The following is a 60,948-nucleotide window of genomic DNA, read 5'->3' as shown; positions in this document are numbered from 1 at the left end:
ACACAATGGTAGTTTTATAGAAACGTAGCAGGTCTTCTCAGCAATATACTTTTTCATAGATTAGCTACAGGTGTTGTCGTAGAACCGATGTTATTTTCATAGTAGACGCGAGGGTCTTCTCAGAATATTTTTCATAAAAGAGAAGTGAGAATTATCTATGTAAAGCAAGTAGTGGTGCCGTAGACCACAACAAAACAAAAAAGTCACCTTGTTAACAATCTAATAATTCCTGAGAAGAAGACCAAAATAATTTCTCTCGAATAACTTGCGATCTTTATCTAAATAACTGAGCTAACACAAAGCCTAGTGGCATTAACCAATCGTAATTGAGTTAATTATTCAATTAGGCACATCACCCTATGACCCTTGACAGGTTAGAAATTTCGGAATACAAAAGTGTTGGAAAATAATTTCTCAATAATAATTTTCCAATTAGCGTTATGATGTTACCATCACTAATACCCCGCCCCTCTTCCCCCTAAGAAACTTCATATAAAAACCTAAGAATCACCGGCAATCGCTGTCAAAGTTTATTCTTCCCACAAACAACGATGAAGTATCATTTCGGGCTCGCAATTATACTTTGCTTTTTAAGTCTCAGCAACAGTTACACCTCTCAGCGACAGTTACACCCGGAGGATATTATACGCCGACAGGTGGAACTGTTAATAAAAATGACTAAAACCGTTAGCTTTTACAATCATTTTGATAATATTATATTTTACGGTACCCCAGAGGAGGTCCATGATATGCCGCCAAATACCACTAATCTGTTGAGCGATGTTGGAGACGATATTCACAAGGCCGTGGGAGATATTATTACCGAATACATGTTCACCAACGCCATATTCAAGCCACTCATGTTGTTCACCATTGCACCGTGGGATTATGTGAACAACACCGAAGACATACCGAATCTGGGTAAAATTCTAACCAATCGAAATCTGGCCGTGGTCATAATAAATGACATTTTCAACAAGGAGTTAAAGGAATTTGTTTCCACTTCCCTTGGCGCCAGTCGAGATACCAAATTGATATTTCTGCTAGTTGGCCACGAAATGACGGGTGTGGCATCGTTTATACGCCAGGAGAAATTGATGAGATTTTTCCGTTGGTGTTGGTCTAAGAATATGCTCAACGTTATCCTAATGTACCAGGAGAGGCACGTGGATACGGATATCAGACAATTGAAAATGGAAATTTATACCTATACACCGTTTCCAAGGCCAGTGAAATTAATACGCCTAACAGATGTCCATCCATATAAATACTATTGGGATCGTACCTTAGATGTAATGGGTTATGAGTTTAGGTCACCTGTGTTCCATGATAAGCCCAGTGTTTTTAAGGTAAGACCGCACCACAACTTTTAGAATTAAGGAACCAATATGAATGAAATTACTTCACTTCCAGGCCAAACGTTGGGATAGTGATGTGGAAGAAGTCACCGGCATTGCTGGCCATTTGTACATAGAATTTGTTAAGCACATCAATGGTAAATTTGTTGAATTAGAAAGTTCTGGCAGCCATCCCATGATGGTGGACTATGAAAACGAGTTACTATTGGAGCAAACTATTGATATTGGAATTCATCCTTTTTCACAAATGTTACCCCACAATTACCATGGCAGCTATCCCATAACAAATACCAATAGCTGTGTTTTAGTTCCGGTTATTCCGGAAATCTTTGTTGGCCACTATATACCTCGTATTTTAAATCTAAACATGTGGTTGCAAATCATAGTATTGTTTCTAAGTTTTCAATTGGTCTATTTTTTAATTGACATGCTCGATGATGGTAAATGTCATCCATGGAAATATATATCCCTAACCTTAAGGGGTATGTTATCCATGCCAATGGGCAACATCACCAATGAAAAACTATTTGGAATATTGGCCAGAAAGCGAGCCCTGCTCATTCATATGTTTGTCATAGTTTCGGGTATGCTTTACTGTCTAACATTTGTTGCCGCTTTAACCTCGGCCCTGAGTGCCACCATTTTTGGCAACGATTTGGAAACTTTGGAAGATTTACGCCGGTCCAATGTACCAATAATGATGTTAGATTATATGTTTATTATCTACAATTATTTGGGCATAATACCCACCACCTTCCTAAGCAACATTGTAATAGCCGATGTGGATACAGTATCTCGTCACCTGAATTCCCTAAATACATCCTACGCCTATGTTGTCTACAATGCTGAATGGAATGTTTTGCAATCGTTACAGGAAAATTTGTGGAAGCCACGTTTCAGAGTGGCCACAAAACTTTGTATTGACAATGTCTATCTCACACTACCGATGCAATTCAATTCACCTTTCTATCATCCTTTGAAGGATTTTATATTGAGAATACGTGAGACGGGTCTGGAAGCGAAATGGACAAAGGATATTTTAAGGGACATACGAGAAACTACCAGTAGTGATAATGATTTATTAAAGGATAACCAAAAACATCCAGTGGCGTTAACATTTGATCATTTTTCTGTAATATGGGGTGTTTGGATATTTGGAATTACCCTTGCAACAATAACATTTGTTGGTGAAATTTTCCTTGAGAAATTTAAAGATTATATTAAAAATAAAAACAAATTGAGGCGAATTATTAAAAAATTAATTAAATAATGAAAATGATAATGTTGAAAGAAGCATAAAATGTAATAAAAATTACCTATTTCAATAGAAACAATTATTTTAATCAATAAAACTTGTAATAAACATTTTTATATGTGTAACGCCTAAAAGTATGTTAATATATTTTGACCAAGTAATGCCTTTGTGCGTGAAATTGAAAGATTTTATTAAAAATTAAAGAAAAGTTGTGAAATATAATAAACAACATAATTATATGATGTAGAAAATAATATTAAAACAAACATAAACATAAAATAGATAAAACTACATACTTATTTTAGTAGAACCATTGCTGTTAATTCTTATAATAAACTCGATTATATTTGTAAAAGGCGCTTTCTAAAAGAAAGGATTTTTCTATAGACCCTTTGTGAAAGAAAGGGTGCTTCTATAGACCCTTTGTGAAAGAAAGGGTGCTTCTATAGACCCTTTGTGAAAGAAAGGGTGCTTCTATAGACCCTTTGTGAAAGAAAGTGTGCTTCTATAGACCCTTTGTGAAAGAAAGGGTGCTTCTATAGACCCTTTGTGAAAGAAAGGGTGCTTCTATAGACCCTTTGTGAAAGAAAGGGTGCTTCTATAGACCCTTTGTGAAAGAAAGGGTGCTTCTATAGACCCTTTGTGAAAGAAAGTGTGCTTCTATAGACCCTTTGTGAAAGAAGGGGTGCTTCTATAGACCCTTTGTGAAAGAAAGGGTGCTTCTATAGACCCTTTGTGAAAGAAAGGGTGCTTCTATAGACCCTTTGTGAAAGAAAGGGTGCTTCTATAGACCCTTTGTGAAAGAAAGGGTGCTTCTATAGACCCTTTGTGAAAGAAAGGGTGCTTCTATAGACCCTTTGTGAAAGAAAGGGTGCTTCTATAGACCCTTTGTGAAAGAAAGGGTGCTTCTATAGACCCTTTGTGAAAGAAAGGGTGCTTCTATAGACCCTTTGTGAAAGAAAGGGTGCTTCTATAGACCCTTTGTGAAAGAAAGGGTGCTTCTATAGACCCTTTGTGAAAGAAAGGGTGCTTCTATAGACCCTTTGTAAAAGAAAGGGTGCTTCTATAGACCCTTTGTAAAAGAAAGGGTGCTTCTATAGACCCTTTGTAAAAGAAAGGGTGCTTCTATAGACCCTTTGTAAAAGAAAGGGTGCTTCTATAGACCCTTTGTAAAAGAAAGGTTGCTTCTATAGACCCTTTGTAAAAGAAAGGGTGCTTCTATAGACCCTTTGTAAAAGAAAGGGTGCTTCTATAGACCCTTTGTAAAAGAAAGGGTGCTTCTATAGACCCTTTGTAAAAGAAAGGGTGCTTCTATAGACCCTTTGTAAAAGAAAGGGTTCTTCTATAGACCCTTTGTAAAAGAAAGGGTGCTTCTATAGACCCTTTGTAAAAGAAAGGGTGCTTCTATAGACCCTTTGTAAAAGAAAGGGTGCTTCTATAGACCCTTTGTAAAAGAAAGGGTGCTTCTATAGACCCTTTGTAAAAGAAAGGGTGCTTCTATAGACCTTTTGTAAAAGAATGGGTGCTTCTACAGACCCTTTCTATAGACCCTTTGTAAAAGAAAGGGTGCTTCTATAGACCCTTTGTAAAAGAAAGGGTGCTTCTATAGACCTTTTGTAAAAGAATGGGTGCTTCTACAGACCCTTTGTGAAAGAAAGGGTGCTTCTATAGACCCTTTGTGAAAGAAAAGGTGCTTCTATAGACCCTTTGTGAAAGAAAGGGTGCTTCTATAGACCCTTTGTGAAAGAAAGGGTGCTTCTATAGACCCTTTGTGAAAGAAAGGGTGCTTCTATAGACCCTTTGTGAAAGAAAGGGTGCTTCTATAGACCCTTTGTGAAAGAAAGGGTGCTTCTATAGACCCTTTGTGAAAGAAAGGGGGCTTCTATAGACCCTTTGTGAAAGAAATGGTGCTTCTATAGACCCTTTGTGAAAGAAAGGGTGCTTCTATAGACCCTTTGTGAAAGAAAGGGTGCTTCTATAGACCCTTTGTGAAAGAAAGGGGGCTTCTATAGACCCTTTGTGAAAGAAAGGGTGCTTCTATAGACCCTTTGTGAAAGAAAGGGTGCTTCTATAGACCCTTTGTGAAAGAAAGGGTGCTTCTATAGACCCTTTGTGAAAGAAAGGTTGCTTCTATAGACCCTTTGTGAAAGAAAGTGTGCTTCTATAGGCCCTTTGTGAAAGAAAGGTTGCTTCTATAGACCCTTTGTGAAAGACAGGTTGCTTCTATAGACCCTTTGTGAAAGAAAGAGTGCTTCTATAGACCCTTTGTGAAAGAAAGGGTGCTTCTATAGACCCTTTGTAAAAGAAAGGGTGCTTCTGTAGACCCTTTGTAAAAGAAAGGGTGCTTCTATAGACCCTTTGTAAAAGAAAGGGTGCTTCTATAGACCCTTTGTAAAAGAAAGGGTGCTTATATAGACCCTTTGTAAAAGAAAGGGTGCTTCTATAGACCCTTTGTAAAAGAAAGGGTGCTTCTATAGACCCTTTGTAAAAGAAAGGGTGCTTCTATACATCCTTTGTAAAAGAAAGGGTGCTTCTATAAACCCTTTGTGAAAGAAAGGGTGCTTCTATAGATCCTTTGTGAATGAAAGGGCGCTTCTATAGACCCTTTGTGAAAAAAAGGGTGCTTCTATAGACCCTTTGTGAAAGAAAGGGTGCTTCTATAGACCCTTTGTGAAAGAAAGGGTGCTTCTATAGACCATTTGTGAAAGAAAGGGTGCTTCTATAGACCATTTGTGAAAGAAAGGGTGCTTCTATAGACCCTTTGTGAAAGAAAGGGTGCTTCTATAGACCATTTGTGAAAGAAAGGGTGCTTCTATAGACCATTTGTGAAAGAAAGGGTGCTTCTATAGACTCTTTGTGAAAGAAAGGGTGCTTCTATAGACCCTTTGTGAAAGAAAGGGTGCTTCTATAGACCCTTTGTGAAAGAAAGGGTGCTTCTATAGACCCTTTGTGAAAGAAAGGGTGCTTCTATAGACCCTTTGTGAAAGAAAGGGTGCTTCTATAGACCATTTGTGAAAGAAAGGGTGCTTCTATAGACCATTTGTGAAAGAAAGGGTGCTTCTATAGACCCTTTGTGAAAGAAAGGGTGCTTCTATAGACCCTTTGTGAAAGAAAGGGTGCTTCTATAGACCCTTTGTGAAAGAAAGGGTGCTTCTATAGACCCTTTGTGAAAGAAAGGGTGCTTCTATAGACCCTTTGTGAAAGAAAGGGTGCTTCTATAGACCCTTTGTGAAAGAAAGGGTGCTTCTATAGACCCTTTGTGAAAGAAAGGGTGCTTCTTTAGGCCCTTTGTGAAAGAAAGGGTGCTTTTTTAGGGTGCTCCTATACAACCTTTCTGAAAGAAAGTTTGCTTCTATACAACCTTTCCGAAAAAAGGGTACTTCTATACAACCTTTCTGAAAGAAAGGGTGGTTCTATACTACATTTCTGAAAAAAAAGGGTGGTTCTATGCAACCTTTCTGAAAGAAAGGATGCTTCTATACAACCATTCTGAAAGAATGGGTGCTTCTATACAACCTTTCTGAAAGAAAGGGTGGTTCTATACAACCTTTCTGAAAGAAAGGGTGCTTCTATACAACCTTTCTGAAAGAAAGGGTGCTTCTATACAACCTTTCTGAAAGAAAGGGTGCTTCTTTACAACCTTTCTGAAAGAAAGGGTGCTTCTATACAACCTTTCTGAAAGAAAGGGTGCTTCTATACAACCTTTCTGAAAGAAAGGGTGCTTCTATATAACCTTTCTGAAAGAAAGGGTGCTTCTATACAACCTTTCTGAAAGAAAGGGTGCTTCTATACAACCTTTCTGAAAGAAAGGGTGCTTCTATACAACCTTTCTGAAAGAAAGGGTGCTTCTATACAACCTTTCTGAAAGAAAGGGTGCTTCTATACAACCTTTCTGAAAGAAAGGGTGCTTCTATACAACCTTTCTGAAAGAAAGGGTGCTTCTATACAACCTTTCTGAAAGAAAGGGTGCTTCTATACAACCTTTCTGAAAGAAAGGGTGCTTCTATACAACCTTTCTGAAAGAAAGGGTGCTTCTATACAACCTTTCTGAAAGAAAGGGTGCTTCTATACAACCTTTCTGAAAGAAAGGGTGCTTCTATACAACCTTTCTGAAAGAAAGGGTGCTTCTATACAACCTTTCTGAAAGAAAGGGTGCTTCTATACAACCTTTCTGAAAGAAAGGGTGCTTCTATACAACCTTTCTGAAAGAAAGGGTGCTTCTATACAACCTTTCTGAAAGAAAGGGTGCTTCTATACAACCTTTCTGAAAGAAAGGGTGCTTCTATACAACCTTCTGAAAGAAAGGGTGCTTCTATACAACCTTTCTGAAAGAAAGGGTGCTTCTATACAACCTTTCTGAAAGAAAGGGTGCTTCTATACAACCTTTCTGAAAGAAAGGGTGCTTCTATACAACCTTTCTGAAAGAAAGGGTGCTTCTATACAACCTTTCTGAAAGAAAGGGTGCTTCTATACAACCTTTCTGAAAGAAAGGGTGCTTCTATACAACCTTTCTGAAAGAAAGGGTGCTTCTATACAACCTTTCTGAAAGAAAGGGTGCTTCTATACAACCTTTCTGAAAGAAAGGGTGCTTCTATACAACCTTTCTGAAAGAAAGGGTGCTTCTATACAACCTTTCTGAAAGAAAGGGTGCTTCTATACAACCTTTCTGAAAGAAAGGGTGCTTCTATACAACCTTTCTGAAAGAAAGGGTGCTTCTATACAACCTTTCTGAAAGAAAGGGTGCTTCTATACAACCTTTCTGAAAGAAAGGGTGCTTCTATACAACCTTTCTGAAAGAAAGGGTGCTTCTATACAACCTTTCTGAAAGAAAGGGTGCTTCTATACAACCTTTCTGAAAGAAAGGGTGCTTCTATACAACCTTTCTGAAAGAAAGGGTGCTTCTATACAACCTTTCTGAAAGAAAGGGTGCTTCTATACAACCTTTCTGAAAGAATGGGTTCTTCTATACAACATTTCTGAAAGAATGGGTGCTTCTATACAACCTTTCTGAAAGAATGGGTGCTTCTATACAACCTTTCTGAAAGAATGGGTGCTTCCATACAACCTTTCTGAAAGAATGGGTGCTTCCATACAACCTTTCTGAAAGAATGGGTGCTTCTATACAACCTTTCTGAAAGAATGGGTGCTTCTATACAACCTTTCTGAAAGAATGGGTGCTTCTATACAACCTTTCTGAAAGAATGGGTGCTTCTATACAACCTTTCTGAAAGAATGGGTGCTTCTATACAACCTTTCTGAAAGAATGGGTGCTTCTATACAACCTTTCTGAAAGAATGGGTGCTTCTATACAACCTTTCTGAAAGAATGGGTGCTTCTATACAACCTTTCTGAAAGAATGGGTGCTTCTATACAACCTTTCTGAAAGAATGGGTGCTTCTATACAACCTTTCTGAAAGAATGGGTGCTTCTATACAACCTTTCTGAAAGAATGTGTGCTTCTATACAACCTTTCTGAAAGAATGTGTGCTTCTATACAACCTTTCTGAAAGAATGGGTGCTTCTATACAACCTTTCTGAAAGAATGGGTGCTTCTATACAACCTTTCTGAAAGAATGGGTGCTTCTATCCAGGCCAGCGTGACTGAGATGAAATGTTGTATTATTGATGTCAACCCAACTGGGTGGTCGATAAACGTGTTATCGATCAGTGTTTTTCGAACTTGTGAACTCTATATTTAATACAAAACACACAATTCGCAAAAATAAAAGTATTTTAAAATGATAAGTTCAGTGGAATTATTTTTGATGATGAAGAAAATGAACAGGACATTGCATTTATTAGAAGAAATTTGTGGGACAAATAAAATCCATTGGAGTTGCCATCTGCACGGTAAGCTGATGCTCATGTTGGAAACATCTGTAAAATCAGTAAATTATTATAGGTTTAAGGCGTATTTTCGATAGCCAGAGGATGCCGTTGTCTACATTGTAGAAACCTTAAAGGATAATTTTTTCCGCAGAGAAGTTTTCAAGAGTCCCATGGCAATCATTACAATTGCATGGCTCAATATACATTGTCGAACGTATCGAAGAAAGTTGACCACTTGATAGAGGACAAAATGTGCCAAAATTGAATCGTTTCGAAGTTGACAGAGGAGGAAAAAAAGACAAAATAAAAAACATTTTTCCTTTAATTGTTGTCTTATTAGAACGAAGCTCCTTTGAGGTGAGGTTTGAACCTGGGACCTCTACAACAAACAGACAGTATTGCCGACATCTTAGCGTTCTAAGCCACTACCAATCTATCAAACTTCCGAACTGGAAGGCATTACAATTCATAAAGAAAAGCCCTCTTCCCATTGTATGTGAGTGTGTGTGGAAGAAGGATTCTAGGAAGACCAGAGACACTAGGATAGTAAAAAGGCTTCAAAAATACTTCAAAACTGCAAATTTGCAATACGTTTAGTGTATATACAAGTTTTCAAACTCAGCCTTTGTCTAGCACAACATCTAATATGCCTGATGAGCTGAATTAAACCACCGGCAAAACGATTGTAGCATATTGGTTGGATGTGTGTGGACTTCGCTAGATATCGCTATCCAATACAAACTCCTTAGGTAATGATAGCTCAATTAATTCAATTAAATAAAAATCTGTTTTATTCAAAAACGAAATTCCCTGGTGTAGTCGGCTGTATAGGTTGAGCACTTGTGCACATTGGATTTGCTTTTTATCAATTAATTTGAAATATTTGTCATTATTTTCACCATATTTTTTATTCTTCTTTATTTGCCAATTCGGGTTTCGAATTATAGGCGACCAAAACAATATTACAAAAAAAAATCATTATTTGCTTAGGATATTATAATTTCACATATTTTTCAGGATCTCTGCAAAGGCATCTCTGTCTCTAGCATCACTTAAAAGTCTTCCAGAATCCCGAATTCCCCTCCATACTTGGATATTGTCTAGCCATATAGTTTCTTTTCTGCCTCTTTCAGCTCTGCCAGCAATAGTTGTCCGTAGTATATTTTGTAGCAATTTGTATTTGGGGTTTCTCATAATGTGTCCTAGATATGCTGTCTTCCGTCTCTTTATCAAATCGATCAACTCCCTCTCGCAGTGCATTTTTCTCAGGATTTCGGCATTAGGTATGAAATCAGTCCATGATATTTTCAGTACGCGCCTATATATCCAGATTTCGAACGCCTCTAATCTTTTTATATCTGCTGATTTTAATGTCCATGTTTCTACAGCATATAGCAAAACTGACCAAACATATGATTTTATAAATCGTCGCTTTGTTGTAAGATTTATATCATGACTTGACAACATTTTTTGTATTTATAAAATGCGGCTCTTGCCATTTCTATGCGGCTTCTAATTTCTCTTGAGCAATCCCATTTCTCGTTTATATTGAATCCAAGATATTTAAAGCTCTTTACTCTTGCGATAAATGTGTCCTGTACTTGCAGCGTGATGTTGTTGTAATTATTGTTCTTGCTGATAATCATGTATTTAGTTTTTTTGCATATTAATTTTTAGTCCATAATATTGACTGTATGTGGATAGTTGATGCATTAAAAATTGCAGTCCAAGCATACTATCAGACAGTATTGTTGTGTCATCCGCATATCTTATATTATTAAGGAATATTCCGTTTAAATATATTCCTTTTTGAACAAATTGTTATTGTTGTTTTTCTTCGACCTTTTGATGTTTAATAAAAGAAAGAGTTTTTTCGAGCTTTTGAACGTTATTAAAAGCCTCTTGAAATATTTTTTCAGTAGTGCGATTCTGTAACTTTTTTTTAATAACGAACCGACATCGGTAGTTAACGAAAATATTCGGTTGAGTTAACGAATGTGCTATTCTGTAACTTTATTTTAACGATTGTAGAAATCGTTAACTCATACCGACGAAAATCGATAGGAAGGAAATGTCAAATATTATATTTTAATATTAATTAAAATATATTTTGAAGCTGAAAACATTATTTCGTCGCGAGTACAAAACATAAAGCGTTTAAGAAGGAAACAATTCAGATTTTTGAAGGAATTTGGCTCAAAAGTGTGTCTTTTGGATGAATACGGATGCCAGTAAAGAAGGATTTCTTAAGATGTTTTTATTGTGTGTGTGATTTAAATGTAATAAAAGTGATAAAGCCATCATTAATCTTTTTTAAAAGCGCAGTTGTATTTTTTAATTAAAAGTTGGGATCATATTTTGGGTTGTGGCGCTCTGTATGGAAATTCACATGTGATATTTGACATGACTTAAGCCCCTTCAGTGATCGCGGATCCTCGTTACCGTCATTTGAGTTTATATATTCACATATTCAATTCACGCCCACATTAAATGAAATTTCTTATAGCGGAAATTTCTTATAGTAATACTATTCACGTGTTGGCCTCAATGCTAAATTAAAGCCAACGAAAGCCTCCTAGAAAGATAGTGTTACGGACATTGGTATAGGTCTTACATAGCAGTACCACACTTGAGTTCTTTTGAAGCATTAGATAACGTTTTTCCTCTTTAGTAAGTAAAACAAAGGTTAGCGTAGTCTTCATATGTAGGATAGCATGGGGCAGCTTCGCCACTGTTGCGCCTTCACCAGCGCCGATTTAATTGATTATCATACATAGTTAACCCTTATGTAAACGCTTTAAGAAGATTTTTCTCAATAAGGCAGAATTTACCTTGTGTACACTCCTCATTAACATAACATATGCTCATATAAAAACGCCGTTTTTAAAAGAAATCAACAAAATATTGCAATAATGTACTGTCGTTAAGACTTAACAACAACTTTTTTGGTTGTTAACTTAACAATAATTTTCGGTAATTAACGACAAAATTTACCGACAAAAATTGTTAAAATTGGTATACAGAATAGCACTTACCGAAAATTATCGTTAACTACCGACATTCGTCGTTAATTCTGTCGTTAAGGAGTTACAGAATCGCACTACAGAGTAGATGTTAAAGAGTAATGGAGAAAGAATACAACCTTGCCTGACACCTTTAGATATAATGATGCTTTCCATCAGTTCTCCGCTTATTTCTATTTGTGCTGATTGGTGCCAGTATAAGCTCTTTATACATTGGATCTCTTTTTGGTCTATATCAATGGATGTAAGAATTTGTATCAGTTTATCATGCGTCACTGTATCAAAGGCTTTCTCGTAATCAACAAAGCATAAGAAAACATCCTTTTTTGCGTTGCGGCATTTTTGAATCAGTGTCTGTATAGAGAAAAGTGCTTCCCGTGTTCCCATGCATTGTTTGAAGAATTGGGTTATACCCATAGTGCTTTCGCATTTTTTATAAATTCGGGAATGAATTATTCTGAGAAATATTTTTAACGCGTGACTCATTAGACTTAATAGTCTGTAATCATTGCAATATTTTGGATGACTTTTCTTGTGGATAGTTATGAATGTTGATTTCAGCCAGTCTTGAGGAAATTGGCCCGTATCGTAAATTTTGTTGAACAGTACTGTTAGAATGTCCATGTTGTTGTCGTCTATCAACTTCAGAATTTCCGAAGGAATTTCGTCTGGACCGCAAGCTTTCCTGTCTTTTAAAGACGTTATTGCAGACTCTACCTCTTGCTTGGTAATTGAGGTTCCTGTGAGTGGTGGGGAAATAGATTCGTAAGTGGATCGGCTGTCGTCCGTGAATAACTGTTTTATGTATTTAATCCATATCAGCTTCTTCTCTTCAGTACTAAACACAACTTCATTATTGCTGTTATATAAGATTTTGGAATTTGTTTTCCGGTATACTCCCGATACTTCTTTTAGTTTTTTATGGAGATTGAAGTCGTCATGCAGATTTTGTAGTCTTTCTATCTCCTTGCATTGGCTTATAAGATGATTGTTTTTTGCTGCACGTACTGCTATTCGTATTTCTTTGTTCAATTCCCAATACCTTTCATAATTTTTGTTTTTATATTTACGACGTTCATTTATTAGTTGTAGTATTTCATCTGACATCCATTCTTTCTGTTTTTGTGGTCGATTGCAGCTTCCTAGACCATTGTCCGCTATAGATATTAAAGTTACCTTAATGGAGTTCCACATTTTTTCAACATCCTCTGCGTTGATCCTACTTAACTCCGAATTGACACGCTCTTTTATATTTGTCATACAGCCCTATTCTGAACATTCCCATGGGAACTGTTTCCCATGGGGGCGAAATTTCCCATTCCCACGTTTTCCATATTCTCAACGACGTGGGAACAGCAAATGATGGGAGCTGGAATTTCGAAATTCGAAATCAGTTACACCAAATTATTATAGCATACTTTTGGGGGGATGTAATTTTGTTTTGTAATACAAAATGCCTATTTGCATTGAATTCGCGGTTTTTGAATTAGATTAGCAAAGCACAACTCACTTAATTCAACAACCGTGCATTGATTTATGGATTTTTTAAGTGAATGGAGTCAACGATGTGTGGTGTTGTTCTAATAAGCACATTTTCTTCAGAATTTGCGAATTGGTGTAAGCATTTTTTAATTAGTAGGCAAACATAAGTTTTGTGTATAAAGTAATAGGAACTTTTTAAGTTTGCAACTAATTTAAAAATTGTATGTTGATTCGGAATAATTTTAGTTAGGGTTTTAACGCGTATATCGCTAGTTTTACTTATTCCTAATGATCGCTAGAACCCGTATTTTGCATATTTTAAAAAAAAAATCAAAAAGAAAAATTCGGATATTTTTCTCGATTATTACATATTTTAGAAAACGTATCTCAAAAAAATAAATAAATAAAATACGTTTTTGATTGAATCTAAAACTAAAACACATGCCCTTGCAAAATTTCAAGCTTCTACGTTCAAAAATAACGATCCTATTCAAGAAAAGGCATTTCGGAAAATGGAATAGCATTGCAATAATTTAGCATATACAGTATCGGCCAAAACTAAAGCACCCCCTCAGTAAATTTTTTTGAAATGATAATTTTTTTATGAAAACTAAATTATAAATTTATTTTTTATTTTTCTTTTTATTTATTTATATCTTTATAATTGAAAAATACAAAAATAAGGAGATCAGAATTTAATAAACAAAAGTTAAAATTCAAAAAACATTTTAGGTCGCAAATATAAGCGGACAAAACTAAAGCACCCCCCCATTTGACGTACAGCAAAAACTATTGAAATCAATATTTCGTTGCTTATCCTCTATTCTGGATGACACAATCACATCTTTTAGGCATAAAGGATACTAAATTATTAATTATTGCAGGCGAAATAATCGGTTTTCGGAAAATTTAGCTTAAATCCTCAAAATACTGAAAATCGGAAGTTATCGTTATATGGGGGCTATACCCAAACGTGGACCCAGGTCCACGATTTTTGGTGGATATGTTTTGTGACCACTAAGAACCCTAAGTACCAAATTACAGCTAATTTAGTAGGAAAATGTGGCTTAAATATCCGAAATACCGAAGATCGGAAGGTACCGCTATAAGGGGGCTATACCAAAACATTAGCCGATATTGTTCATATTCATCCAAAAATGATGCTACAGCATCCACTAGTCAAATACAATACGCTAACGTTTAAAAATTAGCAAAAGAACGAATTGCAAAAGAACGGTAGACACCGGCTTATTCAGTCGACGACCAGCAAAAAACCTTCCACCTCCATGTTTTACAGCGTCTTTGCAATATTTAGGATTTAACGATTGCCCATTTGGTCCAAGCCTTTTACCATCTGAATACTATAAATTAAACATAGATTTATCGGAAAACAGTTCAAATGGGTCTTGGCGAATGCCAGTCTGGCTCCTTCATTTTTAGACGATATGAAAGGTTTTTTTTTTTGCTGGTCGTCGACTGAATAAGCCGGCGTCTGTCGTTCTTCTGCAATTCGTTCTTTTGCTAATTTTTAAACGTTAGCGTATTGTATTTGACTAGTGGATGCTGTAGCATAATTTTTGGATGAATATGAACAATATCGGCTAATGTTTTGGTATAGCCCCCTTATAGCGGTACCTTCCGATCTTCGGTATTTCGGATATTTAAGCCACATTTTCCTACTAAATTAGCTGTAATTTGGTACTTAGGGTTCTTAGTGGTCACAAAACATATCCACCAAAAATCGTGGACCTGGGTCCACGTTTGGGTATAGCCCCCATATAACGGTAACTTCCGATTTTCAGTATTTTGAGGATTTAAGCTAAATTTTCCGAAAACCGATTTTTTCGCCTGCAATAATTAATAATTTAGTATCCTTTATGCCTAAAAGATGTGATTGTGTCATCCGGAATAGAGGATAAGCAACGAAATATTGATTTCAATAGTTTTTGCTGTACGTCAAATGGGGGGGTGCTTTAGTTTTGTCCGCTTATATTTGCGACCTAAAATGTTTTTTGAATTTTAACTTTTGTTTATTAAATTCTGATCTCCTTATTTTTGTATTTTTCAATTATAAAGACATAAATATATAAAAAGAAAAATAAAAAATAAATTTATAATTTAGTTTTCATAAAAAAATTATCATTTCAAAAAAATTTACTGAGGGGGTGCTTTAGTTTTGGCCGATACTGTATGTATGTACGTTTGTGTGATAGTTGTCGTGTCGTTGAGGAGACTAATACGTTTTCATTAGAACGTTAGTCGTCTGATTTAAAAAACCGGAAGATTATATTACGAAAATGAATACAAGTTGTAAAGATTGTATGTATTATGGTTATTTTCCAATATATTTTAATAATTATTGCCAAAAATTCTTTTGAAATTGATTTGTTTTTACTTGCTGTGCTGCGTTAACAGAATCAACCATGGCACTTTTTCTCGTATTTCAATACATATGGTCTGTTCCAGAACTGCAAAAATCTACTAATTTTAACTACATTTTTTTTGTTTTGTTCGATAACATAAAGGAAAAATTTTTATCGGTGTAAAACATGTTAGATTCTTGTAGGTTTTTTATGTAAGAATATGCAAAATCCGAAGTCTACTAATGGCATATTTTACAGTACATTTTGTATGCTTTTATTAAGCAAACACATGGCGATTATAAATATTTGCAATAATTTTGTCGTGTAGATGTCTAAAAATATGAAATTTCATAAAAATATGAAATTTCTTGAAAATTTTTTTCAAACTCCCACACTGTTTGCTGGGGAGATTTTTCCCACAAAAAGACACAAAATTCTCCCACAATTCAAGATAGAGAATGTATACTTTTTTTCCCATGGGAACAAATTCCAAATTCGAACTTCATTCAGAATGAGGGGAGATGGGAAATGGGAAAAAAAACTCCCACAAAATTTTATTCAGAATACGAAAATGTGGGAATGGGAAAAAATTCCCAACTCCCATGCGTTCAGAATAGGGCTGATAGTATTTTCATCTTTTAGTTTTTCAATATTTAGTTTCCTTCTTGGTGTTTTATTTTTTGTTGTTTTAAGTTTGGTACATAGACTCGTCATCAGGAGGTTGTGGTCTGATGGTACATCTGCCCCTGGATATGTTTTTGTAATGGCTGTGCTGTACCTCTTGTTTATAAGAATATAATCTATTTGATTTCTGACTATATTTCCCTCTCTGTCCTGGGGGGATTTCCAGGTATAAAGCCTTCTTTTAGGTAGGCAAAACATCGTGTTTGTTACCAGCATTTTATATTCTTGGCAGAAATTAATTAGCCGATCGCCTCTATCGTTCCTTTCACCCAGTCCATATTGTCCAGTAACACCATGTACTACATCATTACCCACTTTGGCATTGAAATCGCCCTGTATTATCGTGATTTCATGGTGTTTTGTCATTTTCATTAAGTCTTCAATTTCTGTATAGAAGGCTTCGATATCTTCATTACTCATTCATTTTTTATAAACATAATTAAGTTATGATGCAAAGAATCAACAACTGTTAAGAAAATGTTTATTTTTCCCTTCCATTTTACTTCTTGTTTCTTCAAAAATATTCACTGCAACTGAAAGTAGGTGGTTGCTGAAAAATAGCCGCTTCGTCAACTGAGAGTCGCAACTTCAATTGAAAGTTGCCATAAAGTAATTTTGGCAACTGACAACGCCACTCAACGATAATTGCTATCGATAATCGACCCCTTAACTCCAATCGAAAAATACAGTTAATTTAATTCAACAAATATTGCCTTATAAAGAAAGGAAATTAAAGTATAAAGACTTCATATTCATGTGGCCTAAAAGTATGCAACGAATTATTTATTATCTCAAAACAAATAATATTGTTTGTTCTCTATAAGAAGTATTCTGAATTTAAAAAATAATAGTAAATTTTGTTTTATAGAAAAACAAACCGCAGCAGCACAACTATATTTGATAGATATTTATTTATTTTTATATCAATTATGCTATGTACAGATACAGATTGACATAGATTTTTTTTAATTTTCTTTTTTTGTATATAAATTATATGTTAGAAGATAAACAACATTTGCATTTTTTTAATAATTCTTTTTTGTTATAAATTTGATTTAATGAAACTCGCTCTATGCTGTTCATCATGACATACATACATAATAATAAATTGAATTTTAACCTAATTTTAGCTAAACAAAGTAAAACGTACAAAACAAACTAACGGGTGGAATGCATACAAATCCACCGTATTTCACTTCTTGTCCCCTCGAAAGGAATACAATAAATTTAGGACAGTAACTGTCAGACATTGCCTTGAATGGGGCGGTGAGGGGAAAGGAGAGCTAACAAAACACTTCTTACCAATGGATACCTTCTTTACCTTCCTTCTTTCATTCTGTCTTTCTTTCTTTACACTCTTCTTTATTTTTCTCTATGTATCACTTATACTTAACTATGATGATAATTTCTGGATATCCATGAAGTTTTGTGGATTTTAGGGTCGTCCAAAAACAAACGTATTTGGCTCTAGATCACATCCCGTGTTATATTGCATTTCTAAACGCCTTAAATTCTGTTGATGCTGTTCCACACTTACCAACGGCACAGCTGTTGGCATTTGAGACTGTTGCAATGTTAGATTGTATGGATTTTGGACATATTCCTGATAGATATCACCACCAGTCTGTTGCTGGCTTGTCGTGGCCGTTTGTTGAACATAGACCGGGGTGAAACTTTGAACAATGGCAGGTGTGGGTTGTTTTTGCAATGATGGATATTCATTACCAGCCAATAGATGACTGATTGGTACCTTGGGAGCAGTGGTGTTTGGTTCATCGGAAACCGCTTTATATTCCGCTTCTATTTCTGCAATGGTACTTACTTCATCGCCACTAAACACTGAGGTATTTAGTTGACTGGTGTTGATGGCCTGTTGTGCTTGGCTGGCATTTAAGGTTTCATTGTTGGCAATTTTTTGCTGTACCTCTTGATGGAGTTTATATTGTTTGTAGTATTGATTGTATTGCTCTTGTAGCATATGTCTTAGGCGAGTTTGGTGTGGTTCCTCTACAGGGCTACTGATGTCGGGTTGGGATGTGGCACCTTGGGTTTGATTAACATCTGGTATGGTATCATACAATTCTATGGAAAATGAATTACTATCAATTGCCACAGGATTGGTGTTTATGAGGGTTGATGTCATGGCTGGCCTAGAAGTTGTTGCTGCATTGGGAAACATGTTAGGAACAGTGGTGTTAAATTGAGGCACCGTTTGGGGCACATTTGCAGTGGAATTGTTATCTCCTATAACTGGTGCGGCTGGTGCTGTTGGAAGGGGGGCATTGGTGTTGACACCATTGACGTTGGTGTTAGCACCACTCTGTTCCGTTTGAGTAGTGGGTGGTACACTTGATGTCAAAGTTTCGGAACCAGAGGAATTCATGGACAACAAATGAACACCTTGCTGATTGTTGGCCTGGCTTAAAATTGGGGATGTAAAAGTAAATGGTTGCAATTGATCATTGTTTGTTGTTGCTGCTGCCACTTGTGTTTGAGCAACAGGCTGTGGTTGTTGTTGTTGCTGAGGCACAATTATGGGGACATTGTTAACAGGCAACTGCCAATGAATTGAAATAGTTAAAAGGCACAATGTTTTTAAAAAATATTCCCATTCCTTACCTGTCCATAGAAAATCGGCTGCTGCTGTAGAGAATCTGCCACAGGTGGTTGCAGAATTATACTATGACGCGGCGATTCCACGGGTGATATTAAAGAAACTGGTGAGGGTACAAAGGGTGTTGCTGCTGGAACTGATGACTGGTTAGCAGCCACTGTTGCTGGTGCAGCTGTTGTCGTTTGTGGCAAAATTGCCACAGCTGGTGGTGAGGTTGAGGTCATTGGTGGAGCCACAACTGCAGCTGGCTGACTGGGTTGTTTCATAACATGTGCTCGGTTACCTTAAAATTGTGCAAGGTATTCACTTATTGCACTGTGGTTTTAAGAAACTTATTTTATGATGATTGCATGAAATGGTTTTAAATGACTTTGGACTTTAGAACTCGAATAAAAACGAAATACAATTCAAACTACATAAAAAGGTTTAACGTTCCAAAAAGAACCTATTGTTATAGATTCGCTGAACTGACAATTTATAATCCAAATACATCAATAGCATAGACATAGTTTAGGAGGCTGATAGAGACTACACAATTTTTACATGTAATTCGAAGAATTTCAGTTATAATTCGAAACATTTCACTTATAATTTGAGAATTCCCATTGAATTTCGAATTATTTCATTTATAATTCGATTTTTTCCATTTGTAATTCGATTTTTTACCATTTGAAATTCGAAATATTAAATTTTTAATTCGAATTATTCCGTTTGTAATTCGAAACATTTCATTTGTAATTCGAAAAACCAAATATGAAACCAATGAAACCAAAAATTTTGTATTTTATTTTTGTTTCGAATTTTTAATGGAATAATTTAAATCACAAATCTTAGTCCATATTTACATTAGGCAATTTTCTATGCGACAATTGTCAGTTTGTTGGTGAGAGAGGGTGCTGAGAGGCATAGGGTTACCATATGCTTCACCTCTCTCTCCATCAAGCTGACAATTGCCGCAAGGAAAATTGCCTAATGTAAATATGGACTAATATTTTGAATTTCAAATGTAATGTTTCGAATTTCAAATGAAAATTTGAAATTACAAATAGAAAATATGGAATTATAAATTAAGTAATTCGAATTTCAATTGGAATTCTCAAATAACAAATTAAATAATTCGAAAATTTTTTGTGATTCTCAAATTGCAAGTGAAATGTTTCGAATTTGAAATAAAATATTCATATTACAACTGAAATTCTTCGAATTGCATGTGAAAATGGGTGTAGACAGTACATGTTGCCATTTTAGTAACCGATGAGTCATAAAAGCAATTGCAATGTAATGGATAATCTAACACCCTTCCAGGACTTAAGATGCTATTGTGGGAATATTCAAACCATCACTAAATTTTAGTTATCCTTTGAATCTATTTTCTACAGAATTATTTGGATAATTCCCCACTGTCAAAATTTTTGAACTAGTGCATCAAGCATGACTTGATTTTGTATTGAAATATGGCATTCACCTTAAGGAACTCTCCCTTTTGACTCATCACTGCGATGATGGTAACTGCTACTAGTTATAATCCGGACAAGAACATTTATTCTTAATGCAAAGACTTGGAATAGTTTTTAGTTGTTCAATTTTCAAGTCCACAGAAAGCTTCCTTGCAAGTTAACAAACCAACTTTTCAAAGTTCATTCCTCGTCATCTTCAACAAACACACTTTCCCCTTATGGATTCACTAACTTCCAACGTGTAACGATGAAATTCATGACGCATAATGGATGAATGGAAAAAAATGACAAATTTACCTACCTTCATCACGGAATAATTCATCCTTAAGATTTGGTAGAAATTCTCCAATACGTTTCCATGTCAATTCCCACAAATCCATACGTATTGTACCATCATTGTTGTGGAAGACCCGAACTGAATGCATTACCAATAGCATATTCTTGAGTATCTCTTGCATTTGTTCGGATAACATGTCGGAACCAACTTTCATAAATTTCTCAATGTAATCCAATATTTGCATCCAAAGATCATTAAAGGCACTGCCCAGCTCAATCAATGGCGTCAGATGATGTAAAAATACCTTTGACATGATGGTGGCTGTACGTATCCTAGACTCCTCCAAGAGTACTTGATCCAATTGGGCCACTGCCGCACTATCAGGCAATAATTCATTAAGTAATGGAAATAGTACCTGTTGGAAGCAAGAAGCCCATTCAGTGCCGGATAATGTTTGCAAATCATGCACTAATAAAGCTCTTTGTTGCAGGCATGATATGGCATAGGTTCGAACTTCACGTCGTCGATCCATGGCAAGGCGTGCAATACCTTGTAGCAGGGGACACCAACCTTGGGCCCACAAAGCTGAACACTGGGGTACAGCACAACCTTCCTCTGCCCACCAACGGAAAATTTGGGCAGTTCTGGTATAGAGAGTATACATAAGATCAAGTAATTGTATGGATAGGGTTTCATAACGTTGAGCCAAATCAGCTTCATCGCCATCTTCACCACCAGCACCACCATTATCATCATCATGTTTATTGCGATCATTGGAACGTTCGTGACGTTTATTGTTGCCCTTCTTCTTTTGATTGGTGGCAGCCGCGGCCAAGGCAGCTTCCATTTTACGTCGCTGGCGTATGCCACCATCACGACAGGCTTCCACAAATGTGCGTATGCAACGAACACAACTTTCAAAATTGTATGGGGTAATGTGGGCCACGTTGCGCACAATAAATGCCAATGAATCCCAGCATTTGAACAAAGCGAAAGGCATGTGATCCAAAAGCTTGCAGTTATAAACCAAATTGGAAAGTGTTGGAGCACCAATCGATTCTGGTGGTGATTGTGGCCTAGAGACAAAGAAAATCAAGAATTATAAAACTTATTACAAAACATATAAAAATTTATTTCTCACCTTGAAGCCGCCAAATCTGTGTCCTTATTAACCAATATCCAATTTTCGCCGGTGGGACTTGAGGGGAATGGGCTGCTGGCATTGGAATTCTGTGTCACTGGTATCTGTTGCTTGGCGCTTACTGTCTGCTTACTACTCAATTCCGAATCTGAGGTGTAACCACGGTCAGGCAAGCCTGAATCCTCTTCACTGCTTACGGCCCCATCTGATTTGGCAGCCAAACCATTTGGCACAGGCAATGAAGCATCATCATACTCTGGTGGTTCTGCCCCCGCACCCACACATTCCAAAATGGTAAAAACTATTTGCCAATCTTGTTCCGAATGAATATTTTGGGCCGAGGTTTTCAACAACTCATACATTCCTATGGAAATTTGTTTGGAAATCCGTAGAATAACGGCTGGCTTTAACATTAACAACATTTTCAAAGATTTCAAAACAATTGGGCACAGCTCTTCATTGCGCATTAAATATATGGCCAACTTGAGCATGGCCACAATGCAACGATTCAGAAGATAATCATAGCCACATGATGCACTTCCCATTAACAGCAGGTACATTTGATCACGAACAGCAGGCCACAAGGGTATCATGCGATCCCGATTGTAGATGACAATTTTCACCAAAAACTCCATCCAAAAGACAACAACATCCTCGGCATAGGGCATGCCAATTGATTTGTGGGCACTGGGTGCCTTGAGAGAGGCTAAAACTTGTTTCAGCAATTCTTGCAGAGATTCCAACTGCACAAATTTTGACTCTTGTATCATTTGATCCAGCTGACATTCTTTGATACATTTTTTACCAATCTTGATAAATTCCTGTTCCTCATAGGAAGGTTCCCGTTGTCCCTCGGACGATAGATATGAATAGAGACTGGAAAATATGCCAGATTCTTGCTTCTGACTTGGTTTTTCCAATATCAGTTGGGCCTTGCCTGACGGTTCACAGAAGTCTTCAACTTCCATTAGAGATTTCGGCAACAGTTTCAAACGGAAAAGTTGTAAATACAAATCGAGAATATGGCGCCAACCGTCCCTCAAACAATCACCATAGTCATGGACCAAAGCGAACACTGTACGCATGGCTGCCTGTCCCTTGGGATTTAAACCAAAATTGACTGCCTGGACAATTTCATTGGGTGCTGGATGTGTGGTTTCCAATTGGGCCGAACTGATTATACTAGTAAATTTACACAACGTCAAAATCAAGGCATCAAAATCTTCATGCAGGCCATAGAAGGCAGAAATGGCAGCACATTTTGTAAAGCCTGTAAGGGTTCGTTGATAACCATTCTCATTGCTCTTGTCAAACATGAAGCTCAAGGAGCTTAGCGAAGGTCCCCAGATTACATTGAAAATATCCATATCATAGGTGGCGTCGTGGACATACGTGAAGACACCATCTGAAGTCGCACCACGCCTCAGCAATACCTTCCACAAATAGTTTTCACGTACCAAACCGGTTTGTTCAGCAGGCATGATAATTTCATCATTCCTGGAAAGAAAATAAGATAATTACAACGCCACAACAAAAACAATAGTGTTCCATCTTACTTAATGGCATTATAAATGGTTGCCAGCAAATCTTGATCGTAATCTATACCACCATTTAGGCCCCTCAAGTTCTTAAGGAAGTCCTCTTGGGTCATGGGTATATTCAATCTCTTGGCATTGGCATTGTGCTGATCCATGTTTAACATAATAATGGAATAGGCCAAGCTAAAGGCTGCATCCGTATTGGCAAAAGGCTCACCGTTTTGTTTCTACAAAGAAAAGTTTGATAACATTAAAAATCCTTTGTCTATTCTTCCATCACAGTTACTTTCCACTTACATGCCAATGATCGGAGAAATGTTCCAAGACCAAAAATATCAAGGGAGCCTCTCCAGGCAAACGGAATGTCTCCAAATACAAACGTAAGGCTTGATCAACACGTAGTCCCCTAAAATCAAAGGACTCCACAAAATTCATTAAAATTTTAGAATCCACATTTTTCTTTTTCGAAATATATTCGCCAATCATTTTCTTATCCAGACCGGGATTTTCCCGCAAGAACGAAGCAATCTCCCGGGGATCTAATTCCGGATTCAATATGCCATTATCTTGTAGAAATTGTATACCCTTATCGGGTCGTTGATTAAAAAGTTCTGTGCCTTGGCTCAATACCCGCTTTTTGTGTTTTACTTCTTTCAAATATTCCCCGGTTATGGCTTTCTTAGCAGCAGTATCGCCAGACAAGGATCGCAAACGTGATGAGGTGTTAATAAATTTGGATATATTTTCCACATTGTAATTCTCCTCGGATGTCTTGGGATCATCTATGACAATACCCTCTAAACCGGAGTTTTGACGTGAATGGCGTAGTGACGAAGAGGATGTTTGCGAGGCACCGCCGCCACCTGCTGTATTATCTGCCTGTTGTCCACCACCATTTTTGGCAGCCACACAATTACTTTCAATATTATCCACCACCGATATCAATGTATCCATTGCCAGTATGTGAGTATTATAAATGGCATTTGTGGCCGACAAGGTATACTTGGACAACAGATTTGTTAGACTCTCAAACAAGTCGCTGCAATACAAATCACAGTCATAGTTGATATAAAGCTCTGTTACAAAGTTTGGAATGCGCCATAGCTGTAGCAAATTGTCCAAAGCCAATTCACGCATTTCATATGGGGTCTTTGGATTGTCACTGGCAATAATTTCCGACAACTTTTTGAGGTAGCTTTCTAATTGGAATTTTAAATGGCCTCTCATTGATTCAAACATGAGGAAACAGACTTGTAAATCAGCAGCAAATATTGTCAAACGTTCCGAGTTCATGAGCTGTAAAGAAAAATGTCAAATTAGTAATGGAAATTGTTACAGACAAGCTTATAAACCCACCGCAAATAAGTTGCGACATAAATCATCCTTGACCAATTGCAGTAATGAGTCATATTTCAGCATATTGTCGGCTCCCACTTCAAAGGCAACGGTCAGCAGACTCAAACCCATATGCATCATGGTATCGGTGTTTTGTTTGTCCAAGGGATTGCAAAGCAATATCAAGAAACGAAACAGTTCTTGAATGCAGGGCAAACCGTATGGTACCAATGGTGCCATACCTTCGGACACATCAACGGAATTTTGTTGGGTAAAACGTACACCCACGGAATTTATGTATTCACTGCTACCGCCCTGAGAAAGCGGAGATTGGGGTCTGTTGTCTGGATTTTCATCTTGAGTGGTGTTTGTGGGTGGTGAAGCTGGTTCCACCGATATCGAAGGAGCATTTGTCTCTGCGTTCGTTGTTGGAGTTGTTTCCTGGGCCTCGCCATCCACAACACTAGTCGTGTTTATGGCCGATGTTGGGGTTTGGGTTATTTTACCCTGCAAATCAACAATATTACCAGCTGGTGTGGCCGGAGTTGTAGCCAGTGGTGGTGCTTTCAATTGATGTAAGTGGCCCGGTGTTGCTGAATTTTGTTGCTGCACCTCATCACCTGGAGCTGATTGTGTGGAAATTTTCCTTTGTTCTTCCACACCGACTTTAGATAAATCGGATCCTTTATAACTTTGGCTGCGTACTAAATTTTCTTGACTAGCCGCCATCTTAGAGGAGCGTTTTCGTTGTTTCTTGTCCTTTTCCATTGCAGCGGCCATCATTTGGAATTTTTTCAACATCCCCGATTCAGTACGATCATCTGCAAACTGTGGCAAACGCATAAACAACAAAAGCACCATATCTTTTAATGCCTGTTCGGCAGAGCGGCGCAGTAATTCATTGAGGCGAGGTTCGAAGCATATTTTAAAACAACTCAACATTACTTCACACACCGACTCATTGGTGAGCATGGAGCCCTCGGGGCTGCGCATTAAGGTATGTAAAACTTCTACAACACGAAACAAGGTAACACCATCTGAAGATTGGTCAGTACCCATGAAACGGGCGTGAGTAACAGCATCGGCAATATTTTCGATGGTCACAGCCAAATTTGGACAGGTGGGATCTGCAAGAATGTTCATTGGTATTTAAGTTTTTTGAAGAAAAGTTATTTTTCAATGCTTACCTATCAAACCATAAGATAAAAATTTGTTTATGGCTGACAATGCCAAACTGGTCACAGCCCCCGTGGTCTCTTCGGTACGTATAACCTCCAAGAACGGTGCAAGGAACACATTTGGATCTATTAATCTCAAATCTTCAATGCGATTGAGAACTTGTTTCAGATCCATAAACAATTTCATCAAACCATCTTTTTCCTCATCCTAAAAGAAAAACAAAACAGCATCATTATTAACAATCACACTCACTCATATACAAAAACAAACAATAATCATCATATACTATTTACAAATAAATATACACACGCATAACATTTGCCGAATCCATCCATCTCTAGCCAGCCAACTACATACATACACGTCCATATGTGGATATATGTATATCTTCTTTATTTTAATTACTTACCACGTATGCTGAGGCATTCCAACGGGAGCCCCTGCGCATTGCAGTCATTAGTGTGGACATTTCGCCGCGGACCACGAATATGCCGTTTCCTGGCAGTGACATTGTGAATTAGTTTTCTATTCTTCTAAAAGAAATAAAATAATCCAACTTTTCCACCACGCACACAAAAGAAAAACACGAAAAACTTTTTCCTCAAATCGATTGAGGGTGTAGTTGACAAAACTTAGTTGGCTGATGTGTCTCTTCTTTTCTTTTTGTTAAGTTCTTTTTTGTCGCAAATTTTGTATTAATAATACTATATACAGGCAGGCAAGAATCTCTCCTCTTGTTTTATTCACATTTTAATTGTTGGAATTTAACAAAATTTAACATAACTTAACACGCAACCACGACAAAAAATCTAATTTTCAGCTTAACTTGATGACGTTTCCAAACTGTCAGAACTGACAATTGCTTGGTTGTTAAATGATATGGCAACATATGTTTTGTTTTTGTTGCGTTTCGTTTAAATCAAGGCAAATTTATATAAGGTATTTGCATGAATTACAACTACTAAAAATTTTACTAAAACATATTAAGTCTGTCTGGTTACTTTCCCAGCAAGAATTTTCCGGCAAGAACTTTCTCAGAGAGTAAGGGGTTTTTATTCTCTTTTGCTAGAAAATTGTTAAAAGTAAACAGACACCTTCCCAGCAAAAACCAGCAAGCAATCAGCTGGCTTGCCAAAACAGAACAATTTGTCCGCCAATAAAGGAAGCAAACACCTTGTATTTTATTAAAAATAAAAAAGAAAATTAAACAAAAAAGTATTTTTCCACTTTACAAATTTGTTTTCCATAAAACAATACAATTACCCCCAGTTTTTGTATCTTATTTTTGTTCGTTCGTCTATATTCGTAATAATTTAGGCATTCATAGCTTAGCCCCCAGATGACATACACATCTAATTTTTCGTATAACCGTTCCATATATCGTTAAGGATTCCTCATTTAAAAATCAGCGCTCTACATTTGCGCTAAATCGAGTAAATCGATCTACAAAATTTGACAATTCGTGTGAGAAGAATAAAAATTTTTACAAAAACTGGGGGTTGGACTATGTTATTTCCACAATAAAACTGTTTTTAATTTTCAAAAACATAAATCAACAACAAATTTAAAACAGATGATTGATTGTTTTCAGGAAGAATACTATGTTTACATTTACGAAATCCACTCGATTTCAACTGTCAATTCTATTGCTCAAACGTCAAATGAAATCCAATCGATTTCAAATGAGTTTTCATGTGACGTATACGCAAGTGTAGAAACATGGACTGTAAAATCAGCAGACATAAAAAGATTAGAGGCATTCGAAATCTGGATATATAGGCGCGTACTGAAAATATCATGGACTGATTTCACACCTAATGCCGAAATCCTGAGAAAAATGCACTGCGAGAGGGAGTTGATCGATTTGATAAAGAGACGGAAGACAGCATATCTAGGACACATTATGAGAAACCCCAAATACAAATTGCTACAAAATATACTACGGACAACTATTGCTGGCAGAGCTGAAAGAGGCAGAAAAGAAACTATTTGCTAGACAATATCCAAGTATGGACGGGAATTAGGGATTCTGGAAGACTTTTAAGTGATGCTAGAGACAGAGATGCCTTTGCAGAGATCCTGAAAAATATGTGAAATTATATTATCCTAAGCAAATAATGATTTTTTTTAATATTGTTTTGGTCGCCTATAACTCGAAACCCGAATTGGCAAATAAAGAAGAAGAAGATACGCAAAGGAATTGACAGATGTAATCGAGTGGATTTCGTAAATGTAAACATAGTAGAAGAAGAATTGCTAGTTGCTGCTAGAAGAAATTTGTCCAGCAAGAATTTGCAATCTCTCAGCGAAAGAACTGTCAAAATATCTATCTCGAATCGCTCTCTTTTGCTGGCTTTTTGTGTTAACAAACGACTTCCAGCAACAATTGGTACAAATTGTTACAAATTTTAGGGTAACCAGACAGACCTATTGTTAATAGGATCGTTTAAAAATTTTCTCACCTTTTGAAAATCTTCTAAAATAGAAGAAATTTGAATCAAAATGTAAATATATAGCATTCAGATCTGTCGTAGATCATTTTTATTACACGGTTAGGATGAAAAGCAGTATTTTATGGTAGCAAGTTTCGAAATTTCAAATTTCATGGTAGACCTATTACATTTTGAAAAGTAAAGCTCTGTTCCTTTACGTGCAAGAATCTTAAAGTTTTACCACTTTTTACTCGAAAAGCGTTCCTTTACTTCTGACACCATACAATTCATATGAGAGCAGTTCACAACTTTTGCTACTTTTGCTGGTTTTACCATTTTCAAAAGTAAAGGAACAGACCATAAATTTACAACAAAAAAGTAAGAATACAGCTGATTGTCACTTCTACCTTATGTGAATATGCCTTGGTTCATATTAGAATTTTGAGAGATGGAGGTCGTATGATAATGAGAGAAATATAAATTAATTATAAATCAGGGATAAATATGAAAAATATTAAATATGACGAAATATTTTAAACATAATAAAATTCAGTCGGAATGAAAATGAAATGAAATTCATCAACATTGTGCTGAATCTGTTTTTAGTTAATAACCCAACAAATAAAATAAACAGTACAACCTGTCGCATATTTATTTATAGTAATTCTGACAGAACGAGCAAATACAACCAGGCCTAGTTTTTTGCAATTTTTTCGAACCTGGCCCTCAATTCTGTTTCTATGAAAATGTGAAATGAAAACTTTTATAAAGGAAAGAAATGTCAAATAAAAAAAAAATATAAAGAAAATAAGTGTGGCTGCGTACTCGATAATTTGTAATAGTTATTACAAATGTTTCAAATTTTGACAGTTGTATAAAGGAAAAGTTGCTGAAGTAATTAAAAAGGCACAACAAATGTTTTTCATTTCAAATTTTAATAGAACAAGAATCCAGCCCCAGAATTGTGTGTGTACGACATTAAAAAAATATATCATGAAAATGTATTAACTTTTAGGAGAGGGGAGGAGAAAGAGCGCCCTTTCTTATCCATAATCTCAAAACATTTTCATGAAAATTTTCATAGCCTGCACAAGACTAAATGCCTGTTCCAGAACCTGCAAGAAGCTACTATTATTTGTTACTACGATAACAATTTTCCTCTATGATATCGAAAAAATAGTAAAAATTAGTAGATTCTTGCAGTACTGGCACAGAGCTAAGTTAGAGTTCAAAGTGTTGCCATGAGACCTATCTATTTTGCAATGTTGCCAAATGTTTAAAAAAAGTTTTATGTCAAACTTATCAGTCTCATATGGTAGCACTGTCTCGGAGAAAAATTTTCAGAGTACGTGTTTTGTTTTTCACTTGGAGATTGCAAAAAAATCATAAAATTGTGGAATAATAGCAAAAAATCGCATTAATATCTAATAAAATATAAACTAATTATTTGTGTGTTGACGACAACACCAAATTCGCCCCAGTTGTGTGTGACAAAGACCCAAAACTTGATGCAATATGGGAAACAGTGATTCTAAACTTAACTTTCGCAAATCGATTGTCCAACTCACACAGAAAAATCAAAAGATAGATGCTGATGATGCATTTTGGGAGCAATTTTGGAGTGGACATCAAACATCGTTGGAAGATGTGTTTGCCTTGGTAACGGCTGCCGAGATACGGAATATACGCAATGATAATCCTGCTAATTTGGCGACTTTGTGTTACAAGGCAGTGGAAAAATTAGCTAAGGCTGTGGACAACAGCTGTCGAACACAGGCCGAACAACAGTGCGTAATGAATTGTGTTCGTTTGCTAATACGCATTATTCCATATATCTTCGAGGATGATAAATGGCGTCATTTCTTTTGGAGTAGCCTACCAGCTGAAAAAGAAACTGGTCAGGACATTGCAAGGGTGGGAGGGGAGAATGAACACTGGAATCATCAACCTCAGACGGTACCCTTGGCTCAATCCCTCCTAAATGCAGTGTGTGATTTGCTATTCTGCCCCGATTTTACTGTCACAGCAGCCACTAGACGCCCGGGTCCTGAAAAGGCAGAAGAATTGGCCAACATCGACAGCTGTGAATATATTTGGGAAGCTGGTGTGGGTTTTGCTCATTCGCCACCCAAAAATGCCAATATGGAAAAGAGACGTACGGAGTTGCTGAAATTACTACTCACCTGTTTCTCCGAACCAATGTATAGGGCTCCTCAACCCACAGAGGAACCCAATAAATGGATTGCATATTTTACATCGGCTGACAATCGTCATGCTTTGCCTTTGTTTACATCATTTTTGAATACGGTTTGTGCTTATGATCCTGTAGGTTTTGGAGTACCCTATAATCATCTACTGTTTACCGATACCACAGAGGCATTGGTTGAGGCTTGTTTGCAAATATTAATTGTTACATTGGATCATGATATGATCGTACAACAGCAACAACAATTGGAGCTGCAACGTCATGGCAAATTACCCGTCTCCTCGCCCTATGATGACGTGTGCGGAGATAATTTGTTTATTAATTATTTATCTCGAGTTCATCGAGACGAAGATTTCCATTTTATCCTCAAAGGCATTACACGCTTGCTAAACAACCCTCTCGTGCAAAACTATTTGCCCAATTCCACCAAACGCCTGCATTGTCATCAGGAATTGTTGATTTTGTTTTGGAAAATATGCGATTACAATAAAAAGTTTTTGTATTTCGTTCTCAAGAGTTCGGATGTGTTGGACATATTAATACCCATACTCTATCACTTGAATTATTCAAGGGCAGATCAATCGAAAGTGGGTTTAATGCATATTGGTGTATTCATTTTGCTACTACTGTCGGGTAAGTGGTGGTTTATACACTCTTAGGAACATTTTTAATCCCTGTTTCTTTATATTCCCCTAGGTGAACGCAACTTTGGTGTACGTCTCAACAAACCCTACACTGCAACAGTGCCTATGGACATTCCCGTGTTCACGGGTACCCATGCCGATTTATTGATAACAGTATTTCACAAAATCATTGCCACTGGCCATCAACGTCTACAACCCTTGTTTGACTGTTTATTGACAATTTTGGTGAATGTTTCACCCTATCTAAAGACTTTATCCATGGTGGCCAGTGTTAAGCTGCTGCATTTATTAGAGGCTTTCAGCACTCCATGGTTTTTACTTTCGGCCCCCAGTAATCATCACTTGGTATTTTTCTTATTGGAAATTTTCAACAACATCATTCAATACCAATTCGATGGCAATTCCAATTTGGTGTACACGATTATACGAAAACGTCACGTTTTCCATGCCATGGCCAATTTGCCAACCGACATGAATGGCATTGCAAAATGTTTAAGTGGTCGTAAAGTTGGAAAATTCAATATACCCCCAGTCAGGCAGAAACGCATTACAACTGTTGTGCAAAATTTCCAAAATCAATTACCCAACTGTGTGGAAGATGATGACGAAGAAGATGAGGAGGACGATTTGGAAGAAGAAAGTGAGAGCGGTGTTACCAAACGAAATGGAGCCATTTTAAATAATAGTAACAATGTTGAGTCTGAGACTGAGTCTCAATCTCAACACAGTGGAGAAAAACAAATGGAGGGTGCATTAACTGCAATGCCTGCTGAACCGGGTACATTGAAGGCTTCATTGCCTGATACACCGGCGTTATTGCAAATGACTGAACGAGAGCCAGCTCATCCTGGTAGTAATGATTCTACGGAACAGACCCCCACCATTGACGGCACCTCGGATATTGTGCCCTTTGATAAAACTTCGGAAAAGTCTCCTTCAGAGTCTAGGGCCAATAGCCCCACTAATGGTAACTTTGAACGAGATGTAAAACCAAATAATCGCCTTTCTGTGGCTCCACGCAGTAGCATACGTATGGTCCATCAACCCTCCATGGAAGTTTGGACTCCCACACCAGAATGGATTGTTTCCTGGCGTTCAAAACTACCCCTGCAAACTATAATGCGTCTGCTGCAGGTCTTGGTACCACAAGTGGAAAAAATCTGCATAGACAAGGGGCTAACTGATGAATCGGAAATTTTAAAATTTCTACAACATGGTACTCTTGTGGGTTTATTGCCAGTACCCCATCCCATACTCATAAGAAAATACCAAGCCAATGCCGGCACCACGGCCTGGTTCCGCACCTATATATGGGGTGTAATTTATTTGCGTAATGTTGAGCCAGCAATTTGGTATGACACCGAAGTGAAACTATTTGAAATCCAAAGAGTCTAAATAGGAATATAGAAAAAAATCTCAATATCTCTAACAATGGTTACGAAGTGCAGTTATGGGACATTTGATTCACCTTTTCATTTTCTTCCCTCTAACTACATGACAAGAAAACCAAGCAAGCTCAAAGTGAATAACTACGGAAAACGAAAACACAATATTTCTTAATTTATTTAAAAAACATCTGGCGGCCGCAGCACCACCAACAAAACAACAATGATGTCGATGATAATACATTTACCTTTGATGTATAGAGAGCAAGAATACCAGAAATCAATAACCCTATTCTTATCGCTTTTAATGGCACTTGAAATAGAAAAACTTTTTGGACTAATTAGTTTCTACTTTGTTTTCGCGCTATCTCAAAAAACGTAATTTACCTCGTTGTATATACTCTTATTTTGTATACATACAAACACACACCCACACGCCTACATAGCTCTTATATAGTAAATATAATGTGAAATGATGCTAATTTATATGTTTATGCTTTAAAAGATATAACTTTAGTTTATAAATGTTTTAATATAAGTGCAATTGTTTATTTTTTTTTGTTTCTTTTCCTTTTTGTCTTAGTTTGAATTTAAAAAAGTAAATAGTAATAATAACCAAAAAAGAAATATGATTCCATTAATGATACACCTACCTAACTAACAACAAGTATTTATAAAGAATGATATACAAACAAACATACATACAAAATGAAACGACAACAACCACAACAGCAAATCTATTCCATATTAATATTGTATCGTGTTACAAAATAAATCAAAATATATAACTTATGAAGAATTTGCGTTTTGTTTTGCAATGAAGATGGTGATATTACTTAAAACGATAATCGTCATTTAATAAAGGTGTACATCTGTATTTTATAAACAAGGAAAGCAATAAGGAGACTATCAAAATCGTGCGGGCCGACTATATGATACCCTAAATACCCTACACCACTGTGAATATGTAAAATCTCGTTTCCGTATGCATGTTAGATACTAATTCACAAAGACATAATCAGCCTTATTACGGTTGGCGTAGTCATATCTAAAATTGCAAGTTGACGTGTCGAAACGACTGATTGGTATTATGAATATATTCGACCTTAAAGGCTAAAATATCAAATTTTAAAGAATTCTTTTAATAAACAAATTAATAGAATTTTTAGTATATCATGTTTAAGCTTTTAATAGCCCATTTAGAAGATATGACTTCATTAGCCGGATTTAGAGCATTATCAGGTTTTATTTGCTAAATCCAGCCAAAATCTACCAGATTTCCTATACAAAAAAAAAAAACTCCTATTGAGTGGATTTGTTTTAAATCTGTCATAAATCCTCGTATACAACTCTGTTTTTTGCAACATGTTGCTAGAAAATACAAAAAGTTGCAAGCTGACCAAGAAACAAGGTAGATGCATCGGTGAATTGCTACACTAAAATAATTTAAAATCTAAAAATTTGATGTACAAAGTTGATTTTAATCAATCAAGACTAATATTTATGATGTCTAAACGATAAAATAATTCGTTTACTTATTTTAGATGGGCAAACTGCGATAAAATAGTTCTTTATATGCACTTTAGTTAGCATTGTGCTAACATTTTCAGTATTAAACAATAATGGGTCGATTCCGTATTGCGACGCGAGTCGTGTCGGGTTGGCAGTTGCAATTTTTCCATTACGTATGGCAAAAGTCGCCCCACGACATCAATTTCTGACGCCATAATGTTCATTTTCCGGCGACAACAAACGGCGACAGCTAAGTGCATATTTACAAACGAATAAAAACGAAAAATTGAAACGTAAGTAACATTTTCATTTATTTTAAGTGAATTTATTTGATATTATATACGTTTTTTGGTGTTTCAGTACTTATATTGGCAAAAATTACCACAAAGAAAAAATGGAAAAAAGGATTGGTATCAAATTCTGCAGGTGCGATCTACGGCATTGAAGAGACATGGGATGATAATAACAGTGAAATTGGACAAATAAAAAACCTCAAAATGAAGTAGAAATTGACAACGTACTTGCCAACAAAACGTTTATGGGTACTTTACACGATATGTTTTTTACATATGAGTTGTCACTTTGCATATACATTTTGTATGGGAGAAGTGAAAACTCATATGCAAAAAACATATCGTGTAAAGTACCCATTAAACTAAAATATCCTTTTATATTCAGATATAATCCAGAAGCAAAACCAACCTTACAGTTTTCACAATCAAAATTATTGTTTGGCGTAGACGTTTTTGTAGTCATTGGCGTAGTCGTTGTCGTAGGGTTATTTTATGGAATCACGAAAAATTTACGACAACCACAATTTTTTTCTCATACAAAATTAAAAAAAAAAATATGTTTTTTAATTGTTAAATAATTCGTTCGAAATCATCTTTTGAACAAGAACTACGAAATTTGCATTGCATGAATCATTATACGAGGACTCTAACAGAAAGCTGTCATACGAAAATGAATTAAAGAAGTAAAATTTGTATTTATCTTAGTTATTTTCCAATATATTTCATTAATCTTTGCCAATAAATTCTTTTGAAATTGATTAGTTTTTATTTTTATATGCAGTCGTTAACAAAATCTTTCACGACTCTTTCCTCGTATTTCAACGCCATACGTGATACCGATTTGTCGTATCAATAAAAATAAATGTTATTTATAACCCTAGAAATCCGTCCAGGGAATGATGGTAGCAAAGATCGACTTCTTTTTAATAACTGAAAGAGTGTATGAAATATGGAAACGTACAGCCGCAAATAGTTGTATCTGCATAATAACTTTTTAATAGTTTGCTTTTCAATTAATAAATAAATTAACTTTATTTAACGGCTATAAATCACCTGTCCATGAGGTGTATATGAAAGCTAAAGACTATGAAAACTAATTTACCAAAAATCGATCTACAGATCCATCTGCAATCGGTTTTTTGTTTTGATTAGGAGTTTTTCTTGTTCGTTCATATTCCCTCTTTCGTTTCAGAGATGCCATATCGTGAGTAAATAAAACGGTCATTTCAGAATCATTCTGCCTGTGTATTTCGAGGCGTCGGTTTGTATTTTTCCTTTCTTATTAATTTATTGTTTAATTAATTATAAATATTATTTATATACGTTTACATATTTAAGATAAATATGTGAAGTGTATGTTAAGGTTGCGCCAAAGGGAAACGTGAAAAGTTTGCAAAGAAGAGAACTTGTGTGCCTTTGTATGGATGTTTAAATGGAAGTAGTTCGATGCTACCCAGCAAAAAAGGGCATAAGATGAGCTGACCAACTATGCTCGGATCGAAATGAAATTTTTATCACAGGTAGATCTCGTCACCCTGATCTTACTTACTTAGCTGGCCCATTACAGAACATTTGTTCTATAGGCCGAACTAAGAAAAGATCTCCAATTCTCTCTATTTGTTGCTTCGCTTTCTGGAATACCGCGCCTTTTCATCTCATCATCCACTTGTTTGCGCCATCTATTCCTTGGCCTGCCAATTCTGCGTGCACCGCCATGTGGCATGTATTCATACGCCTTTTTAGCGGGTTCATCATCGCTCATTCTTATGATATGGCCAAGCCAACGCAATCGCTGCATCTCGATTCGTTTAACAATATTGATGTCGTTGTATAGCAGATACAGCTCGTGGTTCATGCGACGTCGATATTCACCGTCAACGCCGATTGGTCCGTAGATCTTTCGAAGAATTTTTCTCTCAAACACACCAAGCACTGCCATGTCTGCTTGCGCAAGTACCCAGGCTTCGGAGTCATACATCAGCACGGGTAGTATCAGTGTTTTGTAGAGCGTTATTTTTGTTTGACGAGATGTGGCTTTGTTTTTAAACTGCTTACTTAAACCAAAGTAGCATCTGTTGGCCAATACAATTCTTCTTTTTATTTCACAACTGATGTCGTTTGTTGTGTTTACGGAGGTGCCGAGGTAGACGAAGTCTTTTACTACCTCAATATTATAGGAACCAACTTCCACAGTCGGTCCGAGCTCAATGGACGCATTGCGCGTCGACACCATCAACTTGGTCTTTTCACCGTCACCCTGATCACAAATATATATAACATTTGTTGCGAAAGTCCATACTTCCCGAGATATGGGCCTTTGAAGTTCCAAATATGCCCTTGTTAAAGACAAGCTGATAAGATAAGAGAAAATTTTCAAATTTAAAAAAAGTTGTTCCCGTGCCCTAGATTTGCTCCTGTCCAGAGGAGAAAGTCTTAAATGCCCGGCCGAAGGCAGGCTACTTAAAAAGAAATTACAATTTTAAGAAACATTTTTTGAGCATAGTGCGTCAACTCAACTTGTTCCTGAAAAATGCACTCCGCTCGATACATTTTAGAAGCACTCGAAATGAAATTTACTCTAGAGTACTGTTTTGTGCATCTCTATTTTAGAGAAAAAAAAAAATAATTTTTGGGTGTTAAATGCCGTTATTTAATGCCAAACTTCTTGTATAGCTCGTTAAAGCGGACCCTTGCTGATTTCTTTCCCTTTTAGGTATTTGAGTATACAAAAGCCACAATATTAGTGTCAGATTATAGATTTTGAGATCCTAGAAAGCTTTTTAGTTGACCTTGTGCATAACACACCTTCCTGGGTGTCGATAAATTCACATTTTTCCTAGGATATCTCAGGAAGTTAATAGATTCCTCGGAATTCTTGGCTCAAATTACATACAGAAGACCTTGAATTGTGTTTTAATATACATAGCGTTATATAATCCTTGGACATCAATTGAATCAGAAATGTACAATTATCCGATACTTTCCGACCCTATATTGACGGTAATGGTCATAATACGAAAACTACGTTGTTCACAATGTAAATTTCATGCTTTTTTGTAGTGATTATATTTTGATTCTTTGGGAGCAGGATTTTAACAGAATATTTCACATTTCTGATTCAATTGGTGTCTAAGGATTATATAACACCATATTAAAACACAATTCAAGGTCTTCTGTATGTAATTTGAGCCAAGAATTCCGAGGAATCTTTTAACTTCCTGAGATATCCCAGGAAAAATGTGAATTTATCGACACCCAGGAAGGTGTGTTATGCACAAGGTCAACTAAAAAGCTTTCTAGGATATCAAATTTTCATAAATATATGGTAAATAACAAAAATGTTTTGCAATCGATGAATCCGAGTTTCACCCTTTCAGAATTCGCGAACTGTTAACATATTCTATAAAGTATGACTACAATTCTTTAAAATGAAGTGTTTTAGGAGGGATCCCATAATGTCGACCATTAAAATTAATTTTCGTGGAAGCTGTGTTGGCATCAATGTAGGAAAATGGGTAAAAATGGGTTGAAGACAACAATTTTTTTTATGTTCCCATGCGATTTCTGGCTTATCCTTACATTTTATAGACCTATTCCCAAAGAATGAATCACAGAATACTCCATGGGCAATAAGATAGCTGTGTATGATTTTTCGATATATCCACTGCATCCACCTAAAATTGATGCTGACATCTTGAAGCCGGAATTTCGGAGTTTTTTGAATTTTTTTAATAATCCGGACGCGCAAGAAGGTAATATTCCAAACTCATAACACGATTATAGAACTCGTGATTTTACGTCGTTTGGTGCATATCTCATGAGTGTGCTCCTTACAGCATCCTAGTAATTGGAGTCGAAAGGCCAAAATATCAAGCGTGAATTTTCTTACAAAACATATTTTTTGCGTGTAAAATTTACAGCTGTCATTCAATTTCCTTTGAAACCCTCGTGAATTTAGTTTTTTTACGCGACGGTTCTAATGAAGCCTTCCGCGATCGAATTCATCTACTAAAACCGCGGATATAGATACCTTGAAAATCGGAAAATCAGCAAAAATATATTTTGACAAATCCGCGTACTAAACCGCGATTTTCTTTAAAAAAATTTTACATAAATGGAATCATTTACTCGCGATTATAATATTTGCGAAAACACGTGTCATAAAAAAAACAGAGATACGCGAGTAATATGGGTATTTCGCCAAAAATTGAACGTGGAGGCACATCCGCCGTTTTTGAAGAATCTATTTGAAATAGGTGTATATTGACGTATTTTTGATGGGCGCTGATGAAACCGGATGCGCATCAAAATCGTATGCACATTGCGCTACTTTTACCAACTTTAAGGTTTTTTTGCAGTGCATGATGCAACTGGCTGCACACAATGGCCGCTGACTGAAACATCGAAATATGCGTAAATATTGAAAGATATTGATTCGCTTTATCCAAAATCGGATGCGCATCAACCGACTTTAACTAATTCGCGAGTTGCAGGCTTTTTAATTTTCATATCTTTTAAATGATAGTAATTTCAATATTACTCTAAATTTCCTATCCTTATAAGTAATCAAGCTTTCACGATGGTAAACCATATATTTTGATAAAGTTTTAGCAGAATACTTTTATTTATGTATTAGATTTTGGCGAAATAGTTGGATAACTCTCAAATATTTGTTTCTAGTTTTTCGAAACAAACCAAAAAATATGTATATTTGTAACAATATTTTCCAACAATGAGTTGTTTCTCTTTTGTTGGTGTTATAATATGCAATTTATAAAGCCAATGTTTATAATTTTGCTTTCACATTTTTTTACGCGTTGTCTAGTTTCTGTACGTATTTTTAATTTAGTTTTTAGAGATTTATACGGACTCTGAGTTAGTATAATTTAAATTTATTGCCAGATTTTTTTAATTTTTTTGATTTTCCGCGAAAATAAAAACACATTTTGGAAATTTTGGTGCATCTACGGATGGACATCAAATGCTGTTACTGATATATGCTTACATTTTCTCAATACAGAAAATAAGATATTTTAAAATAATTTTTCTTTATAAGAGGATAAAAACCGCTATAACTGTTGCGCGCATCGGCCAATTTCGTGAACGCGAGCAGATTTGAAACCAGATTTTATTCCTTTAACTCTATACCAAAAATCGTAGATGTGCTCGCGAAAATTTTTTTTTAATTTTTTTCAAATGGAATTGCAAAGGAATTTTGTTATTTGCCATATATATTTATTTATGGAATTTCATAAATATCATTACTTTTTCTAAAACCCGAGATTTATGGGGCGTACGTATACTTACAGTGGCACAGGAAAGTATACATACACCCTACAAAAATGCAGTTTAGGCTAAATCGTTGGGTTTTTTACAGCAACAACTGCACTGTGTGGCTCCTTGGTGACAAAATAACCATAATTACACAAATTTATTTTAATCTAATACGTATATTTAATACAATTAAAGAAATTCAATTTTCACAACACAGAAAAGTATACATACACCCCAAGGAAATACGAGAATTATCGTAAAATTTATTGAATTTGTAGCAAAATTTATACATTTTTTAGTTTTGGCGAATGTCTCTAGGTGTATGAGATATATTTTAGAGAAAAGACAATAATTTTTGGGGGTCAAATGCCGTTACTTAGGGTCAAATTTCATATATGCCTCGTTAAAGCTGACCCTTGCTTAATTTTTTGCGTTTTTAGGTATTGTACTTTATAAAAAGCACAAAATTAGTTTCAGATTGCAAATCTTGAGACCCAAGAAAGCTTTGGAGTTGTTACTGAGCAAAAAAATCCTTCCTGGACGTCGATTAATGCACGTTTTATCGTCAAATTTCTCAGGAAGTTAATATATTCCACGGAATTCCTGGCGCAAATTACATACAAAATGCATTGAATTGCTTTGCAATAGGGTCTGATACAATCCTTGAATCAGAAATGTGACATATTTTGTTACAAACCTGTTCCCAAAGCTTCTAAAGCAACACTACCAAAAAAGCATGAAATTTGTACTGTGAACAACGTCATTTTCGTATTATGATCATTACCGTTACTATAGGCGCGAAACGTTTCGTATAATTGTAAATTTCTGAGTCAATTGATGCCCAAGGATTGTATCCGACAATATTACAAGGCAATTCAAGGCCATCTATATGTAATTTGCACCAAGAATTCCGCGGAATCTATTCACTTCCAGAGAAATCTGAGGGAAAACGTGCATTAATCGACGATCAGGAAGGTATATTACGCACAAAAACAACTTCAAAGCTTTTTAGGGTCTCAAGATTTGCCATCCGATACGAATTTTGTGCTTTTTATAAAGTACAATACCTAAAAACGCAAAAAATTAAGCAAGGGTCAGCTTTAAGGAGGTATATAAGAAATTTGACCCAAAATAACGGCATTTGACCCCCAAAAATTATTTTCTTTTCTCTAAAATATATCTCAGACACCCATAGACATTCGCCAAAACTAAAAAATGTACACATTTTGCTACTAATTCCAAAAATTTTACGATAATACTCGTATTTCCTTGGAGTGTATGTATACTTTTCTGTGTTGTGAAAATTGAATTTCTTCAATTGTATTAAATATACGCGTTAGATTAAAATAAATTTGTGTAATTATGGTTATTTTGTCACCAAGGGGTCCCACTGTGCAGTTGTTGCTGTAAAAACCCCAACGATTTAGCCAAAACTGCATTTTTGTAGGGTGTATGTATACTTTTCTGTGTCACTGTATGTAAGACTGTGTAACTGTCCAAAAGTGATTCAAACACCTCCCCGATCCCCGGATTTGAATCCTATAGATAATTTATGGAGTATTTTGGAGACAAATATACAAAATCGTAACATCTAAAGTATAGGAACCCTGAAATATGCCTTGCAAGAAGAATGAGGAAAAATTCCGATATCTTGCCCCGAAAACTTAGTTAAATCTTTGCCAAAAAGGATAAAAGCTGTAAAGGATAACAAATAATGTCATACCAAGGGCTGAAACCCTAAAAAATCCTTTTTGTTTTATGAAACTTTTAGAGTGCATACTTTTCACTGTGAGCTAGAAATCGATGTTGTTTAACCATTTTTATTTTTTATCTAAATTTACCTGTATTTCGTTAATTTTATTTTATTATATTTAAGTTAAGACACTAATGTAAAAATATAAAAAGGAATGAAATCGCTAGCATTAAGTCCCGGGCCACACTACAGTAATTTTACTGAAATTTTGATATGAAATTATGCGTCTCTACATCGACGTCCATAGTAGAATAAAGTCATAAAATTGCTGTAGTGGGGAGTTCGATTTAAGAACACCTAATTTCGTGAAATTTTTTAATGAAATTCACGCTAGTGTGGACCGGGACTAACCAATTCTTAGCAATCGCAGTTTTAATGAAAGAAACTGAAGTGGATACTTTTGGCTGTGATTCACTGTAGCTTCAAATGAAGTCGTGAAAGATACGATTTTTTCTTTAGCATTTGAACATATTCCTTGGGACTCTTTCTCTGAACGCCTTAGCGTAACGTTGTGCAAAGCTGAGTGATTCGTAGAAAAAATAGAGCTTTCGTAAAGAATTAAAAAACGGAGCAAGTTGAGTTTAAGCATTAAGCTCTGAAAAATTATAATTTTTTTATATAGCCGGCCTTCGGCCGGGGATTTAAGACTTTCTGCTATGGACAGGAGCCAATCTAGGGAACGGGAGCAACATTTTCTTTTAAATTAAAATTTTTCTCTAAGTAGCCGACATTTAATAAGGGAATTTTCGGAACTTCGGAGGCCCATATCTCGAGAAGTATGGACTTCCGCAAAAAATGTTATATATATTTGTGATCAGGGTAACGAGACCTACCTGTGGAAAAAATTTGGTATCGATCCGAGCTTAATGCTTAAACTCATCTTAAGCCGATAATTATTTTTATTTAATCGTGTCTAAATAAAAAATTCAATTATTGATGAAAAGTGGAGTTAAGTCGTTGAGGTTTATAACCTCATACGCACAAACTGTGTGAACATAAGGACTACTGTGTAGCATGTAGCGTTTTGCCAATATTGACAACTAACCCAGCTACGTGGTTAAACAAAAATTTAACATTTATGAAAGTTGCATTGAGGTGTTGGGGAACATAACTTCAAACCAAAAATTTAAGTAAACAGTTGTTCAATCGTTTTGATGTGGGAACATCTATAAATTATAAACTTTGTCACAAAATCATTATAATATCATCCTAAAGTCTGGAATTTGGAAATATTCTGGAAAACTAACGGTTTTTAGTAGCGTCCTAGTGACGTTATTTTTGGATTCTCATATTACTCGTAAAAGACAAAAAACTAGCGGGCGTTCGTGACAACGAAATGGAGGGGGAAGTCAATCTTCCACCTCCACCCTGGAGGCAAAAAGAGAGAGCGACAAGAACAGATAGAGTTTTGAAAGATCAGAGTAATAAAGGCGCCAGAGATAAAAGCCGTAGTAATGTAAGAGGAAGCGAGAAAAAAATAAGAGCAGAGGGAGAGGCTTATAGAGAGGAAGATATGGAAATAGGATACGTCAATTTTACGAATACGGGAACTAAATAAACTGAATAAAGTTGTGGATGAAAGTATTGCAGCTCTAAGCGAAGGCAACACAAACAATAGCCCAGAGACTCGGAAAGCAGGTAAAGGAAAGAACTCCACGCATGGTAAGAAGAATGAAACAATGAATTGAATGAATTTGCTTATGATGAGGACCATAAATGCCCCTACGTTTTGTATATTGACAAAATATATGCTGAAGAAAGTGACCGCACGGGAATTAATGTGGTATATTTGTCGAGAATTATGCATAGTTTAAAAGTGAAGGGTATCATAGATATCAGGAAAATCGGATTTGGTAGCGCCAAAGTGGTTTTAAGAAGTGGCTCATTAGCCAATGTATTAGCAGACAATAAAGAATTGTTGGAACTGGATATCAACCTAGAATTCTGTCTCACTTCGTTTCTAAGATAGGGATAATTGTTGGTGTCCCCACAGATATTCCGGATGAAGAGTTGATGCAGGCCATTCAATCGGAGATCAAGTTTTTCAAAGTCGAGAGAGTTATGCGTAGGGAAGGCGAAACGCGAGTGCCAACGCAAAGGCTGAAAATCTTTCTTAAAGGATCAGAGATCCCAAAGGACGTGAATTTCTATAATTTTACCAAAAACTACGTTAAGCATTATGTTCGGAAAATGCTATAAATGCTTTCGGTTTAACCATAACTCAGACCATTGCAAGCAAAGAGTTGCGGCCTGTAATTCATGTTATACGCCACACGCTCAAAACGAGCAGTGTAGGGTTCCGGCAGTATGTCCCAAGTGTAGGGGGGATCACGCACCATGGGACAGGAAGTGTCCAACGAGAGAGGTGGAATATCAAGTCAACAGGATGATGACGATAGAGAACCTCTCGAGAAAAGAAGTCAGAGATAGACATAGCTCATTTTTTACAAGTAGATATGCGCTATTAGAAGAGGGTATAGATAAAGCTTTTCTTGCTCTGCCTGTTAGAGGATCCAGAAGATCTGTACCTAGCAATGGATTAGAGGGAAACAATGCGATGAGCAACACAGAAGATGATCCAGAAGAGCTGTACCTAGCAATGGATTAGAGGGAAACAATGCGATGAGCAACACAGAAGAATCGATGAAATGGTTATATGTTGGGAACCCCTTCTCTATAGTGGTCAGAAACAACTCAAAGAGGATCAGAGAACAAGAGAAAGCCAGAAGGAATATGGAGGTATATTGGGAAGCCTTGAATGAAGGGGAAACCAATAAACCTCCGAATGGCAGCGTGCTTATTAACTCAAATGAAAAGGCCACAAGGGTTGAAGGGCTTTTCAGCCTTTAGGATAAGGGTGAAAATGAAGGGGCAATTGCGGTAAAAATTATAAGCAATTCATGAAAAGACTTTAAAATGGATGTAAGCCAACATTTTAGAATGCTCCGAGAGCCTTAAAAAGCCATTTTAAATTAATTTTATCCAAGAAAACTAAGATTTTTTTTAGATTTTCTTCGCCTGAAAGAACATAACAAAATCTGCTTTCTGAATTTTAATTTGAAAAATACCACGAAGTTTTGTGGGAATGGCCGTATACTAAAACCCTCTTTACTAAACCTATTGCCATATATTTTTGTGGACTTATCGATCGATTTTGTAAAAAATTTCAGGCAACTTCCATTTGTTAACCCATTTCAAAACTTAATATATTGTTCGAAAGATATTTTTCCCCATAAAAAGAAAAGAAAACCAACAGAAATCCGTTGATCGATTTTTGGTGGAAAAGTTTCGTGACCACAGACCAAATCGTAGCTAAAATCTTCAAAATACCGAAAATCGGGAGGTACCGTTATATGGGGGCTATACCAAAACATGCACCTATGTTGACGATTGTTGGTGGAGATGTTTCGTGACCACGGAGAACCTCAAATGTCAAATTATAGCTAGTTCGGTTAAAAATCTTAACTAAAATCCTCAAAATACCGATAATCGGAAGGTACCGTTATATGGGAACTGTACCTATGTTCACGATCTTTGGTAGGGAAGTTTTGTGGCCACTGTCAAATGTCAAATTACAGCTACTTGGGTTAAACATTGTACCTAAAATCCTCGAAATACCGAGGATCGGGAGTTACCGTTATATGGGGGCTATATCAAAACATAGACCTATGTATTTAGAGGAGAAGTTTCGTGATCCCTGAGAACCTCAAATGTCAAATTACAGCTACTTTGGTTAAACATTGTAGCACAAATCCTCAAAATACCGAAAATCGGAAGGTACCGTTATATGGAGGCTATAACAAAACGTGGACCGATATACTCCATCAACGAACTTGACCTGCCTGCAAACAAAAGACGCATCTTTCCAAAATTTTAGCGACCTATCTCCATTTTTGTGGATGCTAGAGTGATTACCACAGACGGACGGGCGGACATTCATAGATCGACTCAGAATTTTACACTGATCAAGAATAAATATACTTTTTAGGTTCGCAAATGATTATTTCAATGCGTTACAAACGGAAAAACGAACTTGATATACCCTCCATACTATGGTGGAGGGTATAAAATCAAGGAATATTTTAAAATGTAATAGAATTGCTTTAGTGACATATAGATTTGCGAGATTTGTTTAAGCCGTTGTTCTGAAACTTTCTTGCTTGTTATACAGTCAGGGACAAAAGTTTACATACACCCCCTAAATCTCGGGTATTAGGGTTAGTAGTGATTTTTATGAAATTCCAAATATGCAGTTTTATATCTTCTCACTAATAAACAATATTTAATAGAACAAAAGTATATTCCATAATACAAATAACGGTAAATTTTACAAAAACCTAAAAATTATGGGGACAAAAGTTTACATACACCCCAAGGAAATGTGGGTATTACCGTGCAATTTATGGAATTAACAGCAAAATTTATACATTTTATTGTTTTGGCGAATGCCTCTGGGTGTCAGAGATATATTTTAGAGAAACGAAAATAATTTTTGGGGGTCAAATGCCGTTATTTAAGGTCAAACTTCTTGTATAGCTCGTTAAAGCAGACCCTTGCTTAATTTTTTATGTACTGCACTTTAAAAAAAACCACAAAATTTGTGTCAGATTGCAAGTCTTGAGACCCTACAAACCTTTGAAGTTGTTCTTGTGCACAATATACCTTCCTGAACGTCGATAAATGCACGCTTTTCCTCAGATTTCTCAGGAAGTTAATGGATTCCGCGGAATTCTTGGCGCAAATTACATACAGAAAGCTTTGAATTGCCTTGTGCTATGGTCTGATACAATCCTTGGCCATCAATTGAATCAGAAACGTACAATTATACAAAAAATAAATTGCAATACCTAAAAACGCAAAGAATTGAGCAAGGGTAAGCTTTAACAAGCTATACAAGAAGTTTGACCTTAAATAACGGCATTTGACCCCCAAAAATTATTTCCTCTTCTTATTATATCTCAGACACCTAGAGGCATTCGCCAAAACAATAAAATGTATAAATTTTGCTGTTAATTCCATAAATTGCACGGTAAAACCCACATTTCCTTGGGGTGTATGTAAACTTTTGTCCCCATCATTTTTACGTTTTTGCAAAATTTACCGTTATTTGTATTATGGAATATACTTTTGTTCTATTAAATATTGTTTATTAGTGAGAAGAAATAAACGTGCATATTTGGAATTTCATAAAAATCACTACTAACCCTAATACCCGAGATTTAGGGGGTGTATGTAAACTTTTGTCCCTGACTGTATATGCGGTTGTGCTTATAACCGGACCATTTTTATATATGCGGTTGTGCTTATAAGTATGATTTGTATATATACGAGTTTTTAATATACAGTGTTTTCCTTGCATTTTCCGTTGTGCTTATATACGGGAAATACTATACAACTTTTTTACAAATTGATTTTTACTTTTCAATATTTAGCATGAATATAAATTCAAAGATGTCAATATTATAAGATAGGAAAAGTCAATTGTTAAAAATTAACTGCAGGTGGAGTTAACCTCTGTTGCTACGATATCATAGCAACATTCTGTTAAACGAAAACTGTTATTCATTGGAATATTGACAAGAAAAACATTAAAACTCAAGTTTGACGGCATTCACTTTTGATTTTTTTATTAAATAAACAATAAAAAAAGTAAAGAAATAAATTTCAGCCACAAAACACAACGTTAATGTTTTCTGCCGCGAGAAATGGGAATCAAAAGCGATTGACATTGCTGTTATCAATTCCAGTGAGTTGTGTAGCCATCTGTAACCAAAATGTGGAACCATTAGCATATGTTTTTGGAAAATGCATTTGTTCGGGTCTTTATTGCTATACGTCTTTGATAAATTGGCTAGAAAACCAAAATTTATATCCATACAGTTGGCGGAGAAAAAAATTATTATGACGAAGGCCTTTTTATCGAGAAAGGGTTATATATTGGACAGAGAGCTGTTAGGGACAAGAACACCAACAATTCAATTTGTTGAGCAGTGGTATCCCAGGAAAAAAATGGGGTTTTCCCCATCCACAAGAACGAAGACTGAATTTAAAAGTTTTTTGATATATTGCGAAGCAATATGCTGGAGCTCCGGAAAACACTATGGATTCAAACATAAATGGAAATATTAAACCTTGTTTATCACAAAGAGCAGACTATTAATGAACAACTGAATTTTTATTTTATTAATATTTGCTAATAAGAACAAACAATTTTTTAATATTCTTTGATATTTTAACAAATATTTTATTAATATTTGTGGACTTTTGTTAAATATTACTTAAAAGTATTTTGTAATTTGTTTGTTGTGGTTGTTATTTGGGGGGTTGTTCTTTGTGGAGGGGGTTCTTCAGAGGTCTGGTTTATTTCGGAGGTTTTTATATGGGGGGTTGTTTTTTGTGGAGGGGGTTCTTCCAAGGTCTGATTTATTTCGGGGGTTATTATTTGGGGTGTTGTTCTTTGTGGAAGGGGTTCTTCAGAGGTCTGGTTTATTTCGGGGGTTATTATTTGGGGTGTTGTTCTTTGTGGAGGGGGTTCTTCAGAGGTCTGGTTTATTTCGGAGGTTTTTATTTGGGGGGTAGTTTTTTGTGGAGGGGGTTCTTCCAAGGTCTGGTTTATTTGGGGTGTTGTTCTTTGTGGAGTCGGTTCTTCAGAGGACTGGTTTATTTCGGGGGTTGTTGTCATTGTTATGGCTAATAATGCTGAATATTCGTTTATTTGGGGGGTTGCGGGGCTTGTTGTGACCGCCCCGCTCCATCCCCATTCATTCCCTTGATTACATCCAATCGCTTGATTCCATTTATTCCCTTGATTCCATCCAATCGCTTGATTCCATCCATTCCCTTGATTCCATCCAATCGCTTGATTCCATCCATTCCCTTCACATTCATTCCATCCATTTCCTTGGCATCTGTTGCAGCTGCCGTGGCATCCGTGAAATCCGTTACTACATCCACTACATTCGTTACGACATCCGTTCATTTTCTTTATTATTTATATTTATTATAACAAAACAAAATTGCTCTTATTAATTTCACCGATTTTCTTCTAAATGTCAAATATGGAAAAAAAATCAAAGCTACTTTGATATTTTTTAAAATTTAGATGTTACGATTTTTTATATTTGTCTCCAAAATACTCCATAAATTATCTATAGGATTCAAATCCAGGGATCGGGGAGGTTTTTGAATCACTTTTGGACAGTTACATAGCATCCATTTTGGAAAAATATGTGATTTGTGCTCGGGATCATATATTGATAAAACTGGAATGTTGTCCCAAATCCCATTTTTTCAGCGCCTAAATTTCAAATTTTCCTTTAAGAATGTTTAAATAATACATCTTATCCTTAATTCCTTCAATAAAGACACGATTTCCTACACCGGAAGCACTCATACAACGCCATACCACAACAGAGTCTCCTCTGTGCTTTACTGTTGAAATTGTGTGTTTGGGGTCCAAGGCGGTATTTGCCCTATGGCATACCTTAATTGGTCTATATGACCAAAGTTTCATTGACAGCCTTGGCAGCGTTGTATGAGTGCTTCCGGTGTAGGAAATCGTGCAATGGCAAATCGCAACCCACAAAACTACTACCCACAATGCGAATGGACCCCTCCACAACACTCCAACAACAACAATAATAGTGGACCAAACCCCCGAAAGATTTCACGTCATACTCAAACAGTATTCAAAAATATAAAAAATAAATCAAAAGTCAAGAATTCAATGCCACGATCAGCCAGAAAAGGCAGCCAACAACAACGCCAACAACAATCCTCCACAGGTTCAGGCAGCCAACAACAATCCTCCACAGGTTCAGGCAGCCAACAACAACAACAATCCACAGGATGTTCAGGCAGCCAATCTGCTCTTGATTTGTCGGCTGCGCAAAATACAAAAAAAAATTAATTTGGCCCAAAAAATTATAAAATATGAATTAATTGGAATGAATATTATTTTAATTTTATATAATATTTTATTAATATATAATTTTTTTATATTTAACTATGAATGACTTTTTTTAGCTTCGTTCCCGTACTTTTTAATAGTAAAACTCGTAAAAGAGAGAATTGTGAAAAATTTGTTGTCACACACAAGTTTTTTGAAATAGTTCGGGAACGAAAAAATGGAAAGTATGTCAAAAAAACTGGAAAAAATGTCAAAGTCGGCGAATCAGCCAATCAGACGCCGGCAACCATGTTACTATATATATTTCTTGCCTAACTGTTGGCCTGTTCCCGTACTTTATAAAGTGGTAAAAGTCGTAAAAGTTGTAAAAGTCGTAAACGATTTTCATATAAATTTTGTGTACGGGAACGCAAAATGTGTAAAAGTGGTAAAAATTGTAAAAACTTTTTAGTTCTGGAACAGAGCTTGTATTTTTTTACTCGCCCAAATTTGTCGTGTAAAAAGTTTTTAAAGAGAGCGTCATTCAGCGCCATTTTTGTTTAAAGAGAAGTGAACATTTTACAACTTTTTTGTGTACGGGAACGGTTTTTGGAGTAAAATGTGTAAAAGTCGTAAAAATTGTAAAAACTTTCTAGTTCTGGAACACAGCTTTTATAAATAAAAAATAAAATTAAATTATATTCGTATTTCGTGTTTATAGATTGGTATTTAAAAATATCTAAAAATAGGAATAGTAAGGTGGTTTTGTGTAAGTATGGATTTAGATGCGAATCCATAAAATACTCGGATCCATAAAAGAGTATTATGAAGTATTACAAAAAATTACTCAGTAGTAGCTCTCCAACTATCAATATGAAGAAAGATCATTCGGAAACTTGAAGAGAAGTGAAGTATACCCTTATCTATCTTACACAACATCCCTGAAGGGACATGGGAGACTTCTCTCATATCAATGAGTGAGTTTTGGTGAGCACGACAACAAACCGAATACAACGTTGGTAAACTTGGATAACGTAATACGAGGAAAACTAAAAAAATTTCTGGCCTAGGCAACACCGGCCAGGTGCAATTGGAATTTTTTAGTCTAAACGTACTCAGGACTCGTTGAGGGTCACTTAAAAACCTTCTGGCCTAGGCAACACGTATTGACATTTTTTTCGGAAATTTTGAAAGTTTTTAGCCTAAGCGTACTCAAGACAGATTCACATTGTTCCCAGGGACTTGGAAAAAAATCACTGCAAAAAGAAAATGGAATTTACTTGTCAACATTTTCTTCCGTTTATTTTTTCCAACTTTCTTCGTGGATAATCGACAAGAGTGCATCGATCAAATTAACTTGTATGTCGATAAAGGACCATCCTATAGGTTTAGTGAATTCAATCGTTGCTGACAATCGCAAAAAAACGAAGATCGTAAGGGCCGTACTTGAACGGATAATGTTATATACCGTGGGGTAGAGGCGTAGAGGCATCCTTGCACATTTTTTCCACCAAATAACATTTGATATAGCATGAACACCTCACGACAAAAATGGTGATTTTCTCGTTGGATCCCTTGTTGATTTGGCAAGAAATTATGAATTTCGGTGCTTCAAAAGACGTTTATAAGATGGTGACGGATCATGGAATTAAACGTATGACCCCGAAAAACAGCATCGTATCCCTGTGGTCCACTTCTTCCGGTAACTCTCTCACAAAATTTCATTAAATGTTGCTAAAATGGTACGTGCAATAAATTATGAACCTTGGATCCTTGGATTTCGTAATATTTTTCAAACTTAGTTTAAGTTCGAAAATGGGTCATATATGTACATATGTATGTCTACCCTCACAAAGGTTCAACATTTCAGTACAGTTTAAGGTATGTTCGAGAATCCTTTAGGTACCTGACATAATGTCAAAAAACTATAAATTATATGTTCTATAGTTCTATCTCATATCCTTAATAAACGATATTACATACAACAAAAATATATTACATAATACGAATAACGGTAAATTCTATAAAAATTAAAAAATTAATAGGGAAAAAGTGTACGTACACCCAATGAAATATTAAGATTACCGTAAAATTTATGGAATAAGCAATACAAATTTTACATTTTATTGCTTTATCGAATGTCTCTGGTTGTCTATGATATACAGTCAACCAAAAAAGTCTACATACATCCAATAAATCTCGTGTTTTAAGGGTAAGGAAGCATTTTTATGAAAATCCAAGTACATAGTTCTATTTCATATCCCTAATAGACAATATTACATACAACAAAAATATTTTCCATAATACGAATAACGGTAAATTCTATAAAAATTAAAAAATTAATAGGGAAAAAGTGTACATACACCCAATGAAGTATTAAGATTACCGTAAAATTTGTGGAATAAGCAATACAAATTTTACATTTTATTGCTTTATCGAAATGTCTCTGGTTGTCTATGATATATTTTAGACAAAATAGGAACATATTTGTGCTTCAATTGAGGTTATTTAAGGTCAGACTTCGCGTATAGCTCGTTAAGGCGGACCCTTGCAGATATATTTAAGTTTTTCAGTCTGGTGGTTTATGAAACCCCAGGAAATACAGTGGGACTAATTATTTTGAGATCCTAGAGCGCTTTGTAGTTGTTCTTATGGATAATATATGCTCCTGAGCTTCGCTAAATATGCGAATTCCTGAGTTTTTCATAAATTTTGTAGTTTTCACAGCATTCCAAGGGTCAAATTACAAGCAGCAAGAACCTTGGAATTACCTTGTAATAAATTTTTGGACCTTAACTCAATCAGAAATGTACAACATTATTATACAAACCCGCTCCTAAAGTTTCCAAAGTATCAAAATAAAAGCACCACCAAAGAATGCATGAAATTTGTATGAAATTTACACTGTTAACTTGTATGCTCTCGTATTATGGTCGTTAGGGTCACTTGAAGCGCTATAAATGTGGAATACCTTTACATTGCTGATTCAATGGATGCTCGAGGATTGTACCAGACCTTATTACAAGGTATTTCGAAGGCTTCTGCATGTAATTTGCCCCTTGGAATGTTGTGGAAACTATAAAATTTATGAGAAAACTTAGGAAATCGTATATTTAGCTAAGCTCAGGAGCTTATATCATCCACAAGAAAAACTTCATAGCGGTCTTGGACCCTAAAATTATTATTCCCACTGTATTTTCTGGGATTTCATAAACTACTAGATTGAAAAACTCAAAGAAATCTGCAAAGGTCCGCCTTAACGAGCTATACGCGAAGTCTGACATTACATAACGGCAATTAATCCACAAATATGTTCCTATTTTGTCTAAAATATACCATAGACAACCAAAGACATTCGATAAAGCAATAAAATGTAAAATTTGTATTGCTTATTCCATAAATTTTACGGTAATCTTAATATTTCATTGGGTGTACATATGTACACTTTTTCCTATTAATTTTTAAATTTTTATAGAATTTACCGTTATTCGTATCAAGGATATGAGATAGAACTATGTACTTGGAATTTAATAAAAATGCTTCTTCACCCTTAAAACCCGAGATTTATAGGGTGTATGTAGACTTTTTTGGGTGACTGTACCTTAATTGGTCCATATGACCAAAGCAGGCTGCTAATGAAAGCAATGAAGACAACTTTAACCTGTTTTGGTCATATGGACCAATAAAGGTATGTCATAGGGCAATTACCGCCTTGGACCCCAAACACACAATTTCAACAGTAAAGCTCAGAGGAGACTCTGTTGTGGTATGGCGTTGTATGAGTGCTTCCGGTGTAGGAGATCGTGTCTTCATCGATGGAATTAGGGATAAAAGGCGCTGAAAAAATGGGATTGGGACAACATTCCAATTTTATCAATATATGAGCCCGAGCACAAATCACATACATATTTTTCCAAAATGGGTGCTATGTAAATGTCCAAAAGTGATTCAAACACCTCCCCGATCTCCGGATTTGAATCCTATAGATAATTTATGGAGTATTTTGGGCACAAATAGAAAAATCGTAACATCTAAAGTATAGGAACCCTGAAATGTGCCTTGCAAGAAGAATGGGAAAAAATCCGATATCTTGCCCCGAAAACTTAGTTAAATCTTTGACAAAAATGCTAAAAGCTGTAAAGGATAACAAAGGATGTCATACCAAGGGCTGAAACCCTAAAAAATCCTTTTTGTTTCATGAAACTTTTAGGGTGCATACTTTTCACTGTGAGGTAGAAATCGATGTTGTTTAACCATTATTTTTTTATCTATATTTACCTGAATTTCGTTAATTTTATTTTATTATATATAAGCTAAGACATTAATGTAAAAATATAAAAAGGAATGAAATCGCTATCATTAACCAATTCTTAGCAATCACAGTTTTAATGAAAGAAACTGAAGTGGATACTTTTGACTGTTATTCACTGTATAATAATGGCCCATAATGTGCTAACATTTTCAGCATTAAACAATAATGGGTCGATTCCGTATTGCGACGCGAGTCGTGTCGGGTTGCCAGTTGAAATATTTCCATTACGTATGGCAAAATTCGCCCGACGACGTCAAATTCTGTCGCCATAAAGTTCATTTTCCGGCGACAGCTAAGTACATATGTATGTATGCATTTCTAAGCGATTTTTGTAATTTTATGTCATATTTTGGTTTATGCTGGAGAATTCCCTTATCCCTTAATTTAATTTGAGTTAAATAAACAAATTTTAAGCCCTGGTTATGGATCCAGTTGGCCTCGTTTACTGTTTATATGTATAACCTGGCACCTTTTTAGTAGATCTGGCAACCCTCCTGATCTAATTATCAGGTAGGTAATATTTATTGTAATTGATTTCAGTCCATCCTGGTGAACTAAAAAATCTCATAGTTTTCAGATATTCCCGGTATAAGACCTATAGGACCCTGTTTACATGTAATATGACCTGGTACTCCTCCGGTCCATATGTCAACCCTCCTAGTCATGGTAGAACAAATATGTATAAGGTAAAGTAAATACTACAACAAATACAACTCGAACAACAACCACAAAGGAATTTGTTTTTGTTTGTAAAGTTACTGCCAGTTGTATTTGTAAACAAAACAAGAAAATGTCTATAAATTATTGTAATTTAAAAAACTAATAATTTTTCACATTTGGTTGAATATTTTGGAAAACATGAATGAAAATTCTTTACATTTTCAATTTTTATGTTTGCACATCATTCCACTAAATGCATAAATTCTCGCAGAAAACGTTGTATCGTCTCTACAAGCGGGGATTTACGTTCGAACTTGGTGGAGGTTACATATCATTGATATGAAGAAGTCTTTCTGGGAAATGGTTTTTTTCCGAATAATATATTTTTTTTTTCTCAAAAATATATGTATGTCCCTAATGTACATCGAAATAGAAATAAATGTATAAAATGTCATATGAAATTTGACACTAACGTTACAACCCAGTTCAGTCAGCTGTGTATTGCAGCTACCTTTTCTTATTCTACCATGCCTCCTAGTAGGGATATTCTAAGCCTAATATTGTTGATACTTGTTAGTAGTTAATTCTTATTAAGAATAAAATTCATAAAATGTAATGATTTTCAAGTATTTACTGAAAATATGGGATATTTCGGAACTTTACTACATTTCGAAAACATTTATTTAACAACTTGGATTACATGTAGTTATTTGTTGTCGTTATTTTTTGCTAGACTATGTGGGCTAAATTTTTATGTGTACATAAAATCTTGTCCTAAATAAGTCGACCAACTAATTTTTGGAAAAAAACCCGACATTTTTATCACAATTATCAGTCATTTTTCATAAATCAATACAGAAAAATGTTAGTTTTCTTGGTTCGAAAACAATTACAGTCAACCAAAAAAGTCTACATACACCCTATAAATCTCGAGTTTTAAGGGTAAGGAAGCGTTTTAATGAAAATCCAAGTACATAGTTCTATTTCATATCCCTAATAAACAATATTACATACAACAAAAATATATTCCATAATACGAATAACGGTAAATTCTATAAAAATTAAAAAATTAATAGGGAAAAAGTGTACATACACCCAATGAAATATTAATATTACCGTAAAATTTATGGAATGAGTAATACAAATTTTACATTTTATTGCTTTATGGAATGTCTTTGGTTGTCTATGTAATATTTTAGACAAAATAGGAACATATTTGTGCTTTAATTGGCGTTATTTAAGGTCAGACATGGCGTATAGCTCGTTAAGGCGGACCTTTGCAGATATCTGTGAGTTTTTCAGTCTGGGAGTTTATGAAACCCCAGGAAATACAGTGGGACTAATTATGTTGAGATCCTACAGCGCTTTGAAGTTGTTCTTATGGATATTATATGCTCCTGAGCTTCGCTAAATATGCGAATTCCTGAGTTTTTCATAAATTTGATTGCTTTCACAGCATTCCAAGGGTATAATTACAAGCAAGAACCTTGGAATTACCTTGTAATACATTTTTGGACCTTAACTCAATCAGAAATGTACAACATTATTATACAAACCCGCTCCTAAAGTTTCCAAAGTATCAAAATAAAAGCATCACCAAAGAATGCATGCAATTTGTATGAAATTTACACTGTTAACTAGTATGCTCTCGTATTATGATCGTTAGGGTCACTTGAAGCGCTATAAATGTCGGATACTTTTACATTGCTTATTCAATGGATGCTCGAGGATTGTACCAGACCTTATTACGAGGTAATTCGAAGGCTTGTGCATGTTATTTGCCCCTTGGAATGTTGTGAAAACTATAAAATTTATGAGAAACCTCAGGAATTCGTATATTTAGCAAAGCTCAGAAACATATATTATCCACAACAAAAACTTCATAGCGGTCTTGGATCCCAAAATTATTAGTCCCACTGTATTTTCTGGGGTTTCATAAACTATTAGACTGAAAAACTCAAAGAAATCTGCAAGGGCCCGCCTTAACGAGCTATACGCGAAGTCTAACATTAAATAACGACAATTAATCCACAAATATGTTCCTATTTTGTCTAAAATACATCATAGACAACCAGAGACATTCGATAAAGCCATAAAATGTAAAATTTGTATTGCTTATTCCATAAATTTTACGGTAATCTTAATATTTCATTGGGTGTATGTACACTTTTTCCCTATTATTGGTATACCCTCCACCATATGGAGGGTATAATTAAATTTGTCATTCCGTTTGTAACACATCGAAATATTCGTCGGAGACCCTATAAAGTATATATATTATTGATCAGCATAAAATTCTATGTCGATTTGACCATGTCCGTCTGTCCGTCCGTCAGTCCGTCCGTCTGTCTGTTGAAATCAAGATACAGCTCGCAATTTTAAAGATAGAGAGTCAAAATTTGGTACAGAAGTTGCTATTACTTGCAGGATGGTTGGTATTGAAAATGGGATATATCGGTCCACGTTTTGATATAGCCCCCATAGAACGGTACCTCCCGATTTTCGGTATTTTTAAGGTTTTAGCTTCATTATCACACCGAAATGGCTGAAATTTGGTACGTAGTCTTCTTTAGGGGTATAAAACTTTCCCCTAGAAATTTGTTGGTATCGGTCCACACCTTCATACAGCCCCCATAAAACGGTACCTCCCGATTTTCGGTATTTTGAAGGTTTTAGCTTCATTATCCTACCAAAATGGCTGAAATTTGGCACGTAGTCTTCTTTAGGGGTACAAAACTTTCTCCCAGAATTTTGTCGGTATCGGTCCATGCCTTCATATAGCCCCCATAGGACGGTACCTCCCGATTTTCGGTATTTTGAACGTTGTGGCCTCAATATTCCACCGAAATGGCTGAAATTTGGTATTTAGACGTCGTTGGAGGTACTCAAACTTCCCCTTTAAATTTGTCGGTATAGGTTCACGCCTTTATATAGCCCCCATGGAAAGGTACCTCCCGATTTTTCGTGTTTTGAAGGTTGTGTCTTCAATATTCCACCAAAATGGCTGAAATTTGGTATTTAGTCTTCAATGTGATATAAAACTGTTCGCCAGAAATATGTCTGTACAGGTCCACTCTTTCATATTGCCCTATTTCTGACTAAAATTCGTCGGTATAGGTCCACGTTTCGATATAGCCCCCATAGAACGGTACCTCCCGATTTTCGTAATACTGAAGACTGTGACGTCAATATCCAACCAAAATGGCTGAAATTCGTTATTTCGTCTTCCAAGAGTAATAAAATATTCCAGAAGAGTATTATCAGTATAGGCCCACGTCTTCCTATATCCCCATAGAAGCGTACTTCTTGATTTTCGGTATTTTTTAAGTTTTAGGCACATTCTCATACCGAAATATAGGAAATTTGGTATTTATTTTCTTTGAGCCTAAAAACTTTCCGTAAGAAATTTGTCGGTATAGATCGACGTTTTGAAATAGCCCCCATAGAATGGTGCCTCACATTGTTTTACCGAAATTGCTGAAATTTAGTATTAAGTCTTCTTCATACACGAAAGGAAACAAATTATTCCATTTTACTTCAATACAACTGGTGGTGGAGGGTATAACAAGTTCGGCCCGGCCGAACATAACGCCGTTCTTACTTGTTTTAATTTTTATAGAATTTACCGTTTTTCGTATTATGGAATATATTTCTTTTGTACGTAATATTGTTTATTAGGGATATGAGATAGAACTATGTACTTGGATTTTCATAAAAATGCTTCCTTACCCTTAAAACCCGTGATTTATAGGGTGTATGTAGACTTTTTTGGTTGACTGTATGTACTTGACAAACTGTATATGCATTTACCCATTTACATATCTGACTTCAGCTTACTAGTAATTTTGGCTATAATTTCTGACTATGGAATTGACTGGTTACTGGTAATGCAATGAAGGGACAAGTGGCTTTCGGAAGACTATCGAATTGACTGGTTACTGGTAATGCAATGAAGAGACAATTGCCATCACACGGCTATCGAATTGGGTGGTTACTGGTAATGCAGTGAGGAGACAATAGACCCTTTCCTATGACACAAAAATTGTTGTAGCTTCCCAACATGACATTTTTCAAAACAAAAGTAAATGTTCTCTTTTCTAATTGTGTGAGAGCATATTGACACACACCGACAGCACCTGGGACTCCAATTGAGCACTGCTCGTATAAATAATACATACATACGTCGGGGTTTAAGTCGGCATTGCCACGGTATAAGTAAAGAGGTAGATTTAAATGAAAAAAATCTATAAATCCCTTGTTTTTCCTGAATTCCTAAAACATCAAAATTGGTAAACACAAAAGCAACAAGTGGGTTTGTTTACAATACCAATTTTGAACATTTTTCGGTTTCTCCACATAATCGAGTTTCGGATATGATAAAATGTTTGTTTCAATGATAAGCTGACAAATTTCTTCCATATGCTAAGTTTACATTTACGAAATCCACTCGATTTCATCTGTCAATTCCATAGCTCAAACGTCAAATGAAATCTCATCTGAAATCCATTGGATTTCATTTGACGTTTAACCTATGGATTTGACAGATGAAATCGAGTGGATTTCATCTGTCAATTCCATAGCTCAAACGTCAAATGAAATCTCATCTGAAATCCATTGGATTTCATTTGACGTTTAACCTATGGATTTGACAAATGAAATCGAGTGGATTTCGTAAATGTAAACATAGCATAATATTCTAAACACGAATTTAAAAACCATTGAATTCGATTGTTTTTAAAATTGTTTGACATATTATTCAAACAGCACACGCACATACAAAGATTGTGTATATTGTTTTGACGTTTTAGGAACCCAGCAAAAAAGTTTGGAAGTAGTGCAATGCAGAGTTATGATTTCAATACATCTTTCTATGCAGTCCACACGGAGTTATGAAAAATGCATTTTAGAAGCACTCGCTTATAGATCCCTAGCCAAGCAAGCCAATTTGTTTATCCCTACAGTCGCAGTATTTTTTTCTGAACACAAGAAGCAGTGTCTAAAATTATAAGAATTTGTTTAAAAAATAAAGAAATACAAACTAAAGAAACGAACATTGCTGTAATTCACTAGACCCAAATTATTTTTGAAGTGGAGTTAGAGTTTTTTTGGAAATCTGAACTGGAGTTGGAGGAAAAATGAAAAACCATTTGGATGATGAAGCAATATGAGTTGCGGTGTCACAAAAAGCAGAGCAGAGGAAGTAAACTCAGTTATGATCAAATTTAATGGAGAGTTTTTATAATTTGTATTAGTGTAATAAAGTTAATATTCTTGTTTACACGAATAAGCAATGTTTTTTATTTATTTTGGGATATTTGCAATGGCTTGCATTTTATAGCATCTTTAGACTGCATTTAAATTCAATCCAAAACACTACATCAAAGGCTGTGATTTGGATCGAAAATGGAGTGCATCCTAGCTGTGTGCCGTGGAAGCAAAATGGAGTGCATCCTAGCTGCGCGCTCTCTTGTAAAATTCATAGGAAAAGATGTACTCCAGCGGCAATTGTTCTAGTGATTTAACTGCATCCGCGGATGCAAACTTTTTGCTGGGAATAGTCGAAAGAAAAAATTTAAATTGACAGGAAGCTTTGGCTAACCTTTCTTATATTAAACCATGGGCATTGCCACTTCTGTATTACTGAAGTTCTTCGGAACCTAGTCTTAAGATAGATCCCTTTCAGTCTCCTTCTATTTAAACAATAAGTGATATTTTAATTGTAGAGAAACCCCTTCAGCTCGCCATCACTTTTAGTCATCTATTAATGCCGCTTTTGATCGTTTGATGAATGTATGTATATGTCTACCTTCTGCGCTTTTAAAGATGTTAGCAAAGATCGACTTCTTTTTAATAACTGAAAGAGTGTATGAAATATCGAAACGTACAGCCGCAAATAGTTGTATCTGCATAATAATTTTTAATAGTTTGCTTTTCAATTAATAAATAAACTTTATTTAACGGCTATAAATCACCTGTCCATGAGGTTTATATGAAAGCTAAAGACTATGAAAACTAATTTACCAAAAATCGATCTACAGATCCATCTGCAATCGGTTTTTTGTTTTGATTATGAGTTTTTCTTGTTCGTTCATATTCCCTCTTTCGTTTCAGAGATGCCATATCGTGAGTAAATAAAACGGTCATTTCAGAATCATTCTGCTTGTGTATTTCGAGGCGTCGGTTTGTATTTTTCGTTTCTTATTAATTTATTGTTTAATTAATTATTTATAAATATTATTTATATATGTATGTTTACATGTTTAAGATAAGTATGTGTAGTGTGTGTTCAGTGCCAAAGGGAAATGTGAAAGTTTGCAAAGAAAAGATCTTGTGTGTGTAGATGTTTAAATGGAAATAGTTCGATGCTATCCCAGCAAACCAAATGTCGGATGTCCGACTCGTCTGAACAATTTCGGAAGCAACGTCGTTCAGATTCAGTTCCGATTTCTAAACGATTTTTCGGAGCGGAAATAGTTCAGATTTTGTACCGATTTCGGAACGAATGTCGGAAAGAAATTTCCTTTCCGAATTTCACAAGGATTTTTTCAGATTTCGTTACGAAATCGGATCGAAATCGATAGGATGTCGCTCCGACAAAAACGCCAACAACAATAATAGGCATCAGCACGGCCTTGTTGACCAATGCGTAATGCAAAAACAACTTTCTTGTTGTTTTTACCCCCGCTTATTGAAGCAACACTCCTATGTTCGTATTCTTTACGAAGCAAAGACGACATAAAAACAGTGGTGGATATGAAATTCTTTAGTTTGACTCAAATTGTAGGGTAAACAGCTTTAGGGCCATACAGCAAATTTCTCATTTTATTTAATTTGCTAGATGGCTTTATTGACCTGTTTATCGATACAGAGTCGGCGAAAAAGGGAACTGATGAAGTTGTTTGGTGACAACTGAAACTATAGTATTCCCTACCCTTCGCCCGCAACTAATCAATTTCATATCCACTTTAAAATATTTTGTTGTTATTCAAGCTGAAATAAACACAAAGATGTTCCGAAATTATGTCAACCACTTCATGCAACTTTCGTTAAGATA

General features: G+C 35.7%; 3 protein-coding genes across 3 annotated transcripts; 2 read left to right on the top strand and 1 right to left on the bottom strand.

Annotated features, from left to right (window-relative positions):
• Positions 1–674: 674 nt before the first annotated feature.
• LOC141386922 (uncharacterized) lies at positions 675–2,701 on the top strand. Its single transcript, XM_073955822.1, has 3 exons — positions 675–1,349; positions 1,414–2,490; positions 2,687–2,701. Exons 1-3 carry the CDS (start codon positions 675–677, stop codon positions 2,699–2,701), a joined length of 1,767 nt encoding a protein of 588 aa, XP_073811923.1.
• A 14,328-nt stretch (positions 2,702–17,029) lies between these two features.
• garz (Sec7 domain-containing protein garz) lies at positions 17,030–26,426 on the bottom strand. The gene is made up of 9 exons (XM_073956577.1): positions 25,945–26,426; positions 25,544–25,742; positions 24,378–25,483; positions 23,319–24,317; positions 23,040–23,248; positions 21,484–22,980; positions 20,367–21,418; positions 18,614–18,891; positions 17,030–18,551 (listed from the first exon to the last, which is right to left on the bottom strand). The coding sequence occupies exons 1-9, from the start codon at positions 26,044–26,046 to the stop codon at positions 17,430–17,432; spliced, it is 6,564 nt and encodes a 2,187-aa protein (XP_073812678.1). The 5' UTR covers positions 26,047–26,426; the 3' UTR covers positions 17,030–17,429.
• A 2,831-nt stretch (positions 26,427–29,257) lies between these two features.
• LOC141387288 (protein HID1) lies at positions 29,258–32,998 on the top strand. The gene is made up of 2 exons (XM_073956768.1): positions 29,258–30,806; positions 30,870–32,998. The coding sequence occupies exons 1-2, from the start codon at positions 29,483–29,485 to the stop codon at positions 32,210–32,212; spliced, it is 2,667 nt and encodes an 888-aa protein (XP_073812869.1). The 5' UTR covers positions 29,258–29,482; the 3' UTR covers positions 32,213–32,998.
• Positions 32,999–60,948: the final 27,950 nt, after the last annotated feature.

The sequence above is a fragment of the Musca autumnalis genome, unplaced genomic scaffold (assembly GCF_047663935.1).
Source record: "Musca autumnalis isolate F117 unplaced genomic scaffold, ASM4766393v1 scaffold_5, whole genome shotgun sequence".
Classification (NCBI taxonomy): Eukaryota; Metazoa; Arthropoda; class Insecta; order Diptera; family Muscidae; genus Musca; species Musca autumnalis.
This window is presented reverse-complemented; position numbering and strand designations above follow the sequence as displayed.

What these genes read in the sequence shown, in the direction of transcription:
- LOC141387288 (XM_073956768.1), top strand. Translation starts at nt 29,483, where the DNA reads ATGGGAAACAGTGATTCTAAACTTAACTTTCGCAAATCGATTGTCCAA. An exon ending in CATTTTGCTACTACTGTCGG is followed by an intron (nt 30,807 to 30,869) that starts GTAAGTGGTGGT and finishes ATATTCCCCTAG; the next exon opens with GTGAACGCAACTTTGGTGTA.
- garz (XM_073956577.1), bottom strand. Translation starts at nt 26,046, where the DNA reads ATGTCACTGCCAGGAAACGGCATATTCGTGGTCCGCGGCGAAATGTCC. An exon ending in TTTATCTTATGGTTTGATAG is followed by an intron (nt 25,484 to 25,543) that starts GTAAGCATTGAA and finishes ACATTCTTGCAG; the next exon opens with ATCCCACCTGTCCAAATTTG. An exon ending in TGAATTATTCCGTGATGAAG is followed by an intron (nt 18,892 to 20,366) that starts GTAGGTAAATTT and finishes CACAATTTTAAG; the next exon opens with GTAACCGAGCACATGTTATG.
- LOC141386922 (XM_073955822.1), top strand. Translation starts at nt 675, where the DNA reads ATGACTAAAACCGTTAGCTTTTACAATCATTTTGATAATATTATATTT. An exon ending in ATAAGCCCAGTGTTTTTAAG is followed by an intron (nt 1,350 to 1,413) that starts GTAAGACCGCAC and finishes CTTCACTTCCAG; the next exon opens with GCCAAACGTTGGGATAGTGA.